Source organism: Oncorhynchus mykiss, chromosome 13 (genome assembly GCF_057628025.1).
Source record: "Oncorhynchus mykiss isolate SJ-2025 chromosome 13, ASM5762802v1, whole genome shotgun sequence".
Classification (NCBI taxonomy): Eukaryota; Metazoa; Chordata; class Actinopteri; order Salmoniformes; family Salmonidae; genus Oncorhynchus; species Oncorhynchus mykiss.
In genome coordinates this window covers 41,649,039-41,707,351 of record NC_143034.1, presented here as the reverse complement: position 1 = coordinate 41,707,351, position 58,313 = coordinate 41,649,039, and the positions used below count along the sequence as shown (strand labels likewise).

General features: G+C 42.8%; 1 protein-coding gene and 1 non-coding gene across 2 annotated transcripts; both read right to left on the bottom strand.

Annotated features, from left to right (window-relative positions):
* Positions 1-9,075: 9,075 nt before the first annotated feature.
* On the bottom strand, positions 9,076-52,800 carry LOC100136790 (sodium channel, voltage-gated, type IV, alpha, a; the record flags this gene model as incomplete). Its single annotated transcript, NM_001124732.1, is given in 26 exon segments — positions 9,076-10,498; positions 10,639-10,909; positions 11,217-11,321; positions 11,477-11,614; positions 11,718-11,771; positions 17,737-18,018; positions 18,305-18,427; positions 18,593-18,766; positions 18,857-19,011; positions 20,687-20,813; positions 35,142-35,618; positions 36,437-36,793; positions 38,815-38,988; positions 39,179-39,417; positions 39,838-39,958; positions 40,657-40,881; positions 41,151-41,363; positions 41,588-41,729; positions 41,913-41,976; positions 43,600-43,896; positions 44,287-44,378; positions 46,018-46,146; positions 46,344-46,433; positions 51,921-52,039; positions 52,333-52,470; positions 52,679-52,800. Coding segments are annotated over 26 exon segments (5,702 nt in total), but the record flags the coding sequence as incomplete, so codon positions are not given.
* On the bottom strand, positions 32,436-32,489 carry LOC118938569 (U7 small nuclear RNA). Its single transcript, XR_005035777.1, has one exon. It is a non-coding gene; the product is annotated as a U7 small nuclear RNA (small nuclear RNA).
* Positions 52,801-58,313: the final 5,513 nt, after the last annotated feature.

Here is a 58,313-nt window from a genome sequence, read left to right as displayed (position 1 = left end):
TCCCACCACTGATAGAAACTGTGTTACCATGGTTAAAAAGTTCATAAGGCCTACATCGTTTCTATAACGATATAGCTGAAGCCACTATTGGCTCAACAGGAAAAAACAGTGATTAGATCAAAACATTTGTTCATTTATTTACTGAAATTGTAGGCTACTTGCTGATAGACTATTTTAAATATTATTGTAACAGTACTGTAGGCCCGCCTATGCAATAACCTCATATTTCGTTACTGACCACAATTCATTGAATTAATACCAAGTGCTGATTATTTTGCATTGGGTAGTGTTACATCTGCGCCTGCCATGCCTTCTACTGCTCATCCTGTGTCTCCCTAACCTGCTGCCACTCCCCCAGTGTGTGTGTGTGTGTGTGTGTGTGTGTGTGTGTGTGTGTGTGTGTGTGTGTGTGTGTGTGTGTGTGTGTGTGTGTGTGTGTGTGTGTGTGTGTGTGTGTGTGTGTGTGTGTGTGTGTGATTGTGTGGGTGGAGACAGGTGTGCTGGATGCAGAGCAGGTCCCCACCAGCTGCAACCTGTTCTATAATCAAGACCCCTACAAATACTCAGCCCTGCCACTTCCACGCTTCCAGATCGTAACCTCTGCTCAGTCAGTCTCCGGTTTTAGCCATTTGTTCCTGCATAGATTCTGTTTTCTTGGTGTGCCTGTTTTCCCTTGCCTGACGCTGTTTTCCTCTCCGTTACAGTAATGCCTGCTCTGACACTGGTCCCTATCTCCAGTCCCACGTCTCGTCAGTCCTGCTACCCTGTCTTGGACCCACCACTCTACTGCTTCCTTGGATTCCTCTCCAGACCTGCTTTCCCAGCCCCAACTCCCCTCACTCCAGCCTCAGCCTCAGCACCTGGCTCCCTGTAACCCGCCCAAGCTTTCCCTGGCCTGCACCCCATCTTCCCCCTGTTTTTCAATAAATACCGTGGTTACCTTATCCCAGTCTCCTTGTCTGAGTCTGCTCTTGGGTTCACCTGCTCCGCACCTAGTAACAGGTAGAGAACAACGCATGGAAGAAAACATATCTGTGGTAAGGGGTTCTGGAAGTGCTGCATATACATTATATAAATGTTCCTAATTATATAATTACTCCTGACTGTACTGAAATAAATTAAATAATTGAAAACACTACACCAAAGAGCATAATTTAGCCACAGATTATCAATAACTTATTTTTTAAAAATGCTGTTGATTGTGTTTTGTTTCATCATCAGCGCATAAAAGCCTACAGTTGGGAATCCGGTAATTGGGCAGCCTGCGGGAAATATCAAATTGCTGATTGTTGATTTGTGGCTGTCAATGTGACTGTCAATGAACAGAAGGCAGCAGTTAAAAGGTCTTTCACAATATTTCAAAATACAAAAAACTGTGTGTATGAGTGAGTGCCACTGGAAAGTTGGTGGACTATAATTTCCTCATATTGTACAATCTGTGCCTCTATTATTTTTCCTTAGCCTAGATGCTATTGGTTGTATTTAAGACAGGGCTGTTCGTTTTATTGATCTCAGTATATCAGAGTGGCCTGTCATTTTGATCATTTGTGTGATATTTAAGAACACACTTGTAATGTCTCCATGTCATGTAAAAGTATGAAGAATTGCAATGAAATTATTTTTACAAAAGGCCATTTTTCTCGAACCTGCAAATACAATGATATGCAATGCAAGGACTGAGCCCCGAATGTTATGAAACTCTGACGCCACTGTTGGTGGAGCTGGGAGTGAGTCAGTCACGTGGTAGAGTAGGAAGCTAGCTAGATAATCACGCAGGCATTTCCTTAACAACTAATGGGGATTGCAAAGCAGCGGGAAGAGTTCAGTGTCATTCCACGTTAATGAATGGTTATGTTATCCCTTACCACGCCACAGGGGTGCGTTTTTCTAACTCATTCTATGAATAGGAAAGGGGGGCATGGGGAGGGGTAGAGTTGAATGATCCCGATTCCAGTTGTCTCTATTACATGCACCATCTCCCACCTTCTCCTGAAAGTGCAAAGTTAATGTATAGTGAGTGCCATGTCGTGTCCCTTTAGAAGTGACTCCAATAACTATTTTAGACAACTATCAAGTATCTCTCCTATTAACATTTGAGACTGTTAATTTCACTCCTGCTGCTCCTGACATCTGAAAAAAAAGAACATAACAATTCGGGGTTGATGTTGGAAAAAGGAAACGGTGTCTGGTGTTGTCTATCAGCAAACAGATCTTAGTTTGCCATCCAGTGTCACTTCTGGAAAGGTTTCATCTGCTCCCGGTGGACCATACATATCCAAAGCTGCCGCAAATAGGCCTAGGATATACAGATATTATGAATTAGATCAACGTAAAGAGTTAGTTGTTACTTAAAGTTGTTTTCTTAAACAACCTCTTAAGGTTCGGACCATTTCTTTCAATTTTTTGCCTAAAATGACATACCCAAATCTAACTGCCTGTAGCTCAGGACCTGAAGCAAGGATGTGCATATGCTTGATACCATTTGAAAGGAAACACTTCGAAGTTTGTGGAAATGTGAAATTAATGTAGGAGAATATAACACATTAAATCTGGTAAAAGATAATACAAACAAAAAAAACATGTGTTTTCACATTTTTTTCATCATCTTTGAAATGCAAAAGAAAGGCCATAATATATTGCAGTTTAGGCGCAATTTAGTTTCTGGCCACTAGATGGTAGCAGTGTGTGTGCGAAGTTTCAGATTGATCCAGTGAAGCATTGCAATACTGGACAACATTTTGTATCAGGTCTGCCAAAAAGTGCTGAATTGGTCAATTTAGCAATTTTCAAGTAAATATAGAGAACAAAAACAAATTATATGGTAATACAAAATTTAAGTTTACACATTCCCAGGAATGTCATATATGATGGCTCATTATCTTATACACTAACTTTCACACATCTAGATGGCCGGGCAGGGTGGGTGTGGAGCCAGAGAGGTTCAAACTGTAGATCCCAGTTCCTACATTTGTAAATAAAAAATAGATTTTATCAAACAAAACTATGCTACATTTTATCTCTGGGACCCTCAGGATGACAAGTCAGAGCAAGATTATTGAATGTAAGTACATTATTTACCTCAGAGGTGAATGTATCAAACCAGTTGCCATGGTAAAAGTTTTTTGTTGTTGTGCACTCTCCTCAAACAATAGCCTGGTATTTTTTCACTGTAATAGCTACTGTAAATTGGACAGTGCAGTTAGATTAACAATAATTTGATTTTTTTTGCCAATATAAGACATGTCTATGTCCTGGAAAGTTTGCTGATACTTACAACGTCATGCTAATCACATTAGTGCACATTAGCTCAACCGGCCCGGTAGAGGGACACAGACCCGTAGAGGTTTTAAGCTAAAACATTTTGAAGTAGCTTACATTTTTGCTACATTTGTAACATCTGTCCCCTACACTAGAACAAGTTGTGACTCGAGAAACCCTGAAGATCCTCAAGGAACCTCTGGAGTTCGTAAAGGAACCATTGTTAGTAAATGGTTCATATTTGCGCCTTTGTTTAGTTTAGGGGTTCTTGGGAGGAAGCTTTAATGGTTCAATGTAACAATGGGTTTCTGGAGGAACCCTGGAGTGTGGGAGTGGCTTAGTAAGGGTGTGGATTTTTTGGGGGGAGCACCCGTTAGAGTAAATGTCATTTCTGTTCATCTGTTCAGTTGTATTGTCATCACATGTTAAGGTTGAACACTGACAACTTTGTAGCTTCAATAAGTTCCTCAAGAGCCTATGCAAATCCCAAAGTTGTAATAGTTACCACTTTATTGCTGTATGCAATCATCAATGTTAATATTATTCATGTTCTATCACAATAAGGTAATATGCATAAATATTCAAGGAACATTTACATTTGCAGTGTACAAACTTAATATGATGAACAGGAATTACATTTACGCGGGCGATGATAAATATTATCTGAAAGCCCGCTTCCAATCTGATAAGAGGCCACCTCTACAATAAATGATTAAAAATGATTTTTTTTTTTTACCCCTCCCATCACTAAACCCAAAAGTTTCTTCCAGGCACTTTTACTTCTAAGAGTGAGTGTAAGGTATATCATAGCTTCACTCCACAAAGTCAATTGTTACTGCACTTTAAGTATTTTATATTTTCTATATATTTTTTATATTTGCCCCTAATTCGTAGTAGACATGTGGTTGGGTTTTAAATGGTGTCATGTTTTATGGCTGCCATTTTTACGTCTCATCAGAGCGGCGGAATGGTACCTACAGTGTGTACCATGCACTAGCTGGTTGACTTCTGACCCTAATTGCCATCGGAGATCTAGGACTGGGCACCAGCTGGTCCCAGAGGGGACATACCCTCGTACCCTCTCCTCTGATCCTCTCACCCCTCCTCACTAACACCCCCCCCCCCCCCCCCCCCCCCCACCCTCTCTCTCTCTCTCCCTCCCGACTATAACTCACATTAGAACGATTGATCCCTTTCTCTTTCCCTCTCCACACGCTAACCTTCCTCCCACTGGTCTGCCCCCCTTCCTCGTTCCCTCCCCCTCAGTCTTACATCAAAACACCTGTCTCCTCTCATGTTGCGACTCCCAGGAAGCTGCTGGGACTCTGGTTTAGAGAAGATTCCATGTGTTGACAGGACGAGCCCTGCCAGTGCTTCACTAGTCTCACTACATTGGGCGAAATCCACGGCACTCTCTGGCTATGCTACCCCCCCCCCCCCCCCAATCACACACACACAAGCATGTATACACACTTACACACACACACACACTTACACGTCAGCGTAACGCTATAAAAACGTAAAGTACATCAGTGGGGCCGTGCTCCCACCCATCCAGGAGATCTACTAAAACAGTGCCTTAGGACGTCCCGCAGCATCATAAAGGACCCCCACACACCCCAACCACAAGCTGTTCACTCCCTTATCCTCGGGGAGATGGTATCAAAGCATGAGGTCTGATACCGACAGGCTCAGAGACAGTTTTATCCACAAGCCATCAGACTGTTGAACACTTGAACTGACCATCTGTACTCACTCTCCGCACCCTTAGCACACAATGCAATCACACGCACACGTATCACAATTGTGGTTACCAACCTCTTCTATTGCACAGACTCAGATTTAATACGGCACAATTTAAACATTTCCCCCCCAAATCCCTTCCTTCTCTCATACATGTGTAAATATTCTACTGTAAATTGTGCATTCCTGTATTATACTTACGCTAAAATATTTATTATATTCTACTGAGCCATTTACTTTATGTTCGTATTCTTGTCTTTTGTCATTTCTTATTCTTGTTACATTGTCGAGAAGGAACCTGGCCATAAGCATTTCGTTGGATGGTGTATACCATGTTTATTCTGCACAAACCACTAATAAAACTTGAAACTAAGCCTTGTCCTAAGTGAGTGTAAGGAAAAGTCTCACAGCTCAGTGACTGTGAAGTGAAAACATATAGACTACACAAACAAAAGTTACACTGAAATGGCTTTCTCTAACCCGTTATAGAGCACTTATACATTACATATCTGGCAATAGATTCTTTAAATTAAATGATAACATGATAATGGCACCATTTTTGTACACATTTCTGACACTATCAGATAGTTAGACTAGTAAGTTATATTAGCTGGCAGGTGTGATGTGATGGAATTTGAGTGAGCCTCTATTTTGCTTATTATGGTCACCACACCCAAGCCCCTTCCCTCCAGTCATCACAAGCATGTAGATAACATCTGTAGCTAATCTCCTTGACCTCCTGGTCGGTCATAGGGCCAAGCTCGGCATGTGTACCAGGGATTGGTCAGTCAGTGTGAGGAGTGAATGGGTGTAACATTATAGTCGTGGTCCCACTCCTGGTCTTGCAAACTAAAGAGAGACATGTGGAACACACAGACCCTCGCTGTCTTAAGGTCGTTACGCACCGATGACCCCTGACTTGTGCTGTATGCTTGGAACTTGGAGAGGAATAGTCCGGCAGACACTTCCAGCCAGAGGCCCCATTGCCCCCGCCAGTCTCCTAAAGGAAGGGCCTGGTTAGAGAGAGAGAGAGACCAAAAGAGAGAGTGTGTGTGTTTGTGCGCTTGTACATGTGTCTGGGGAAGAGGGGAGGGCAACTGCTCCAAACCCAACGGGTTCTGGTTACAGTACTGCTGCTGCTGCAGTCATATGCCTGCTGGGTGAGACGTCCTGAAGGCACAGCTTAATGTTTTTCATGTGAAGTGAACACAACCAGAGATCAGCACTTGGAACACAGCGTTCTATTTTGTTTTTGAAACGTAATGCTGCATTGATAGTGTTGGCAGGAAACCAACTAAATGTTCTACCACTGTTTAATTATAAATTATGTTTCTCTTGCATAAGGGATTTTTACAACATTTAGTGCATCCTGTATACTGTAAGTCTTTTACAATGACAGATAAAGCTATGGTATGGCTGTGAGAAATATCTAATCAATGTCTTTGAGGCACGATAATAAGGTGAGAGTATTTATGGACTGTGAACTAAGTCCTAACACGATAGGTTTAAATAGATATCTGACTGCTGGTTAAGCACTGCCCACAGGAAATAGAGAAATGAACAAAATCTACAAAATCACAAATGCCTAAGGGATTACATATATTCTTGTACTCCAGAGGAAAAACGTCACATCTGGAAATTGCTACTGATCGTAACCGGGAACAAAGATGTTGTGACTCGTAAAAGTGAGATAACTGAAAGCTACTCATGTCAGGCAGTCAAGTTGTGACACGCATAGCTCTCCAGCAGATGGCATATACCGTGTGCCTGTGAACAAAGACATCATAAAGATCCCTCCCAAAATATTGTAGAAATACAATGCAACTGGCAGAGCACCCAAACCCATATTTCTTTTTTTTTATTTGAAATGTATTAGAATTGTTAGAAAGTAAAGCTTTAAAGCACAATATGTACCGCTGTGTATTTCCATTTATAGTTTATCATTACATGAATTAAATGCTCTTTATGTCGATAATACAATCTACAAAAAACGTCACAATTGAGCATTGAACATACAATATTTACAGGCAACGCTGACAGCACGCATTCAGCCTCAGGAAGAGAAAAATACAGTATGACATCCTTCTCTATTTCTTTCACACAGTATTAGTTTTTGTAAACAATGGTGCAATGATATATATGTCATTTACATTTCACAATTCCAAGGTCCTCTGCTTGAATGTTCACACTGTGCATAGAACCTGATTTAGAGGCAAACCCCTCTCACCTGTGGATGAACTGCTGTTGTAGGTAGCACTGACATTTAGGCACACTTGGCTTAACAAAACATCGAAGAGCTTGTACAAAATGTAAGCAGTTGCTAACTTAGTATGTGTCCTTAATTCAAACTCAAGACCCCCTTGTAATGAAGTGCTAATTGGTTAGAATTATTGGATCACTGAAATAAATAGAACATGTATATTGTCCTAAATTGTCCTCCACACGCTGTTTTCAAAATGCAAACGGACACACATTTGATGGTGCAGTTAGGAATTGTAGTACTAACTCAAGCTGGTTCTATGCATGTGTAATTAATCCATGTGTTTCTCATACAAGTCTCCAAAGAAATCGCAGTGTGCTTGATTGTGCTAATCGGAGTGTATTGGTATCAATAGTCAAATGTGCCTCTCCAAACAGAGATTGTGTAAGATACTGTACACACATTTAGGTGAGATTGATATTAAAGTATCATTAAAAAGTAGTTAACATTACACTTTTTAATGAATAAACTGCATTCCTAACAAGGCTTCATTCTATAGTACAAATGATGTTGCAAGGTGCTGTCCTACTGCATTCCCATGATTAAGACATTTCTGTGTTAAGACTTGTATGGTCATTTTAGCTGAAGATTTTATCCGGAGCGACTCAGTTAACACATATAGTATGTGCCCCTTGTGAAAATCAAAACAACAACTCTGGTGTTACAAAGCCCAATAAACAGACCAGTACATTTTCAGCATGTGCACCTATTGTGAAGATATGTAATTATTCATTTCTATCATCATACTGCTTAATACCATAAATAATTGCAGATTAAAAACCGAACACTGTTAGTAGTACTTGTGTTAGGTTACTTGTGTTACTACAATGAGAAAAAATAAAGTAAATGACCTTAAAAATCAAATCAAAGGAAATATACAGAAAATTAAGAAATTCGACAATAAAAGAGAAATGACCTTGTAAAAATTTGACAAATTAAGTGTTATTCAGCAGAATTAGTTGATTATTGCAAATGCTAATTATTTCTCCATCTGTTTTCTAAACCTTCATCAATTAAAGTGTTTTCTCATTTAATATGTTAAAGGCACAGGTCATATGTATTATTAAATATATTTTGGGTAAAAAAAAATGATAAAATACTTTGTATATACTGTACATCCCAGTGTGAGTATTTGCTTTAATACCTTAAAATGAACACACAAAAGTGTTGGCCAAATACGTCAAACCAAACAAATAATAACTTTTCATAATACAATTGTATTCACTGAAAAATATATTTAACATTTTTATTTGACATTCTTGTACAGGTATTTGGGAAATGATAGGGCAGAAATAAAAGTTTCGGTTAAAAAACCACAATACATTTTGAGAATCCTGTTTTTGGAGTCATATTTCAACTTTGAAGATACAGCTGAGAACATTGTTCGCCTTTTTTGTTACAACTGAACACCGCAAAGTGCAGATTTGATTGGAAGAATACATCTTGAATAAAAAAAGGCATAAAAATACGAAAAGGAACATATTTATTAAATTACTTTCAGGGGACTGAAAGGTATATTTTTGCGAGACAGAGTTTTATTGACTTATTGTTATCTTACACATTGCTACCTATCCCTTAGGCTATTTCATTCTCAATTGATCTCAACTGTATATTACAAGGGGTCTGCTTCCAAACTGGGCTTACATCCATAAATGGGCCCAAAACCTTCAGCTCAGGCTTTGGTGATTGTCTTGCCAACAATAGCTATGATTTCTCAGTCAATACATTCCAGGTTATCATCATCAACATCAATTAAATTGACTGCTATATTCGTTCTATCATCATCTCTTTGATTCAGTGGGCTGGGCTCAATGTGTCCCTCAGAGTCTTAGTTAGCGAGAACCCTGTCTCTGACCCAAGCCAAACATAACAAAGTTGGACTTTGGAGATGAACAAGCAGTCTCATCGTCAAAGACAGAAGACCATGATGATGCAGTGTTTATCCATTGGTTGCACTAGCTATTCAAACATCGGACTCTTTCAGCTGTGAGATACGGATTGAGGCCGGGATGACAAAGGGGGCAGAGTGCAAGATGATCTCGTTCTGAAGCTCCACAGGCAGCGGCTCTTCAGTAGTCTCCACAGGAGGTTGTGACTCTGTCAGTTCTTTGCTCTCCCGTTTTTCATGAGAATCCATATCTACAACTGTTTCATCCACTCCGAGTGATTGTTGGCTTCCATACAGTTTGTTCATCCTGATGGCAATCATTCCCTCCGTCTCTGGCGGCACTTCGTCCTCCTTGGTTAACGCTTTCTTCTCGCGGTACTTGTAGGAAGCGAGTTTCAATGAACGTCTCAGCAGATGCTTACGATAGGCTCTCTGAATAACAACAGCTGCTACCTCCTCCTGCTTTCGCCTCAGGGTGGTGGTGATTGGCTCGTATGACACTTTAGAGGGGTTGTTGGCCATGAACTTCTCCTCCATGCTTTCTTTCATGGCATCCATCTCCGCTGACTCTCCCAGCACCTCTGTGGTCAGCGCCAGCAGGATGTCCAGACAGTGGATCTTATCCCCAGGGACAATGGGAAGGTCCATGGTGATCAGCTTGATTGCGTTGGGTTTGGGGATCCTAAGCGGGTCTTTAAGCGTGTCACAGAACTCCGACAAAATGTCGTAGGCGATGAATTGTGACGCGTCAGGGTCGAACTTCTCCCAGGTCTCGTAGAACATCTCGAAGTCTTCCTCACACAGAGGGTCGCCACTCTCCTCTGTGGCCACATTGAAGTTCTCGAGGATAATGGCAATGTACATGTTGACCACAACAAGGAAACACATGATGATGTAGCTGCAGAAAAAACAAATTCCCAAACCAGGGCTGCCGCAGTTGCCTCTTACATCTGTGCCGGGATTTTCCACGTCCGGGTCACAATCCGGAGCTCTACTATTTAGAATGGGTGAGAGGAGACCATCCCAACCAGCTGAGGTTGTGATCATGAACAGACAAATTATACTGTTGCCAAAAGTTTCAAAATTGAACATATCGTCTATTCCGGCCTCCTTCTTGACATACGCAAAGTTGGACATTCCGAAAATGGAGAAGATAAACATGATAAGGAAGAGCAGGAGCCCAATGTTGAAGAGAGCAGGAAGTGACATCATCAGGGCAAACAACAGTGTCCGGATGCCTTTAGCTCCTCGGATGAGTCTCAGAACTCGACCAATCCTGGCCAGTCTTATGACACGGAAAAGGGTAGGTGAGACAAAATACTTCTCTATGAGGTCCGCCAGCAGTAAACCTGGAATGGAAAGGAAATAACATTTTAGTTATTACATTTTATTGATATTACTATGTTCTTCAATCATGTTTTGTTTCAGAAAAAAGAAAGAATTCTGTAGCTACATTACTGATGAATACAATCATTTCTTCAATATTTACCAACGATGGAGAGAATGACGACGACAAAATCAAAAATATTCCATCCGACGGAAAAAAAATATTGTCGCAGTCCGATCAACTTGAGGATACACTCTGTGGTGAAGACGATGATAAACACCAGGTTGATGAGGAAGAGTATATCCTCCTTCTCCTTGCTCTGGCCGTCCGTCTCCACCATCATCGTTACCATGTTGAGGCAGATCAGCACCATGATGAAGATGTCGAAGAATTGTTGGGTGATCAGGTCGAAAATAAGGCCTGCGAATTTGTTCTTCAACCGCCAATCAATAGAGACCAAGAGAAGGAGAGGGTAAAACAGACTGAATTAGGGGTATGTTAGGTCAATGACATGCACATGAAAATAACAGTATGTCTCTATACTTTGGAAGGAAAGATATTGTCATGGGGGAGGAACAGAAGCGGACAAGAGCAGATAGTGATAACGTCTGGGCAATACCTTCTCACTGTATTTAGCTGAATGTTCTCCTCTTCAACATTGGTGATGATACACTTGTATTTGAACTAAGAATACTGTCAATGAAATGGCAATTAAGCCAGTAGCCCAAGCAGGTGCTTACCTGGGGTCTAGGAATGGGTTTCTGTGGCTTCTTGGAACCAAGCTTTTTCATGGCATTGTAGTATTTCTTCTGTTCCTCTGTCATGAAAATGTCTTTCCCTCCAAAGTATAGAGACATACAGTTATTTTCATGTGCATGTCATTGACCTAAAATATTAGTGATTTATACATGCATCGTATTGTTGTGGTAATGTGTTTTAGAGATGTATTTCATGCTGCGTTTGGTATTTAGTGATATTAGGCTGTAGGACAGCTACTTATCTTCTTTTTTTGTTGGTTGAAGTTGTCGATAATGACACCAATGAAGAGATTCAGGGTGAAGAAGGACCCAAAGATGATGAATATGACAAAGTAGATGTACATGTAAACATTATCCTCATATATGGGCTGGTCTTCCACCTTGTTGGAACAGAGAGTATACAATCATAAGAAATTAGTTGGTTTTCATACTCCTTTCAAAGTGTATAATTATCATTACAGGATTAAGAAGGAAGTGTCTTACAAAACGTGAATCCACAGCGCCATACATTATATCCATCCATCCTTTAAACGTTGCCTTGACATGGGAAAAAAATGTATGCTGTAAGAAACCGCAGTGGTGTAAAGTACTTTAGTAAAAAATACTTGAAAGTACTACTTAAGTCATTTTTTGGGGTATCTGTACTCTACTTTACTATTTATATTTTTGACAACTTTTACTTCTACTTCACTACATTCCTAAAGAAAAGTATGTACTTTTTACTCCATACATTTTCCATGACACCCAAAAGTACTCGTTACATTTTGAATACTTAGCAGGACAGGACAATGGTTAAATTAGTGCACTTATCAAGAGAACATCCCTGGTCATCCCTACCGCCTCTGATCTGGCGGACTCACTAAACACAAATGCATCTTTTATAAATGATGTCTGAGTGTTAGAGTGTGCCCCTGGCTATCCGTACATTTTAAAAACAAGAAAATGGTGCAGTCTGCTTTGCTTAATATAAGGAATTTGAAATTATTTATACTTTGACTTTTGATACTTAAGTATATTTAGAACCAAATACTTTTAGACTTTTACTCAAGTAGTATTTTACTGGGTGACAGCAGCTTTTACTTGAGTAACATTCTATTAAGGCATCTATACTTTTACTCAAGTATGAGAATTGGGTACGTTTTCCACCACTGAGAAACAGTAGGTTACTGTATGTACAGTGAGGGAAAAAAGTATTTGATCCCCGGCTGATTTTGTACGTTTGCCCACTGACAAAGAAATGATCCGTCTATAATTTTAATGGTAGGTTTATTTGAACAGTGAGAGACAGAATAACAACAAAAAAATCCAGAAAAAAACGCATGTCAAAAATGTTATAAATTAATTTGCATTTTAATGAGGGAAATAAGTATTTGACCCCTCTGCAAAACATGACTTAGTCTTGGTGGCAAAACCCTTGTTGGCAATCATAGAGGTCAGACATTTGTTGTAGTTGGCCACCAGGTTTGCACACATCTCAGGAGGGATTTTGTCCCACTCCTCTTTGCAGATCTTCTCCAGATCTTTGCAGATCTTCTCCAGCTCCCTCCACAGATTTTCTATGGGATTAAGGTCTGGAGACTGGCTAGGCCACTCCAGGACCTTAATGTGCTTCTTCTTGAGCCACTCCTTTGTTGCCGTGTGTTTTGGGTCATTGTCATGCTGAAATACCCATCTACAACCCATTTTCAATGCCCTGGCTGAGGGAAGGAGGTTCTCACCCAAGATCTGACGGCACATGGCCCCGTCCATTGTCCCTTTGATGCGGTGAAGTTGTCCTGTCCCCTTAGCAGAAAAACACCCCCAAAGCATAATGTTTCCACCTCCATGTTTGATGGTGGGGATGGTGTTCTTGGGGTCATAGGCAGCATTCCTCCTCCTCCAAACACGGCGAGTTGATTTGATGCCAAAGAGCTCAATTAGCCGCGACCGATCCCTTTTTCCCTTTCTGTTCATTTGGTCTTATTGGTTGCACCTGTCTCTTATTTTGTTTCTTGATTTATGTCTATTTAAGCCTGTTAGGCCCACCTATGTTTGTGCGGGATTGTTCCTCTGTTAGTTTGTGGATGTGCATTTTGTCATTCATTTTCTCCGGACTGTTTAGGCCGGTCAGTTTATGCGCCTAGTGTTTTGGCGTGACCGCTTGTACCGGAATAAAATACGATTGTTCGAACCCTCTGCTCTCTGCGCCTGACTCCAACCCACTACTTCTAGAAGACGTGATAGAATCCCACACAGTTGAAATGGAGTCAGCAGGAGCAGCTGCACCTCCTCTCCCATCTATGGAGGAGTGAGTCCTCCATCATACGGCCATTCTCCACCGTATTGGGTCGCCAATGGACCAGATGATGGAGAGGATGGACCGATGGGAGAGGAGTGGCCTCCCTACCCTACCCCCAGCTCCGATTCTGCCAGCACCACCTACCCCTTCTCCGGCGTCCGGATCCGGTGCCCTGCGTCTGGCATTCCCCAGGGAGTACGATGGAACGGCGGCTGGGTGCCAGGGGTTCCTACTACAGCTGGAGCTGTAACTGGTTACCGTTTGTCCGACTCCCTCGGGGGAGGAGAGCGTGAGCGTCCTCGTCTCCTCTGACGGGTCGAGCCCTGGAGTGGGCCAACGCAGTGTGGAATGGCCCAGAGTTCACCCACCGGTTCCAGGCCACGTTCGACCACCCACCGGAGGGCCGAGCGGCGGGTGAACGGCTGTTTCACCTGCGACAGGAGACGAGGAGCGCACAGGACTTTGCGCTGGAGTTCCGGACCTTGGCCGCCGGGGCGGGGTGGAACGACAGGGCCCCGATGGACCACTATCGCCGTAGCCTCAGGGAGGACGTCCGCAAGGAGCTAGCTTGTTGGGACACTACCCTCTCCTTCGACGAACGTATTGACATGTCCATCCGACTGGACAACCTGCTGGCTGCCCGCGGGCATCCAGAACGGGCCCTGTTGGTTCCACATCCAGGCCCTCCCGCTCCAATCCCCATGGAGTTAGCGGGGGCCGCATCGAGGGGGACCTGAGGAGGAGGCTCCTCCTGCACCAGGTGTGGTCGAAGAGGACACACTGCCGATCGGTGCTGGAGGAGCTCGTCTGGGAATCGGGATGGTAGGCAGAGCACTCCTCGTTCACCCCAGGTGAGTCAGCACCAGACTCACCCAGAGCTCCCTGTTGGTCATATGTTCTTACTAATTTTTTTTCTGAGTTTTCTCCCTCTCTACAGCATAAGGCGCTAGTCGATTCAGGCGCAGCTGGGAACTTTATGGCTCGCGTTAAGAATAGGGATTCCCCTGGTGTCGTTAGACCAACCTTTCCCTGTGCACTCCTTAGATAGCTGACCATTAGGGTCAGGGCTGGTCGGGGAGGCCACGGTTCCACTGGACATGGTAACGCAGGGGGGTCATAAGGAGCTTATTAGTCTCTTCCTTATTGATTCACTTGCGTTTCCAGTGGTGCTGGGGATTCCCTGGCTGGCTAATCACAATCCTGAGATTTCATGAATTTCCTGGCTGGCTAATCACAATCCTGAGATTTCATTGGCTCTCCGAGGGTGGTCAGAGGAGTGTTCAGGCAGGTGCATAGGAGTTTCCATCGGTGCGACGACGGTGGAGAGTCCAGACCAGGTTTCCATTGTGCACATTACCTCTGAATATGCCGATTTGGCTATCACCTTCTGTAAGAAGAGGACAACCCAATTACCACCTCATCAACGAGGGGATTGCGAGATAAACCTCCTGGTAAACGCTGCACTTCCCAGGAGTCACGTGTACCCGTTGTCCCAGGAGGAGACAGTGGTTATGGAGACATACGTCACGGAAGCTCTGAGACAGGGGTACATTCGGCCCTCCACGTCACCCGTCTCCTCGAGCTTCTTTTTTGTGAAGAAAAAGGAGGGAGGTCTGCGTCCGTGCATTGATTATAGAGGTCTAAATTCCATCACAGTGGGGTTTAGTTTCCCGCTACCTCTCATCGCCACGGCGGTGGAATCATTTCACGTGGCGCGTTTCTTCGCAAAACTGGACCTTAGGAGTGCGTATTAATTTGGTGCGTATCCGGGAGGGAGATGAGTGGAAGACTGCGTTTAGTACCACATCTGGCCATTATGAGTACCCTGTCATGCCGTATGGGTTGGAGAATGCTCCAGCCGTTTTCCAATCTTTCTTAGACGAGATTCTCAGAGACCTGCACGGGCAGGGTGTGGTAGTGTATATACTGATCTACACTGCCACACGCGCTGCGCACATCTTTAGTGCATAGGGTACTGGGGCGACTGCTGGAGCATGACATGTACGTCAAGGTTGAGAAATGTATGTTCTCCAAACAAGCCGTTTCCTTCCTGGGTTATCACATTTCCACCTCTGGGGTTGTGATGGAGTGTGACCGCGTTACACCCGTGCGTAATTGGCCGACTCCTACCACGGTAAAGGAGGTGCAGCGGTTTTTAGGGTTTGCCAATTACTACTGGAGGTTTATCCAGGCGGGCAGAGCTTTCAGTCGCCTGAAGGAGCTGTTCACCGACGCTCCCGTGCTGTCTCATCCGGACCCCTCTTTGGCGTTTTACGATTTCCTATCGACCAGGCTCCCTCAATACGAAGGCCGACGCGCTGTCCTGCCTATATGAGACCGAGGAGTAGCCCTTCGATCTGACTCCCATCCTCCCAGCTTCATGTCTGGTAGCACTGGTGGTATGGGAGGTGGACGCGGTGTCACACCCTGGCCATAGAGAGACTTTTTATTCTGTTTTTTTGGTTAGGCCAGGGTGTGACTAGGGTGGGCGTTCTATGTTCTTTTTTCTATGGTTTTGTATTTCTTTGTTTTTGGCCGTGTATAGTTCTCAATCAGGGACAGCTGTCTGTCGTTGTCTCTGATTGAGAACCATACTTAGGTAGCTCTTGCCCACATGGGTTTGGTGGGTAGTTGTTTTCTGTTTTGTGTTGCTACACCTTACAGGACTGTTTTTTTTTTTTTAGTGTTTCTGTTCCTAATAAATAAAATGAGCACTTACCACGCTGCGCATTGGTCCGATCCTCGTCAGAAGAGGAGGAAAATCGTTAAAGGCGGAGATCGAGCGGGCGTTACGGTTGGAACCTGCACCTCCTCAGTGTCCAGCAGGTGTTCAATACGTGCCGCTTGGTGTCCGTGATCGGTTGATTCGATGGGCCCATACACTACCCTCTTTGGGTCATCCTGGTATCGAGAGGACAGTGCGGAGTCTTAGTGGGAGGTACTGGTGGCCCACTTTGGTCAAGGACTTGAGGTTTGATGTCTCCTCCTGCTCGGTGTGCGCTCAGAGCAAGGCTCCTCGACACCTGCCTAGAGGGAAGTTACAGCCCTTCCCCGTTCCACAACGGCCGTGGTCGCATTTGTCGGTGGATTTTCTCACCAACCTTCACCCGTCTCAGGGAGGGGGGGTACTGTCACGACTGCCTGTTCGGGAGGCGCTCGGCGCTCGTCGTCGCCGGTCTACTAGCCACCACCGATCCCTTTTTCCTTTTCTGTTAGTTCGGTCTTATTGGTTGCACCTGTCTCTTATTTTGTTTCTTGATTTATGTCTATTTAAGCCTGCTAGGCCCGCCCGCCTATGTTTGTGCGGGATTGTTCCTCTGTTAGTTTGTGGATGTGTATTTGTATTTTATTTTCTCCGGACTGTTGGGGTCCTGTGTTTGGGCCGGTCAGTTTTATGCGCCTAGTGTTTTGGCGTGACCGTTTGTACCGGAATAAAATACGCTCTCTGTGCCTGACTCCAACCCACTACTCCTAGAAGACGTGACAGCTGCCTTGAGATCATTGACAAGATCCTCCTGAGTATTTCTGGGCTGATTCCTCACCGTTCTCATGATCATTGCAACTCCACGAGGTGAGATCTTGCATGAAGCCCCAGGCCGAGGGAGATTGACAGTTCTTTTGTGTTTCTTCCATTTGCGAATAATCGCACCAACTGTTGTCACCTTCTCACCAAGCTGCTTGACGATGGTCTTGTAGCCCATTCCAGCCTTGTGTAGGTCTACAATCTTGTCCCTGACATCCTTGGAGAGCTCTTTGGTCTTGGCCATGGTGGAGAGTTTGGAATCTGATTGACTGATTGCTTCTGTAATCAGGTGTATTTTATACAGGTAACAAACTGAGATTAGGAGCACTCCCTTTAAGAGTGTGCTCCTAATCTCAGCTCGTTACCTGTAGAAAAGACACCTGGGAGGCAGAAATCTTTCTGATTGAGAGGGGGTCAAATACTTATTTCCCTCATTAAAATGCAAATCAATTTATACACATTTTGACATGCGTTTTTCTGGATTTTTGTTGTTGTTATTCTGTCTCTCACTGTTCAAATAAACCTACCATTAAAATTATAGACTGATAATTTCTTTGTCAGTGGGCAAATGTACAAAATCAGCAGGGGATCAAATACTTTCCATACTTTCCCTCACTGTACATGCAACACAGGCCAACACCTGTATTAACACTTTAAACAACTTCAACTATAGAACGGTAGCAACCTGTTTTGAAACTCACTATTTGCAGGAGGGAGAGGTAGCCCATGGCCACGTTGTCATAGTTGACCTTTGCATTCATCCAGCGCACGTCATCATTACCCTCCATTAGTTGATAGCATTCGGTCTTGTTATTCACAACGTCAGCAGAGAACCTCTCCTCAGACGTGGTGTTGAAGCAGTAGTAGTACTTCCCAGCAAACATGTTTACACCCATGATGCTGAAGATGAGCCAGAAGATGAGGCACACTAGAAGCACGTTGAAGATGGAAGGAATAGCCCCTACCAGAGCATTCACCACCACCTGTGGAAAGGGTTAGGGTTCATTTTAGAAAACCTACACATTTGAGGAAACCTACAAGTCAAATCCCTAGTAAAAGAAGAGCTTGTACAGTATGTGAAAAGGGATTCATGTTGAACGGATGAGACCCATTGGAGTGAAATACTCTTTGGATTGTTGATCCATTCTCGATAATGTATCAGCAAATGCATTTCATTTCTAGGGCCACAGATTTACATGTCTGGGACTCGTCAAATACACCAGCTCTCTTGTTTCGGTTTTCTCGACTTATGAAAGACTACTCACTCACCCTCATTCCCTCAAATCTGGACAGGGCGCGGAGGGGCCGCAATGCCCTTAAAGTTCGAAGAGATTTGATTGGTCCAAGTTCAGCATAGCCCAGGATGTTAGCCGTTAAGCTAATCAAAGACACCTAGGAGATTTGGGACGTGACAACAACATGTGAAGATTAGCTTTCTCAAATTAACTGAAATATTGCTCATTTATATTGATTAAATATGACATATAAATGTTGATAAAATAAAATATAGCTTATTATGCACTACACAGATGGGCTGGGGTTAATACTTTGACTTACATCCACAATGAGGAAGTCCAGCCAGCACCATGCGTTTGTGAAGTAGGCCTGGAATCCATAAGCCACCCACTTCAGGAGCATCTCAATAATGAACACGTAGGTGAATACTTGATCAGCATATTCCAGGATGATTTTTATGGTCCTGCGCTGCTCAATGTATATGTCTTCAAAAGCCTGTGGAGCAAAAGATTATGGACAGCTGTTTCAAAATACCGTATGTTGGTTATTTGCGTTGCACTGAAAGAAGGCATCACAAGATCTCACCAAAGCGCCGCTGCTCATCAGGATCATGAAGATGATGAAGGTCTCAAAGTAGTTGTGCTCCACAATGAGGAAGCATGTCTTCCTGAAGTTCCACCAAGTCTTTCCTTTGCCCGCGGTGATGTCAAAATCAAGGCACGGGCATCTTCCAATGCATTCTACCAGAGATTTGAGGAAGGAGAACATATTAGTAAGAATAGGCAAAACAATCCTTGCACCCCATCTACTAGTACTATCCAAATCAAAATCGAATCAAATTTTATTTGTCACACACACATGGTTAGCAGATGTTAATACGAGTGTAGCGAAATGCTAGTACTATCCACATTGGTCAAGTCAGGGATTTCAGAACTACAATCAGTGCAGGTGAAAAAACACATTTAATTAAAGGAGATGAGTGGGGTGCTAATGAATTCATATTCACTTAAAGTGTTTTCTACTATTTGAACCATACAGGGAACCTCCATTTAAATAGGCAGTATAGCCATTGTCATATCAACCAGGGAAACGCAACATGACTCAAACAAATCTACACTAAGTAAGCGAGCCCTGCTCTCTCTCCCTACCTCCTCCTGAATAACTAAGTCAATCATTGGAGGCTGATGTAGCTGAACTACAGTATACTGAACAAAAATAGAAACGTAATATGGAACAATTTCTAAGATTTTACTGAGTTACAGTTCATATAAGATTAACGGCACGGCAATGGGCCTCAGGATCTCGTCACGGTGTCTCTGTGCATTAAATTGCCATCGATAAAATGCAATTGTTGTCACGCCCTGGTCGAAGTATTTTGTGTTTATCTTCATTTATTTGGTCAGGCCAGGGTGTGGCATGGGTTTTTGTATGTGGTGTGTTGGTATTGGGATTGTAGCTTAGTGGGGTGTTCTAGTTAAGTCTGTGGCTGTCTGAAGTGGTTCTCAATCAGAGGCAGGTGTTTATCGTTGTCTCTGATTGGGAACCATATTTAGGCAGCCATATTCTTTGAGTGTTTCGTGGGTGATTGTCCTTAGTGTCCTGATGTTCCTGTCTCTGTGTTTATGTGCACAAGTCTGTTTCGGTTTTCGTTACGTTTATTGTTTTGTAGTGTTTGTATTTAGATTCGTGTTGCTTCAGTTTAATAAACATGGATCGCAATCTACACGCCGCATTTTGGTCCGACTCTCTTTCACCGAAAGAAAACCGTTACAATTGTGTTCGTTGTCCGTAGTTTATGCCTGCCCATACCATAACCCCACCGCCACCATGGGGCACTCTGTTCACAAAGTTGACATCAGAAAACCGCTCGCCCACATGATGCCATACACGTGGTCTGCGGTTGTGAGGCCAGTTGGACAATTTCTCTAAAATGACATTGGAGGCAGTTTATGGTAGAGAAATTAACATTCAGTTCTCTGGTAACAGCTCTGGTAGACAGTCCTGGAGCCAGTATGCCAATTGCAAGCTCCCTCAAAACTTGAGACATCTGTGGCATTGTGTTGTGCGACAAAACTGAACACTTTAGAGTGGCCTTTTATTGTCCATGTATTGTCCACAGCATAAGGTGCATCTGTGTAATGATCATGCTGTTTAATCAGCTTCTTTATATGCCACACCTCTCAGGTGGATGGATTATCTTGGAAAATGAGAAATGCTCACTAACAGGGACATAAACAAATTTGAGCACAACATTTTAGAGAAATTTGGTTTTTGTACATATGGAACATTTCTGGGATCTTTTATTTCAGCTCATGGAACATGAGAACAACACTTTACATGTTGCATTTATATTTTTGTTCAGTGGATATTGACTCCCATGGCAGCATCAAGCCTGTAAGAGGGAGATCTCCTTACTCTCGGTCCAGCAGTTCTCAGGGTTGGTGGTGTCTGCCTCTTCTTCCTCCTCTTCTTCCACTTCAGGGGGATTGTCCACTGTGCTGCATATTGAAGAGGCATTGTCCGGTGCAATAGGTTTCTTTAACTGTAGTGGGAGAGACATCTGTATTAGATAATATGCGCTATCCCATTTGTAGCTAACCTTATAGCAAAATTTTTTATAAAAAACATAAAATGTGAACAATCCCTTTAAATAAATTGTATCTTGAAATCAGAGGTTAATCATGCCCACTGGGTTGGATTGAGGGACATGAAATGTAATTCTATATCATCAACTTACTATGACCTTTATTTACTGTTTTGAGCAGATTGTATAAAGATCGAGATGCTTTTGCTGAGACACAGCACAAAATGATTTGGTTTAGTAAGAGGAGGAATGACTTAAGTTACCTATGTGTCTATAACTCTTTGCCCAGTCACAGATTCATATGGTATCTCTCTTTCACATACAGTGCCGCTTGTCACATTAGACTAATGAGTAAACACACTGTGGGAAAGAAGTAGGACATAGCAACTGTCGCCCTACAGTCTCTTTAAAGTTTGTAAACATGTCAGCTCCAAAGAATTATTCAACCCCTGCACTTGAGAACATAAAATGTAATTCAAAACGGAAAAAAGACTGGCTTTGTTTATTTATACCGTGCGTCAATATGCACTGTCTGATAATTTGACAAGATGTGGTGTCTTATTTCATGTTTTGTTTATGTGATCAAACGATTTATTTACCCTTTTATAATTTATTTACACCATATTCTGAGAAATGGGTCTCAGCTGGGGTAGCTAAAGCAGAGGTCAGAGTTGAAATGCCATGGGTTTAGCCGTAAGCGGAGCTGTCATGTGAAACATGTCATTTGATCCATTTTAGAGGCACGCCAAAGGTATGCATTACTCAATCGTTCAGGCTTTAGCTCCTGAATGAAACAAATGTTATATGATTTGGCCTGCTGAGGAACTGACAAAGGCATGCTCTGTATTTACAAGACACTAAAACAAATATACGAGGTATATATATATATATATATAAATATATATAAATATATATATATATATAAATATATATATATATATATATATATATATATATATATATATATATTTACCTCTTATAATTATATACAGTACCAGTCAAAAGTTTGGACACCTACTCAATCAAGGGTTTTTCTTTATTTTTACTATTTTCTACATTGTAGAATTATAGTGAAGAAATCAAAACTATGAAATAACACATATGGAATCAAATACAGTACATTATACAGTTGAGATTTTTCAAATTAGCCACCCTTTGCCTTGATGACAGCTTTGCACACGCTTGGCATTCTCTCAACAAACTTCATGAGGAATGCTTTTCCAACAGTCTTGAAGGAGTTCCCACATATGCTGAGCACTTGTTGGCTGCTTTTCCTTCACTCTGCGGTCCAACTCATCCCAAACCATCTCAATTGGATTGCGATCATGTGATTGTGGAGGCCAGGTCATCTGATGCAGCACTCCATCACTCTCCTTGGTCAAATAGCCCTTACACAGGCTGGAGATGTGATTTGGGTTATTGTCCTGTTGAAAAACAAATGATAATCCCACTAAGCCCAAACCAGATGGGATAGCGTATCGTTGCAGAATGCTGTGGTAGCCATGCTGGTTAAGTGTGCCTTGAATTCAAAATAAATCACAGACAGTGTCACCAGCAAAGCACCCCCACACCATCACACCTCCTCCTCCATGCTATACGGTGGGAACCACACATGCGGAGATCATCCGTTCACCTACTCTGCGTCTCACAAAGACACGGCGGTTGGAACAAAACATCTCCGATTTGGACTCATCCGACTAAAGGACAGATTTTCACCGGGCTACTGTACATTGCTCGTGTTTCTTGACCCCAGGGAGTCTCTTCTACTTATTGGTGTCCTTTAGGTTTCTTTGCAGCAATTAGACCATGAAGGCCTGATTCCCGCAGTCTCCTCTGAACAGTTGATGTTGAGATGTGTCTGTTAATTGAACTCTGTGAAGTATTTATTTGGGCTGCAATCTTAGGTACAGTAAACTCCAATGAACTTATCCTCTGCAGCAGAGGGAACTCTGGGTCTTCCATTCCTGTGGCGGTCTTCATGAGAGACAGTTTCATCATAGCGATTGATGGTTTTTGCGACTGCACTTGAAGAAACGTTCAAAGTTCTTGAAATGTCTTAAAGTAATGATGGACTATCATTTCTCTTTGCTTAAGTCATGTCACCTCCACCTTACATCATATCACCTCCACCTTACCGGCCACTCTAGACCCACTTCAATTTGCATGCTACCCAAACAGGTCCACAGACTATGCAATCGCCATCACACTGCACACTGCCCTATCCTATCTGTACAAGAGGAATACCTATGTAAGAATGCTGTTCATTGACTATAGCTCAGCATTTTATTTTTTATTATTTCACCTTTATTTAACCAGGTAGGCTAGTTGAGAACAAGTTCTCATTTGCAACTGCGACCTGGCCAAGATAAAGCGTAGCAATTCGACACATACAACAACACAGAGTTACACATGGAATAAACAAAACATACAGTCAATAATACAGTAGAACAAAAGAAAACGTCTATAAAAGTCTATATACAGTGAGTGCAAATGAGGTTAAGTTAAGGCCATGGTGGCGAAGTAATTACAATACAGCAATTAAACACTGGAATGGTAGATGTGCAGAAGATGAATGTGCAAGTAGAGATACTGGGGTGCAAAGGAGCAAGATAAATAAATAAATACAGTATGGGGATGAGGTAGGTAGATAGATGGGCTGTTTACAGATGGGCTATGTACAGGTGCAGTGATCTGTGAGCTGCTCTGACAGCTGGTGCTTAAAGCTAGTGAGGGAGATTTGAGTCTCCAGCTTCAGAGATTTTTGCAGTTCGTTCCAGTCATTGGCAGCAGAGAACTGGAAGGAAAGATGACCAAAGGAGGAATTGGCTTTGGGGGTGACCAGTGAGATATACCTGCTGGAGTGCGTGCTACAAGTGGGTGCTGCTATGGTGAGCAGTGAGCTGAGATAAGGCGAGGCTCTACCTAGCAGAGACTTGTAGATAACCTGTAGCCAGTGGGATTGGCGACGAGTATGAAGCGAGGGCCAACCAACGAGAGCGTACAGGTCGCAATGGTGGGTAGTGTATGGGGCTTTGGTGACAAAACAGATGGCACTGTGATAGACTGCATACAGTTTGTTGAGTAGAGTGTTGGAGGCTATTTTATAGATGACGTCACCAAAGTCGAGGATCGGTAGGATGATCAGTTTTACGAGGGTATGTTTGGCAGCATGAGTGAAGGATGATTTGTTGCGATATATAAGAAGCCGATTCTAGATTTAATTTTGGATTGGAGATGCTTAATGTGAGTCTGGAAGGAGAGTTTACAGTCTAACCAGACACCCAGGTAGTTGTCCACATATTCTAAGTCAGAGCCGTCCAGAGTAGTGATGCTGGACGGGTGATCAGGTGTGGGCAGTGATCGATTGAATAGCATGCATTTAGTTTTGCTTGCGTTTAAGAGCAGTTGGAGGCCACGGAAGGAGAGTTGTATGGTATTGAAGCTCGTCTGGAGGTTAGTTAACAGTGTCCAAAGAGAGGCCAGAAGTATACAGAATGGTGGCGTCTGCGTAGAGGTGGATGAGAGAATCACCAGCAGCAAGAGCAACATCATTGATGTATACAGAGAAGAGAGTCGGCCCGAGAATTGAACCCTGTGGCACACCCATTGAGACTGCCAGAGGTCCGGACAACAGGCCCTCCGATTTGACACACTGAACTCTATCAGAGAAGTACAGTGCCATGCGAAAGTATTCGGCCCCCTTGAACTTTGCGACCTTTTGCCACATTTCAGGCTTCAAACATAAAGATATAAAACTGTATTTTTTTGTGAAGAATCAACAACAAGTGGGACACAATCATGAAGTGGAACGACATTTATTGGATATTTCAAACTTTTTTAACAAATCAAAAACTGAAAAATTGGGCGTGCAAAATTATTCAGCCCCTTTACTTTCAGTGCAGCAAACTCTCTCCAGAAGTTCAGTGAGGATCTCTGAATGATCCAATGTTGACCTAAATGACTAATGATGATAAATACAATCCACCTGTGTGTAATCAAGTCTCCGTATAAATGCACCTGCACTGTGATAGTCTCAGAGGTCCGTTAAAAGCGCAGAGAGCATCATGAAGAACAAGGAACACACAAGGCAGGTCCGAGATACTGTTGTGAATAAGTTTAAAGCCGGATTTGGATACAAAAAGATTTCCCAAGCTTTAAACATCCCAAGGAGCACTGTGCAAGCGATAATATTGAAATGGAAGGAGTATCAGACCACTGCAAATCTACCAAGACCTGGCCGTCCCTCTAAACTTTCAGCTCATACAAGGAGAAGACTGATCAGAGATGCAGCCAAGAGGCCCATGATCACTCTGGATGAACTGCAGAGATCTACAGCTGAGGTGGGAGACTCTGTCCATAGGACAACAATCAGTCGTATATTCCACAAATCTGGCCTTTATGGATGAGTGGCAAGAAGAAAGCCATTTCTTAAAGATATCCATAAAAAGTGTTGTTTAAAGTTTGCCACAAGCCACCTGGGAGACACACCAAACATGTGGAAGAAGGTGCTCTGGTCAGATGAAACCAAAATTGAACTTTTTGGCAACAATGCAAAACGTTATGTTTGGTGTAAAAGCAACACAGCTGAACACACCATCCCCACTGTCAAACATGGTGGTGGCAGCATCATGGTTTGGGCCTGCTTTTCTTCAGCAGGGACAGGGAAGATGGCTAAAATTGATGGGAAGATGGATGGAGCCAAATACAGGACCATTCTGGAAGAAAACCTGATGGAGTCTGCAAAAGACCTGAGACTGGGACGGAGATTTGTCTTCCAACAAGACAATGATCCAAAACATAAAGCAAAATCTACAATGGAATGGTTCAAAGATAAACATATCCAGGTGTTAGAATGGCCAAGTCAAAGTCCAGACCTGAATCCAATCGAGAATCTGTGGAAAGAACTGAAAACTGCTGTTCACAAATGCTCTCCATCCAACCTCACTGAGCTCGAGCTGTTTTGCAAGGAGGAATGGGAAAAAATGTCAGTCTCTCGATGTGCAAAACTGATACAGACATACCCCAAGCGACTTACAGCTGTAATCGCAGCAAAAGGTGGCGCTACAAAGTATTAACTTAAGGGGGCTGAATAATTTTGCACGCCCAATTTTTCAGTTTTTGATTTGTTAAAAAAGTTTGAAATATCCAATAAATGTCGTTCCACTTCATGATTGTGTCCCACTTGTTGTTGATTCTTCACAAAAAAATACAGTTTTATATCTTTATGTTTGAAGCCTGAAATGTGGCAAAAGGTCGCAAAGTTCAAGGTGGCCGAATACTTTCGCAAGGCACTGTAGTTGGTAAACCAAGCGAGGCAATCATTTGAGAAACCAAGGCTGTCGAGTCTGCCAATAAGAATGTGGTGATTGACAGAGTCGAAAGCCTTGGCCAGGTCGATGAATACGGCTGCACAGTAATGTCTCTTATCGATGGCGGTTATGATGTCGTTTAGGACCTTGAGCGTGGCTGAGGTGCACCCATGACCAGCTCTGAAAGCAGATTGCATAACAGAGAAGGTATTCGAAATAGTCAGTAATCTGTTTGTTAACTTGGCTTTCGAAGACCTTAGAAAGACAGGGTAGGATAGATATAGGTCTAGAGGGTCACCCCCTTTGAAGAGGGGGATGCCGCGGCAGCTTTCCAAACTTTGGGAATCTCAGACGATGCGAAAGAGAATTTGAACAGGCTAGTAATATGGGTTGCAACAATTTTGGCAGATCATTTTAGAAAGAGAGGGTCCAGATTGTCTAGCCCAGCTTATTTGTATGGATCCAGATTTAGCTCTTTCAGAACATCAGGTATCTGGATTTGGGTGAAGGAGAAATGGTGGGGGCTTGGGCGGGTTGATGTGGAGGGTGCCGGGCAGTTGACCGGGGTAGGGGTAGCCAGGTGGAAAGCATGGCCAGCCGTAGAGAAATGCTTATTGAAATTCTCAATTATAGTGGATTTGTCGGTGTTAACAGTGTTTCCTAGCCACAGAGCAGTGGGCAGCTGGGAGGAGGTGTTCTTATTCTCCATGGACTTTACACTTTACCAGAACTTTTTTGAGTTAGTACTACAGGATGCAAATTTCTGTTTGAAAAAGCTAGCCATAGCTTTTCTAACTGCCTGTGTATTTGTTCCTAACTTCCCAGAAAAGTTGCATATCACCACAGTACCCTCCAAGCTCATCATCAAGCTGGAGGCCCTGGGCATCAACCCCGCCCTGTGCAATTAGTTCCTAGACTTCCTGATGGACCGCCCCCAGGTAGGAAACAACATCTCCCCCTCGCTGAGCCTTAACACTGGGGCCCCACAAGGGTGCGTGCTCAGCCCCCTCCTGTACTCCCTGTTCACCCACGACTGCGTGGCCATGCATGCTCCAACTCAATCATCAAGTTTGCAGACGACACAACAGTAGTGGGCTTGATTACCAACGACAAGACAGCCTACAGGGAGGAGGTGAGGGCACTCGGAGTGTTGAGTCCTCAAAACAACCTCTCACTCATCGTCAAAAAAACAAAGGAGAATGATCGTGGACTTCATGAAACAGCAGAGAGAACACACCCCTATCTACATTGGAGGGACAGCAGTGGAGAAAGTGGAACGTTCTAAGTTCCTCGGCGTTAACATCAACAACAAACTGAAATGGTCCACCCATACAGACAGTGTGGTGAAGAAGGCACCTCTTCAATCTCAGGAGGCTGAAGAAATTTGGCTTGTCACCCAAAACCCTGACTAACTTTTACATCGAGAGCATCCTTTCGGGCTGTAGCACAGCCTGGTACGGCAACTCCTCAGCCCTCAACCGCAAGGCTCTCCAGAGGGTGGTGCGGTCTGCAAAACGCATCACCGGGGGCAAACGTCCTGCCCTCCATGACACCTACAGCACCCGATGTCAGAGGCAGGCAAAAAAAGATAATGAAAGACAACAACCACCCGAGCCCCTGCCTGTTCACACCGCTACCATCCAGAAGGCGAGGTCAGTACAGGTGCATCAAAGCTGGGAAGAAGAACAGTTCTATCTCAAGGCCATCAGACTGCTAAACAGCCATCACTAACTAGAGAGGCTGCTGCCTACATGGAGAACAAATCACTGGCCACTTTAAGAAATGGATCACTAGTCACTTTAAACAACATCACTTTAAATAATGCCACTTTAATAATGTTTACATATCTTATATTACTCATATCATATGTACAGTAGGTCAAAAAAGTATTTTGTCAGCCACCAATTGTGCAAGTTCTCCCACTTAAAAAGATGAGAGAGGCCTGTAATTTTCATCATAGTGAGAGAAAAAAAATCCAGAAAATCCCATTGTAGGATTTTTAATGAATATATTTGAAAATTATGGCGGAAAATAAGTATTTGGTTCCCTATAAACAAGCAAGATTTCTGGCTCTCACAGACCTGTAACTTGTTCTTTAAGCGGCTCCTCTGTCCTCCACTCGTTACCTGTATTAATGGCACCTGTTTGAACTTGTTATCAGTATAGAAAACACCTGTCCACAACCTCAAACAGTCACACTCCAAACTCCACTATGGCCAAGACCAAAGAGCTGTCAAAGGACACCAGAAATCAAATTGTAGACCTGCACCAGGCTGGGAAGACTGAATCTGCAATAGGTAAGCAGCTTGGTTTGAAGAAATCAACTGTGGGAGCAATTATTAGGAAATGGAAGACATCCAAGACCACTGATAATCTCCCTCGATCTAGGGCTCACGCAAGATCTCCCCCCAAGGAGTCAAAATGATCACAAGAACGGTGAGCAAAAACCCAGAACCACACGGGGGGACCTAGTGAATGACCTGCAGAGAGCTGGGACCAAAGTAACAAAGCCTACCATCAGTAACACACTACGCTGCCAGGGACTCAAATCCTGCAGTGCCAGACGTGTCCCCCTGCTTAAGCCAGTACATGTCCAGGCCCGTCTGAAGTTTGCTAGAGAGCATTTGGATGATCCAGAAGAAGATTGGGAGAATGTCATATGGTCAGATGAAACCAAAATTGAACTTTTTGGTAAAAACTCAACTCGTCGTGTTTGGAGGACAAAGAATACTGAGTTGCATCCAAAGAACACCATACCTACTGTGAAGCATGGGGGTGGAAACATCATGCTTTGGGGCTGTTTTTCTGCAAAGGGACCAGGACGACCGATCCGTGTAAAGGAAAGAATGAATGGGGCCATGTATCGTGAGATTTTGAGTGAAAACCTCCTTCCATCAGCAAGGGCATTGAAGATGAAACCTTGCTTGGGTCTTTCAGCATGACAATGATCCCAAACACACAACGAAGGAGTGGCTTCATAAGAAGCATTTCAAGGTCCTGGAGGGGCCTAGCTAGTCTCCAGATCTCAACCCCATAGAAAATCTTTGGAGGGAGTTGAAAGTCCGTGTTGCCCAGCAACAGCCCCAAAACATCACTGCTCTAGAGGAGATCTGCATGGAGGAATGGGCCAAAATACCAGCAACAGTGTGTGAAAACCTTGTGAAGACTTACAGAAAACGTTTGACCTCTGTCATTGCCAACATAGGATATATAACAAAGTATTGAGATAAACTTTTGTTATTGACCAAATATTTATTTTCCACCATAGTTTGCAAATAAATTCATAAAAAATCCTACAATGTGATTTTCTGGATTTTTTTTCTCTCATTTTGTCTGTCATAGTTGAAGTGTACCTATGATGAAAATTACAGGCCTCTCTCATCTTTTTAAGTGGGAGAACTTGCACAATTGGTGGCTGACTAAATGCTTTCTTGCCCCACTGTATATACCTGTCACGTCCTGACCTTAGTTCCTTTTTTATGTCTCTATTTTAGGTTGGTAAGGGCGTGAGTTAGGGTGGGCATTCTATGTTTTGTTCTTGTGTTTCTATGTGTTTGGCCTGGTATGGTTCCCAATCAGAGGCAGCTGTCTATCGTTGTCTCTGATTGAGAACCATACTTAGGCAGCCTGTTTTCGCCCTTGAGTTGTGGGTAGTTGTTTTCTGTTTCGTATCTGTACCAGACAGAACTGTTTCAGTTTTGTTTGTTCACGTTGTTGTTTTTGTATTTTTCAGTGTTCTATTAAAATAATTATGAACACGTACCACGCTGCACCTTGGTCCTCACCTTCTTCCACCAACGACAACTATTACAATACCGTATTTTCTACCATCTATTGCACCTTGCCTATGCCGCTCAGCTATCGCTCACCCATATATTTCTATGTACATGTTCTCATTCACCCGTTTTAGATGTGTGTGTATTATGTAGTTCTTGGGGAATTGTTAGATTACTTGTTAGATATTACTGCACTGTCCGAACCAGAAGCACCTGCATTAAGCTACACTCGCATTAACATTTGCTAACCATGTGTATGTGAACAATACCATTTTATTTGATTTGAGCTGTTCTTGCCATAATATGGACTTGGTATTTTACCAAATAGGGCTATCTTCTGTATACCACCGCTATCTTGTCACAACACAACTGATTGGTTTAAATGCATTAAGAAGGAAAGAAATTCCACAAATTAACTTTTAACAAGGCACACCTGTTAATTGAAATGCATTCCAGGTGACTACCTCATGAAGCTAGTTGAGAGAATGCCAAAAGTGTGCAAAGCTGTCATCAAAGCTACTATGAAGAATCTCAAATCTCAAATATACACTGCTCAAAAAAATAAAGGGAACACTTAAACAACACAATGTAACTCCAAGTCAATCACACTTCTGTGAAATCAAACTGTCCACTTAGGAAGCAACACTGATTGACAATAAATTTCACATGCTGTTGTGCAAATGGAATAGACAACAGGTGGAAATTATAGGCAACTAGCAAGACACCCCCAATAAAGGAGTGGTTCTGCAGGTGGTGACCACAGACTACTTCTCAGTTCCTATGCTTCCTGGCTGATGTTTTGGTCACTTTTGAATGCTGGCGGTGCTTTCATTCTAGTGGTAGCATGACGTTTGGCATTTGCCAGAGAACACCAAGATTGGCAAATTCGCCACTGGCGCCCTGTGCTTCTTCACAGATGAAAGCAGGTTCACACTGAGCACGTGACAGACGTGACAGAGTCTGGAGACGCCATGGAGAACGTTCTGCTGCCTGCAACATCCTCCAGCATGACCGGTTTGGCGGTGGGTCAGTCATGGTGTGGGGTGGCATTTCTTTGGGGGACCGCACAGCCCTCCATGTGCTCGCCAGAGGTAGCCTGACTGCCATTAGGTACCGAGATGAGATCCTCAGACCCCTTGTGAGACCATATGCTGGTGCGGTTGGCCCTGGGTTCCTCCTAATGCAAGACAATGCTAGACCTCATGTGGCTGGAGTGTGTTAGCAGTTCCTGCAAGAGGAAGGCATTGATGCTATGTACTGGCCCGCCCGTTCCCCAGACCTGAATCCAATTGAGCACATCTGGGACATCATGTCTCACTCCATCCACCAACGCCACGTTGCACCACAGACTGTCCAGGAGTTGGCGGATGCTTTAGTCCAGGTCTGGGAGGAGATCCCTCAGGAGACCATCCACCACCTCATCAGAAGCATGCCCAGGCGTTGTAGGGAGGTCATACAGGCATGTGGAGGCCACACACACTACTGAGCCTCATTTTGACTTGTTTTAAGGACATTACATGACATTACAAGGACATTTAAGGACATCAAAGTTGGATCAGCCTGTAGTGTGGTTTTCCACTTTAATTTTGAGTGTGACTCCAAATCCAGACCTCCGTGGGTTGATAAATTTGATTTCCATTGAGAATTTTTGTGTGATTTTGTTGTCAGCACATTCAACTATGTAAAGAAAAAGGTTTTACATTTTTAATAAGAATATTTCATTCATACAGATCTAGGATGTGTTATTCTAGTGTTCCCTTTATTTTTTGGAGCAGTGTATTTTGATATGTTCAACACTTTTTTGGTTACTACCATGTGTGATATTTCATAGTTTGGATATCTTCACTACTATTCTACAATGTAGAAAAAATAAAGAAAAACCCTGGAATGAGTAGGTGTGTCCAAACTTTTGACTGGTACTGTATATACAGCATAAAAATATCTAGCTTTCACAGATTTTTATTTGTACCCCGACACAGTAAGAGTATGAGTGGTGTGAAGTGTTTCCTTTAGGAGTGTGTGTGAGTATGCAGGTAGCTGTGTGTGTGTGTCAGGTTTGCTAAACATGCTGCGCTGGTCTTCTTTCCCACGCTCCGTCTTACAGTCACATGGTCTCTCCTCTCTTTGCAACCAGACGATCAGAGATAGATGGATGTTCTCTCTGTAGCAGAGGCAGTATGTGATCTTTATGAGCTTCTATCTGGGTCTGATGACACTGATCCCAGTAAATTGTTTTGCAGTCTTTACAGCAGTATTCACTGAAGTGTTTTTGTGGAGCAAAGTCTGCTGAAACTATACAGTGAATACTGTAGTGTATGCAGTTAACTATAGTATAATTAATGTAGTTAAAGAAAACTGTAGTATATAGTATAGTCATTTAATGTAGTGTTTTTGCGGATTGTAGTATACTGTAGTATTTACCGTAGTGTTTTTGATGACTGTAGTATACTGTAATATTTACTGTAGTGTTTTACTTTTATCTTTAACATAGAAGTGAAGGCTTTCTCCTTGAGGAAACCTACTGGAGAAATACTAAAAGAGCAAATTTCCCATAACCTGCAGGTAGGTCGGTAGGACTGGATAGTTCAGAGCTTCTGCTCTTTTCTATAACTTATAGGGAACATAATATATGACCTATACTTGGCATGTAGGTTTCTCACTTGTCACAAATTGGGATATGGGGGAGGGGAATGGGTAGGGTATATGCAAATTAAATACTGTAGTATTTACAATAGTCGTGTTTTTGCGGACTGTACTGTTTTTGAGGACATGACTGGAGTATTTACTATTTGGGATCCACGGTATATCGGTGAACATATCGGAATCGGACGATATTAGCTAAAAATGCCAACATCGGTATCGGCCGTTGTCTAGTTCAACGGCGATGTTAGAAACCTATGTCAAAGCTACCATGCATTCCTATATGACATAGAATTTGGCGCTACACGTGCAACACAGCATTCCTAATCTAGCCCACACAATGTCTGCTGTGCGGATCGAGCAGTCAACAAGCAAGACAACTCAAAGGCGAAATCCATTAAAGATAAGATAATGGAATTCATTGCCCTTGAACGGCAACCATTCTCTGTCGTGGGTGATGTTGGCTTTCGCCGACTGGTCGAGCACCGGTACACAGTACCAAGTGCGCTATTTTTTAAATGTTGCCGTATCGGAGTTTCACAATAATAGCATCACTGCTATTAGCTTCACAACATACATACTATGGAATGCCGTTTGGGTCTTTGCATGTCAAACAAAATACAGTAGCACTGTCAAAGCTGTACAAAAAAGTCTGCAAACAAGCAAACACCGGCCACGAACGATGTGTTTACAATACCGCTTTGGTAATAAAGCATCATTTGTTCGACCGCAACTTCTGGGGTACCTTTAGCTTGGTACCTAGCTAGCACTAATACAACCAGCCTGAAAACAATGACCAGTAGAAACTGCAGTCATTTTGATTATTCTTAGCAATGATTTAGGAATCTTTGTGAGTAATATTAGCTAGGTTGCCACTTGTTGTTCGCCTATTGAAATTGAACTTCAGTTCATGAAAAGAAATCGCTAGCAGGCTACTTAACCCTGTTGCCCGAAGCTAATATTATAAGCAGCCAGCTAGCTTCATCTTGCTAGTGAGGCTCAACCAGACAGGGTTATGTGTTGTGAAGCTAGCCGCAATAATGATTAGGCACGGTAGTGGAATTTGCAGTTTGCCTTCAAAATAAAATAATGTCATTGACAGTGATGCAAATAAATACAAATAGTAGAATTATGCCATACTTTTATTTTGAAGGCTAATAGATGGGTCCGACCACCATTAATCAAATAAGAACTGTCTTATAAATTAGGGTTATTTTAGATGATGAGACCTAGCTATATAGTTAGCTAGCTAACTAAAGCTAATGAAACAGATGCCGTGTCATTTGCCAAGTCAAAAACTGTTATTTGACGTGTATCTTTTTTGACACGGAAAGACCCAAACGGCGTTCCATAGAAATCCTGGTTTGAAAATGAAAAGACTGAACAAATGAACAACGAAGCAGCACAGCAAGTAAGTGAAAGAAATTGGTTTTGATTATGTTTTACTGGTGATGGGGAAACATGCAAATGCCTCAAAAATAACTTATTGGTCATGTGGTGTGTGTATGTATGTGTGTGTGTGTGTGACCTTTATTTAACTAGGCAAGTCAGTTAAGAACAAATTCTTATTTACAATGACAGCAGGACGATGCTGGGCCAAATGTGCGCCGCCCTATGGGACTCCCAATCACAGCCGAATGTGAAACAGCCTTGATTCGAACCAGGGACTGTAGTGACGCCTCTTGCACTGAGATGCAGAGCCTTATACCGCTGCGTCCATGTGTGTGTTAAATTTTCCACTGTACTAGAATGCTTAAAAGGCCGCAAAATGTAAAATATCGGTTATCGTAATCGTTTTTTTGGGGGGCAAGGAAAATATTGGATTTCGGTATCGGCCAAAAAAGTCATATCGGTGCATCGCTATTTACTATAGTATTTTTTGGTGGATAATATTGTAGTATTTACTATAGTATTCTACAGTATACAATGCTACAACATTCTATAGTAAGTACTTGATGATTGAGTTTGATTGAGGGATACTACAGTGTGCAGTACAGTATTCAACAGTATAATAAATGTTACTACATAATTCTATAGTAAGTACTGTAGTATTATATAGTAAACTGTAGGATTTTTTTATGTGGGTAGTCTACCCTGCATGTCAGCAGCAGACAGAATTATTTTGATTGTCACAGCAGAACAAAAATACTGTAGTTTGCTTAAGTGATTTGGCTATAAGAAACCAAAGACCCCATAAAACGTACCAAAAGGAAAATGTTCTTTATCTTATCCGCATTACAATAATACTGATACTGAATAGAATAATACTAGTACTAATAAAATTGGCAATTGATAACAATATATGATGTGCATGTGCTTGTATATTGGTTATTTCTCTTGTCAGTATGAAGCCTTAGTCTTGATAACTCTCTATATTGCTTGTAATAAACGCTCAAAATATAACCCCACTGGGCACAGACATCAATTCAACATCTATTCCACGTTGGATCAACGGAATTTCATTGAACGGACATGGAAACCATGTCGATTCAACCAGTGTGTGCCCAGTGGGAACAGATGTCTGTGTCATGTTTTACTCATCAATAATGCCAAGGTCTTACCTCAGTATCCTCTTTAGCATCTCCATTTGCACCTTCTCCTTCTTCCTCTTCAGAGATGTCATCCTCATCATCATCCGACTCCATTTTGGCAATAGGTACATCCAGGGTCAAATTGTCATTTGTAAGAAATCCACTTGGGTTGACATCGTCTATCCAAACGTCAAGCATTGTGAGCTCCAAATCAGCCTTTGGGTTGTCACTAGAGATTATATTTTTCAAAGCCAAGCTGCCCTTTGGGAGGCCGTCCACATCCCCATTACTACCCCCATTACCGTCAGCCCCGTCTCCATCCTCCTTAGGCTGCTTCCCTATGATAATGCAGAACTGCTGGATGACGTAGGCCTTGGCCCAGTCGATGCCTCTGGTGATCCTGCCGGTGGCGATCTGCAGGTTGTTCATCTCCCCGTCCTCCTCTGGAGCCGCCAGGTTGTCACCGCTGAACGAGCTCAGCAGCAAGGCCAAGAAGAGGTTCAACACCTGGATGGATAGTTAGAACAACTGGATTTTTTAGCACACGGTATTTGTTATTATTGTCCCCCATGCTCTTGAACCAGGGTAGTGAAATGATAATTTACCTAATTATTTTCTGGTTAATATTGTCAAAAGTTTTCTAAAACGTTTTCCAGAGGTCAGTCAGACAGTGACTGTGTAACTTTACCTCTCAATAGTATCTAACAGTGGTATTGGACTGACCTCAAACGCCTGTTACATCATCAGTAGACTTAAGGCTGCCCCCTCCATGATTCCTGTAAGCCCTCTGCTATTTTCTCTATGCCACCTGCCCCAGTGGATCCCCAAACACCCCAAGGTCAGAACTGCTGGCGAATATCATGGAGCTAATAATAGCCCCTCCATTGAGTGAATGGTGTGTATCCTATTCGATGCCCCTGTTAGTCTATGGGATTCTCCCGGGAGTTCAGACAGAAAGCCCTGTTTGTCTTTGGCACATAGTTTGTTGTCAGGCTTTCGCTACCTCAACTGACATAGCTATTTCCTCTCTTCGTCCTATGAATAACCAAAGAGGAAACACAACCAGTTTCGTTTACAGTGAAGTACCGCCTGGTATCCATCAAAAGAATGGAACTGGCATAATCGACTCAACATCTCACAGCAACATAAGCGCTGCATCTGTGGTATGTGCACTGTACGCATGGAGCGCTCCACCGAACACACTCCCTGATCTCTCATTGCATGTATATTACACCTTTTGAGAAATCCATGAATGAACTAAACACCAAAATAGTTCAATGCCCACCCTCCAGTGCCCACATCCCATGGTTCAATGCATCACTCACCACTAGGTTACCGATGACCATGACCATCATGAAGACAATGAGACACATGCCCTGTCCGGCCACCTCCATGCATTCCCACATGGTCTCGATCCACTCTCCGCACAGCACCCGGAAGATGATGAGAAAAGCGTGAAAGAAGTCATGCATGTGCCAGCGGGGCAGCTCGCAGTCCAAGGAGATCTTGCAGACACACTCTTTGTAGCTCTTGCCGAAGAGCTGCATGCCCACCACGGCGAAGATGAAGACGATGATGGCCAGAACCAGGGTGAGGTTACCCAGTGCGCCCACTGAATTACCGATGATCTTGATTAGCATGTTGAGTGTGGGCCAGGATTTGGCCAGCTTGAAAACACGCATCTGCCCCCAAAACAATCAGAGACATTATTAGGTTACATCGGGCTGGTTTCCCAGAAACTTGATTTTCCATTGAGCTGTGTCCAGAAAACTGGCCAATAATTAGGTTTGTAGAGTTAGTATCACTGCCTAATGTGATGTTAATCTTGCATAGGGTTGCAAAGGGAGGGCATATTACGAGTCACTTTTAAAGTTTACCAGTAAACGACCAACGTTTTTTGTAACTTTCTAGTTTTTTAAAAGTTTTTTTTTAATCACATGACATCTAGTGATCTTTTTGGGTACTTCAGATTATCACAGATGTCTGGAATTATCTATGGCCCTCTGTGTGGCTTTATCACATGTAAACTATTTACTGAACAAAAATATAAACGCAACATGTAGTGCTGGTCCCATGTTTCATAAGATGATATAAAAGGTCCCAGAAATGTTCCATAAGAACAGATTTTGTGCACAAACTTGTTTACATTCCTTTTAGAGAGTGTTACTCCTTTGCCAAGATAATCCATCCACCTGGCAGGTGTGGCATATCAAGAAGCTGATTAAACAGCATAATCATTACACAGGTGCACCTTGTGCTGAGGACAATAAAAAGCCACTCTAAAATGTGCAGTTTTGTCACACAACACAACGTCACAGATGTCTCAAGTTTTGACGGAGCATGCATTTGGCATGCTGACTGCAGGAAAGTCCGCCAGAGCTGTTGCCAGAGAATTTCTCTACCATAAACCACCTCTGATGTCGTTTTAGAGAATTTGTCAGTACGTCCAACCAGCCTCACAACCGCAGACCACGTGTAACCATGCCAGCCCAGGAGCTCAACATCCTTCATTCTTCCTCTGTGAGATAGTCTGAGACCAGCTACCTGGAGAGCTGATTAAACTGAGAAGTATTTCTGTCTGTATGTAATAAAGCCCTTTTATGGGTAAAACCTCATTCTGATTGGCTGGCATGGCTCCCCAGTGGGTAGGCCTATGGCCTTCCAGGCCCACCCATGGCTGCGCCCCTGCCCAGTCAATGTGAAATCCATAGATTAGGGCCTAATTTATTTATTTAAATTGAATGATTTCCTTATATGAACTGTAATTCAGTAAAATCATTGAAATTGTTGCATGTTGCATTTATATATAGATTTTTTTTTTACAGAAGATTTAAAACATGCAATATACCTGCAATGAAGCCTTTCAACAACTACATCACATTAGTAATCTAACAGACTCACATCCAGAGCGACACACAGAAGCAACCAGGGTCAACTCCCTGCTCAAAGTGCACGTCGACAGATCTCCCAAAAGGTCAAAAACGGGCACCCGAACCAGCGATCCATCAGCAACCAGCCCAAGCTTCCAACCGCCAAGGTCACCAGCCCGTTTATATATTTTTTTGTATATATAAAATAATAAATAAGATGCTTTTTAAAATAAAAAAATTGTAACGACAAAGCTGCAAAACATTATCCTAAATATAAACCATCAACTTAGTGAATGCAATTGGTGTTTGATATGAGGGTGTCAATATGTTTACAAAAGATTTTCACACCTATTTATTTGACTATGTCCAATACATAGTGTTTTACTACGTCTTCATTGTAAATGTTGTAGCGTCAAACTGATGGCAGTTGTGAAAAAAAAGGTCAATAGTTGGAAGAGTTGCAGAGTTGACTAAAAATAATGCCATTGTTAATTAATTCTTTCATTAATTAGACTCTTTTCTATTCAACCATTTGGTCTATCCACTAGATATTCATGGACAGTATGGACACAGATATACAAAATGAGTCATATGAATACATAATATACATGCTATTCAAGTATAAATGACCCAAGTTACCACAGATTGCCATAGATGACCTGCTAATTACCCAAATTACAGAAGATTCCCGTAACTTTGGTAAATTACCCAGCAGTTTGCAACCCTACTCTTGCAACTATTTTATGAAAATGCTTTGATCTATCGGGATCCATTCTCACTGCACAGTTACACTGAGAGAGTATGTTCTAAACTTTGGGTGGAGTTACTCTCACCAGACGGAAGGAACGTAGCACGGATAGACCTTCGACGTTGGCCAGCCCCAGCTCCACCAGGCTCATTGTCACAATGATGCTGTCGAAGATGTTCCACCCGACCTGGAAGTAGTAGTACGGATCCATGGCGATGAGCTTCAGCACCATCTCTGCTGTGAAGATTCCTGTGAAGACCTGTACAAGAGATGAGAGAGGGGAGCCTCGTGACTTATATTGAAAACTGTGCCATGTGTAGATATGCAGATTTTGCACCGTGAACCTGCCTTTTTAACACAATCATTTTGAGCGAGAGATTTCTAAGGTATCCCTGTCATGGCTTCAGAAGAGGTGAAGTGGAAGAGCATCATTAAGGAAGGTGACTCACCAAGTTCCCCACACTCAGGACTTCTTCAAACTCTGGCGTCATGGGGTAGTGCTCCATGGCCATGAACATGGTGTTGAGTACAATGCAGATGGTGATACCCAAGTCCACGAATGGGTCCATCACTATGAAGTACATCCACTTCTTGAAAGTCACCCAGGGCACACAGCAGTTCCATTTCAGGAAGATGTCTGAACACTTGTACCAGCAAGGCGGACAAGGTCTCAGTTCCTCCTCCAAATCTGTTTGGAATGAGGGTAAAGGATGAGGGTGTTAGTTATTTTGTACACAACCCTTCACGATAAGGATTTTCTTAATGGGTTCATGATTTGTTTTCAACCTTTATTTATTGTTTGCAGCACCTAAAGTTCAAGTCTATGTAGGTCTTGAAAGGTATTACTTATCTTGAACACCCAAAGTTAAAACGTGTAAGGCCTGACACAATACGCCATCAGTGCATTAGATGGGAAACTTTGATGCTGAAACTCTGCATAACTCATAAAATAATATAAAAGAAGCCCTTGCTCTAACACAGTGGCCAATTGGAACACGGGTATTGGTGGATATCACAGTCCTATACATCACATTCCAGTCCCACACAAGGATTCCTTAGGACATTTCATTTCTCGTATACAGATCCATTGGGATTTGTGACAGTTTACCGTCCATGTCATCTTGGCTGTAGACACTGGATGAACTGGGTGTCTTCTTCTGCAGGCCTACTACTTCCAGCTGGTCCTTACTCCCCTTGGGTCCACTGGCCCTCTTCAACACAACAGCAGACTGTAGAACAAAGAGAAACAAAACATACTTATCAATCAGGCGCATAGCAACACACTTAAAAAAATATATCTGTGTTTTACCCCCTTTTTTGTCCCCAATTTCGACCTTGTCTCATCGCTGCAACTCCTCAACGGGATTGGGAGGCGAAGGTCGCGTCATGCGTCCTCCGAAACATGACACGCCAAACCACGCTTCTTAACACTCGCCCGCTTAATCCGGAAGCCGGCCGCACAAATGTGTCGGAGGACCTGGCGACCGAGGTCAGCTTGCAGGCACCCGGGCCGCCCCAAGGAGTCGTTAGAGCGCAATGAGCCAAGAAAGCCCCCCCCGGCCAAACCCTCCCCTAACCCGGATGACGCTGGGCCAATTGTGTGCCGCCCTATGGCACTCCCGATCACGGCCGGTTGTGATACAGCCCGGGATCGAACACGATACAGTGCCTTAGACACTGCTGTGCCACTCGGGAGGCCAGCAACTCGCTTTTTCAGAGCCAAACCGAGCCTCACCAAACCAAACTGTACTGAGTTGGTTACGCATTCATTGATTATGCATTCATCATTGTTCCTGAAACCGCCCTGAAAAGGAAAATGTGAATAAACAATATGCGAGCCAGCGCAGTTTGGTTCAGGTCGGCACATTAGTGTGAAAAAGGTCATAACATCGAGAGCACAGCAACCCATCTGAGCCATGCAGCTCACCTCCTGGTCTGTCAGGACCTTGTTGGCGTTGGCACTGATCATGAGGCCTCCATTGGAGTCCTTTATAGCCTCGCTATAAAGGCTGGAGGACGTACACGCCTCATCATCAGCAACCTCTTCATCTGCCTTTTCACCTTTCTCTTTCTTAGATGTTCTACCGGACAGTGACGTCTGACTGCCAGCAATTTCAGCGTGTTCATGGTGTTCATGATGCCTGTCATGTCTCTGTCAGTCAAATAACCAGAATCAAACAAACCAAGGACGAGAACGACCAACATGAGCAATAATCTGCAAATTAACACTTAGTATGATTACTAGGTATTTTTTGAATTCATCAAGCTCGTCAGACATTTGAATTGACTAACGAAATTGTTCTCTATCAACCATCATCTGATCAAAGAGTGCAATTTATTGTTTGTTGATTGGATTTATATATAGGGCCTTTTCTTCCCAGATGCTCAAAGCACTTTACATACATAGTAAGTTGATCACACCTCTTTGACCTCTGCTTCTCTCCTTTCCTTCAGCTGCACCATGATCATGGCATACTCCTCCTCCTTCTCCTTGGCCTCGGCCATGGTGGCCTCGTTCTGCTCGGCATACGCCATGGCCACCACAGCCAGGATCAGGTTGATCAGGTAGAACGAGCCCAGGAAGATCACCACCACAAAGAAAATCATATAGGTTTTCCCTGCTGAGCGAAGAGTCTATGGGTAAGGGGGGGGGGGGGGGGGGGGGGGCGGACAGTTAACTCACCAGGAAACCGAGTGAGTACTCTTTCTGTATCAATATCTCTGATGACAGACAAGATTGCAATCTCTCAAATTCAATCCTGGTCTACCGGCTGATGTTACAGATGTAAATTTCAAGAAATGTCAGGAGCAGATACAGCTCTATGTCGTTGTCATCGAAGCACATGACGTATACGCACCAGCTGGAATAGATTTTCCCAGAAGTCCTGTGTCATGAGCCGAAATAGGGCAAGGTAGGCCCATCCAAAACTGTCGTAGCTTGTGTATCCATAGTTGGGATTCCCTCCGGCCTTCATACACGTGTATCCTTCAGGGCAATTTCTGTCAAAATGCCAATGAAGTGGCACAACAAATTGAATGCGACTTATGATCTTCAGCATTCAAAGATATGTTATATTTGAACTATGTTGAAATAATTTGCACCATATATTGCATTATCAACAGAGACAAGGCAAGACTATAAAGCTACCCATGTGCTCAACTCTGATATCCCAAAAAACCTACCCAGCATCAGAAGCGTTTCCACAGAGAAGAGGGTCTAACATTCCAGGAAGGAAGTAATGGTTCACTGGGGTAAAACAGAGAAGGGACCTCCATTAGAAAGTGCACCAAGTTGATATACAGTGCATTCGGAAAGTATTCAGCCTCTTTGACTTTTTCCACATTTTGTTAATTAACTTACAGCCTTATTCTAAAATTGATTAAATTGTTTTTTTTCCTCATCAATCTACACACAATATCCCATAATGATGAAGCAAAAACAGGTTTTTAGATTTTTTTGCTTATTTATAAAAATGTAAAAAATATATCACATTTACATAAGTATTCAGACCCTTTACTTTGTTGAAGGCCCTTTAGCAGCAATCACAGCCCTGAGTCTACTTGGGTATGATGCTACAAGCTTGGCACACCTGTATTTGGGGAGTTTCTCCCATTCTTCTCTGCAGATCCTCTCAAGCTCTGTCAGGTTGGATGGGCAGCGTTAATGCACAGCTATTTTCAGGTCTCTCCAGAGATGTTCGATCGGGTTCAAGTCCGGGCTCTGGCTGGGCCACTCAAGGACATTCAGAGACTGGTCCCAAAGCCACTCCTGCGTTGTCTTGGCTGTGTGCTTAGGGTCGTTGTTCTGTTGGAAGGTGAACCTTCGCTCCAGTCTGAGGTTCTGAGCACTCTGGAGCAGGTTTTCATCAAGGATCTCTCTGTACTTTGCTCAGTTCATCTCTGCCTCGATTCTGACTAATCTCCCAGTCCCTGCCGCTGAAAAACACCCCCAAAGTATGATGTTGCCACCACCATGCTTCACCGTAGGGATGGTGCCAAGTTTACTCCAGACATGATGCTTGGCATTCAGGCCAAAGAGTTGAATCTTGGTTTCATCAGACCAGAGAATCTTGTTTCTCATGGTCTGACAGTCTTTAGGTGCCCTTTGGCAAACTCCAAGCGGGCTGTCATGTGTCTTCTACTGAGGAGTGGCTTCCGTCTGGCTACTCTAGCATAAAGGCCTGATTGGTGGAGTGCTGCAGAGATGGTTGTCCTTCTTAAAGTTTCTCCCATCTCCACATAGGAACTCTGGAGCTCTGTCAGAGTGATCATCGGGTTCTTGATCACCTCCCTGACCAAAGCTCTTCTCCCCCAATTGCTCAGTTTGGCCGGGCGGCCAGCTCTAGCAAGAGTCTTGGTGATTCCAAACATCTTCCATTTAAGAATGATGGAGGCCACTGTGTTCTTGGGGACCTTGAATACAGCATAAAGATTTTGGTACCCTTCCCCAGATCTGTGCCTCGGCACAATCCTGTCTCGGAGCTCTACACACAATTCCTTCGACCTCATGGCTTGGTTTTTGCTCTGACATGCACTGTCAACTGTGGGACATTATATAGACAGGTGTATGACTTTCCAAAACATGTAATCATGTAATCAAATCATCAGAGCAGCTCACAGATCACTGGACCTGTACATAGCCCATCTGTAAGTAGCACATCCAATTACCTCATCCCCATACTGTATTTCTTATTCAAATGTGTATACTACTTATAGAAATATATATACTTATACAGATTTACATACTTATTTAAAACTATCATACAGTAAGTGCCATGATAAATTCCCAATTAATATAATGTAATGGTTCATTAGGCCACTATCAACTCCCCTTCCACACATCAATGTGCCATCAAAAACCTGTCAATACCTTTATCGTCGATGTATGCCTTGAAGTCCCACGTACTGTTGCTGCTGTTTGTGCCATTGTAGTCCATGACATCATTAAAACCACTGGTGTCGTTGAAGGCCATAGTGATGTTGTCCATGTTGGTAGAGTTTATACGCCATTCCACAGGGGGCCAGTAAACACACTTCTGCTTCAGGTTTCCCATGAACAGTTGAAGGCCGACCAGAGCGAACACAGCCAGGCAGAACACTGTTAGGATCATCACATCGGCCAGCTTCTTCACTGACTGGATCAAAGCGCCCACAATGGTTTTCAGACCTTAAAATAACCCCAAAAAACATTCAAATAATCTGTGATCTGAAAACTATTTGTCGAAGAATGAATAACATATCGTTGAGAATATTTGATTGTGCTTGATATCCTTGTTCTCTGTATGGTGTCATTAATAACCCATTTTTTATTGTGTAGCTTGCAGAGCATTGTGCTTATAATATAACAATAACAGATGCAATTTAGCAGATGCCTTTTTTCAAGGTGACTTACAGTACAAAACAGTGCGGGAATACAACCCAAAACAACCCTAGGGTTGCTAGCACCACACACTTACCAACTGAGCTACACAGGACCCAAAGCAGGTGTTCAAAAGCAGGTGGTGCAGTAAACAAACACACCCCAGTGGGATTTTGGACCTTCTTATGTGACACGTACCGGGAATTACAGTGATTGTTTTAAGGGCTCGGAGCACACGGAACGTCCTGAGGGCAGACACGTTGCCCAGGTCAACGAACTCTGTGAGGTACCTGCCGAGCACAAAACATGACAACACAACCAGCACATTAGAATAGAGGAGTTGACAGTTGATGTGTCAGTTGAACAAAAAAATCTGTTCAGATTCATGGACTTTAAATGTACATTGAATTCAATACCATTGGCTCAGTTGTTATTCTAACATAGAGGATCAGAGGGTTGCTATGGTAAAAGATATGGTTTAGCGGAGGATATGTTTAGCTCGGGGTAACTGTCCACTTCTAGAGCCAAATGGCAGTGTTATCTGTAAACTGACTGCAGAAGGCAGGCGTGCGACTAGACCAGTAAGACACCACATGGAGATTTAGTTATGAAGTGGCATACGTCATGATGTGGCTGGGACTCACCAGCAAAAGTTTCAATGTTTGAAGAAGGATGACACTTACAAAAATACATTTGAAAGAAACTAGATCACATTGGGCTCCAGAGAAACAAGCTCTGTTTCAGATTTTGATAGCAGGATCCTTAACCCACTTCTATGTACGGTAACTCAAATATTTGTAATCTTATATTTACATGATTTGAAACTAGCTGGATGAACTGTATGGTGTTACTTTTCATCGGGGCTCCAAGGCCATATATAGTACAGTCACAGTGCAGCATTTTGGACCGCCACAGAACTTCAGCCATTTGGTACTGGGACAAACAAAGCCCGGGAAGGAGGTGAGCACCTATAAATAGACCCAGAGTGTGGTGTGTGACCGTCCTTTGCAAGTGGACAAATATTTTCATTCATTTGGGGCTCCATGATAAAGCGAGGCAAGTGCTGTAGAAGGGCATTATGGAGAGAGAAAGGGATGGAGAGATATATTTTATATTTATATTTGAGTCATTTTGCAGACGGTCTTATCCAGAGCGATTTACAATTAGAACTCCTTAGCCAAACAAAATGAAAACTTAGCTGCTTCAAAGAAAAGGAAATACATGCAAGCTTTTTACTGTTTACAAAAGACTAGTCGATCTGAGTCACAGAGTTCACACTTTTAGCAAACTTCTGACCCTGGACGAGACACGGGGCAGGGAACATGTCCACAATAATGACAGGGAAGTGTCTTGGTGGCAGAGAGTTCCATTTCAGTCCAGTCAATTCAGGAAATGGATTGACATTCCCGTCATGAATTAAACGTTTCCCAATATTTCAACTTTGGTAAATAATGAATTTCACCTCACATTCTGAATTGACTGAGTTGAAATAGGACTCGACCTAAGGTGAGTGCACAAGTGTGAGGATCGGAGGCAGGGGGGACTAGCCCTTTCTAGGTGGTTTTGAGCAAATAAAGTTGTATTCTAGGTGGTTTTGACCAGGTCGTGGACGTGGAAGTCATCATCGTCGTATTTGATGTGGTAGACAGAGGGTTTAGAGAGGGAGTGAATGGGGAGAGAGAAAGAGTACATGGGGTGGCTGGGGCCTGGGGGGAGGAGAGATAAGGAAGCAGACAAGGCCAGGGTCAAACTCATTAAGCCATTGGAGATGTCCTTTGACCTTCCTGACCTTTGACCTTACTCCTTCACTCCTTCACTCATGCACACAGACACACAAAGAAACACAAATACACACACACTCTAACACCTGCCCCCGTGTCTAATGGTACTGCGCTGACGACTGACGGCAATGACTCTCCGAATACTCACGCCATGCTGATCACCATAAAATCCAGCCAGTTCCATGGATCTCGAAGGAATGTGAAATCTCCAACACAGAAGCCTCTGGACAACACTTTAATTGTTGCCTCAAAGGTATAGATACCAGTGAAAACATATCTGTAATACGAAAAAAAAAGGGGAAGAGAGCTTTATAAAATAGCTTTTGGTGAAACTTTGTAGTGGTCAAAATGACTCTCAATAATGTTATGACCAACCTTTTAAATAAATACAAAAAAATCACTGATATTTATATGAACATTTACATGCCCCCACCCCAAAACATGAATAATCTCCTACGTGGGTTTGAAACTTACTCAACAGTTTTACTCCATGCCGGAGGGTCACTCATCGTCATGAACACACAGTTGGACATGATTGTTAACATGATGAACATGCTAAATAATGTACCCATATTAAGGAAATAACATGGCATTATAATGGTATTCAAATCTAATTCTATGGACCAATTTAATTAGTACATTTTTTAATAACAAATTTTTATTTATTTACATCTTTGATTCATATGAATATAGTAATCAGTAGTCGCTAATGGGTGACATACTGGATTGTAAAAAAATGTAATATTACTAAAATCACATTATACTAAAATCACATTATTATCCCGAAATTGAAAGCATCTCGAGCTCCTGTTCACCGGGCCGGTAGTTTCTGATGCTAAAACTCATTCTAATTAGAACAATTAGGTGTGTTGCAACTGTTGCCAAATAATGATATTAACATATATTGCTAAGGACGTGTGAGTAGGGTGACTTGCCTAGGTCTCAAACCCGAGCCACCAGCGCCAATGACGAACACCCTAACCACTGCCCCAAGAAGGGATATCTCTAAGGCATGTGCTTATTGGGCCAGTATAGTTAGGCCCTGTCCAGAACAAACCCTAACCCCTCCTCCCTACGTAGATCTGAAAGAACTTAATATGCATAAATAATAAGGTGAATCCACTTTGAAGTAAATCTCATCTCTGTTAAAAGTACACCCAAGACAAACTTTCATTGATCCTAGTGATTCCAGAGTATCCTTAAAACAGGTCAATATGCCCCACCAACATCAGACAGCTATGCAGAAAACCCTTACATTTTGAAATAAGTCAATCAAATCAATAATGAGAGAATAGTCAAATTAACTGATAACTGACACAGACATGATGGTGTAACAGGAATATCTGAATGCCGTGAACCATGAGGTTGTGAGTTCAAATTCCAGGTGTTGAATAATAATGACTGTATACACTGAGTGTACAAAACATTATGGACACCTACTCTTTCCATGACATAGTCTGTCCAGGTGAAAGCTATGATCACTTATTGATGTCACTAGTTAAATCCCCTTCAATCAGTGTAGATTAAGCGGAGGAGACAGGTTAAAGGAGTTTTAAGCCTTGACAATTGTGACATGGATTGTGTATGTGTGCCATTCAGACAGTGAATGGGCAAGACAAAATATTTAAGTGACTTTGAACAGGATATGGTAGTAGGTGCCAGGCACACCAGCTTGTGTCAAGAACTGCAACGCTGCTGGGTTTTTCACACTCAACAGTTTCCTGTGTGTATCATGAATGGTCCAGCACCCAACATACATCCAGCCAACTTGACACTGGGACAACTGTGGGAAGCATTGGAGTCAACATGGGCCAGCATCGATGTTGAATGCTTTGGGCACCCTGTAGAGCCTATGAATTGAGGCTGTTCTGAGGGCAAAGGGGCATTCCCATGAAATGTGTCTAGAACATTAATATTGTATATACCATGGCATTGTTCAATACTCCTTTCTGGTTGGCTTGAAGGACATTCTAGAGCATTTATTATTTCCCTATAACGCACTGTATATTTGCACGGTAGAATTCAATGGCTATAGTTCATTCTTACATGTTCTATGTTTGAGCTGCTTTTGAAAGCAAAAGTCGAACTGGAAACTGTATTGGTATTGTTGAATTAGATTTTCATAATAATAAGCTAGAACTGATTGTTTGGTTAGCTAAACTAACAAGTCGGTTCGGTTACCAAGCAACAATTGCAGCTATCTAGTTGACTTGCTAGCTACTTCAGTGAATGTTGAACACATTTCTAGTGGCAAATCTGTTCAAATATAGCCAGGGTATAAAAGGGATAATCAACTCGGGGCTCGATGCATTGTCTAGAAAATAATGTAACTCCGTGGAGTATGTTTTGTGGGACATTGATGAAAAATTCTCCCAACCCTCAGAAAACTGGACACTCAAACACTATGGGAACCTTAAGGGTAACATTTCAAAAACAGTCTTTCTCCCTAGTATTGTAAACTGGGATGTAAATAAAAAATATCTATGATAAGTACAAAGCCATCCCCCTTCCCCACTTCAGCCAATTAGATCACGTCTCTCTGTTCCTACTCTCTGACCTACAAGCAGCAACTCAAGAGGGAGATACCAACACAGAGAATAGTGGGGCGCTGGACAGCGGAGGCAGACTCAATGCTGCAGGACTGTTTTGAGAATGCTGATTAGAATATATTCAAAGATTCATCCACTCAGGACTCATCCACTGACATTGAGGAATATACACTGCCTACTCAGTCAAGGGTTTTTCTTTATTTTTACTATTTTCTACATTGTAGAATAATAGTGAAGACATCAAAACTATTAAATAACACATATGGAATCATGTAGTAACCAAAAAAGTGTTAAACAAATCAAAATATATTTTATATTTGAGATTCTTCAAATAGCCACCCTTTGCCTTGATGACAACTTTGCACACTCTTGACATTCTCTCAACCAGCTTTATGAGATAGTCACCTGTAACGCATTTCAATTAACAGATGTGCCTTCTTAAAAGTTAATTTGAGGAATGTCTTTCCTTCTTAATGTGTTCGAGCAATCAGTTGTGTTGTGACAATGTTGGGAGGTATACAGAAGATAGCCCTATTTGGTAAAAGTTCATATTAAGGCAAGAAAAGCTCAAATAAACAAAGAGAAATTACAGTCCATCATTGCTTTAAGACATGAAGGTCACTCAATCCAGAAAATGTCAAGAACTTTGAAGTTTCTTCAAGTGCAGTAGCAAAAACCATGAAGCGCTATGATGAACTGGCTCTCATGAAGACCGCCACAGGAATGGAAGACCCAGAGTTCCCTCTGGTGAAGAGGATAAGTTCATTAGAGTTACCAGCCTCAGAAATGGCAGCCCAAATAAATGCTTCACAGAGTTCAAGTAACAGAAACATCTCAACGTCAACTGTTCAAAGGAGACTGCGTGAATCAGGCATTCATGGTCAAATTGCTGCAAAGAAACCACTACTAAATGACACCAATAAGAAGAAGAGACTTGCTTGGGCCTAGAAACACGAGCAATGGACATTAGACCAGTGGAAATCTGTCCTTTCGTCTGGGGTCAAAATCTGAGATTCTTTGTTCCAACTTCTGTGTCTTTGTGAGATGTGGTGTGGGTTTATGAATGATCTCCGCATATATATATTTCCCACCGTAAAGCATAGAGGAGGAGGTGTGATGGTGTGGGGGTGCTTTGCTCGTGACACTGTCTGTGATTTATTTAGAATTCAAGGCACACTTAACCAGCATGACTACCACAGCATTCTGCAGCGATATGCCATCCCATCTGGTTTGGGCTTAGTGGGACTATCATTTGTTTTTCAACAGGACAATGACCCAACACACCTCCAGGCTGTGTAAGGGCTATTTTATCAAGAAGGAGAGTGATGGAGTGCTGCATCAGATGTGCTGCAGGAGTCCTGCATCCTCAATCCCCCGCCCTCAGAGCAGCCAAAAAGTGCTCAGCATATGTGGGAACTCCTTCAAGACTGTTGGAAAAGCATTCCAGGTGAAGCTGGTTGAGAGAATGCCAAGAGTGTGCAAAGCTGTCATCAAGGCAAAGGGTGGCTATTTGAAGAATCTCAAATAGTTTTGATGTCGTCAGTATTATTCTACAATGTACAAAATAGTAAAAATAAAGGAAAACCTTTGAAAGAGTAGGTGTTCTAAAACTTTTACCGGTAGTGTACATTGTCAGTCACAGGCTTCATTTGGAAATGTGTTGATGATGTTGTACCCACAGTAACAATCCGGACATACCCAAACCAAAAACCCTGGATGAACAGAGATATCTGTACCATGCTGAGTGTCCGTACTGCAGAATTCAATGTCAGCAGAACAAACCCAGATGACTTGGTGGCTTGCGACACGTACAAGGCAAGAAGATAAGAGCTCCGCAAATCCATTAGGGAAGCAAATAGACAATACAGAATCAAAATGGAATTGATGCTTGACAACTCAGAATCGTGAAACATGTGACAAGGACTAGACTATCACGGACTACAAAGGCAAATCCAGCAGTGTGGTGCCCACCGAAGCCTTCCTCCCAGCTGACATTAACACATTCTATGCTTGCTTTGAGACAGACAATACCGATCCATCCAGGAAGAGTCTAGCTGCTCCAGACGACCAGGTGCTTTTGCTCTCCGAGGCTGACGTGAGGAAAACTCTCAAAAGAGTGAATATACTGGCCCAGATGGCATTCCTGGGAGTGTGTGCTGACCAGTTGGCGGGTGTCTTCTCTGACATCTTTAATCTGTCCATGTCCCAGGCTATAGTTCCCACCTACTTCAAAGAGAATTCCATCGTCCCAGTGCCAAAGAAAAACAAGATAAAATGCCCAACTGACCATAGCCCCATCACGCTTAACCCAGTCTTCATGAAGTGCTTCGAGAGGCTGGTCATGGACCGCATCAAGGCCAGCATGCTAGGCACAGTGGACCCACTCCAATTTGCCTACCGTTCCAACAGATCGACAGAAGATGCCATTTCCATTGCTATTCACACGGCCTTAACACATCTGAACAAAAGGAACACCTATGCGAGGATGCTGTTCATTGACTACAGTTCAGCATTCAACACTGTTGTTCCCTCCAAACTTAACACCAACCTCAAAACTCTGCGTCTGGATACCACTCTCTGCACTGGATGCTGGACTTCCTGACAGGCAGACCACAGACTGTGAGGATTGGCAACAACACCTCCTGCACACTGACTCTCAACACAGGGGCCCCCCAGGGGTGTGTCTTCAGCCCTCTGCTGTTCACACACGACTGTGTGGCTTTGTACGACACCAACTCCATCATCAAGGTTGTAAGCCTGAACCAACAATGACAAGTCAGCATATAGGGAGGAGGTAAGTGAACTGGCATTGCGGTGCCAGGACAACAACCGCTCCCTCAAAGTCAGCAAAACAAAAGAGTTGATTATTGACTTCAGGAAGCAGAGGATTGAACATGTCCGATCCACATGAACAGGACTGCAGTAGAGAGACTCAGCAGTTTTCAGTTCCTCAGTGTTCACATCACCAAAGACATGACATGGACCAACAACCCCACCACTCTTGTCAAGAGGGCGCAACAGTCTCTCTACTTCCTAAGGTGGCTGAAGAAATTCACAATGCCACCCGGGTCCTCTTCATATACTACTGCTACACCATCGAGAGCATCCTGACTAGTTGCATCACGGCCTGATACAGGAATTGCTCCATCCATGACTGCAAGGCCCTCCAGTGAGTAGTGAAGAGGCCAGCAGCATCATCAAGGACCCCACACACCCCAGCCTCGAGCTGTTCACTCCCTTACTGTCGGGCACATGGTATCGGATCATGAGGTCTGATAACAACAGGCTCAGAGACAGTTTCTATCTACAGGACATCAGACTGCTGAACACTGCTGAACTGGACTAACCACCTGCTCTGACTCTCCACACCTTTGCACACATGCACACATGCACACACGCACACACACCGTAGCACATTTCCTGGACTCTGAACATTCAGCAGGATCCTGAGTTATATTTATGTATAATGTAGATCAGTGAGATATTTTTATTGAAAGGATATGAATGTATAAGAATTTTGATGGATCCTCTCCTGAGAATACTGAAGGGCGTTAGAATATAGCAGGCAGGCTCAGCATTGAACCTGAAGATTGTATTCCCTTTGGTGATGACGATAAAGGTCTGAAAAACAAGAAGTAAAGATCAGTGAAGAAATATTTGAAGTCCAATATTATCTGTACTTTAATTGAATGTATTGATGTTTGTCTTAAGGATATTAGCAAAATAGAGTGTGTAGTAATTGTTGTAAATCAGAGGGCATTTACCCTCTGAATAATAACAATATAGTAATATTACTTGGAATGTGTAAATCCACCTCTGATTTGAGCTTAGTGTAAAGGAAATGACTTTGTGATGTCTGGTTATGTGGACACTCAGCCCTCAGGCCACTAAGGGACATGGGCTGCAGTGCTCACTTTGTGTGATTTGTAGAAAGGATCCAGTTCCTCCAGAGGCGTGTTGAACAGCTCAGGTGGCGGGTCTCCGTAGATGAATGGCAGGGCCTTGCCGGCCTCCAGGTCGACGGCTGGCTTTGGCAGGTCCTCCTCTGCCACCTCCGGAAAGGTTTGAAAAAAACATGATTACAAACACTTTACCATTTCTTACGAGCACTGATTCTGCTATTTTGAAAGCAAGTTTAACTTGCAATGGCTTGACTGTGATATATGGACATTTGAATTACCTTACTTAAATCCACTGATTGTGAAGTCAACTCTGGAATCTGGATAAGTGTCTGCAAAATGACTGAAATGTTAAATGTACCTCAATGTTCAGGGCCTTTTTTCTCTCCTGCTCCTCTGCTTCCTCGGCCATCCGCCTCTCGATCTCCGCCAGCGACTCAAGGGTGAAGCGGCGAAACACTTCGGTGCCAGTGGGAGGGAGCAGGGCGACCATCTTGGCATTCTGCTGGGCGAGAAATGCAACCACACCGGGGTCTCTCAGCAGGTTTTTTTTATTAAATGTAACCTTTATTTAACTAGTGTGCTGTGAGTTGGAGGGATGGATCAGGAAGATGAAAAGATATTAGGCATGAAAATGGAAGTTGAAAAAATACATCTTTAAAATGCATTATTTAAAACATGTTTTGGCATATTGTTTCATTAGGGTATTTCATGGAGAGGGACAGGTACAAAGAGAAAAGACTGGGTGAGGACACTGTGCGGCAGCTTCAGCTGAAATGTGAACTCAAACATGTGGGTCCTTTTCTGTGTTTTTGAGCAGCCAAGCCTTCATCTGCACTTTTTACAACAATCCATTGCCTTGAAACCACTTTACAGAATCCTCTTCCCTTTCGTCAATGGAAACTCCTTTACAATGACAAGACAACTTCTAAATAATATTATTTTGACCGTACCAAGGCAGTGTGGCTGGTGGCTCCACAGGCATGCATGCAAGCGGCAACCAGTCATTCAGGGCAGGACGGGCTTTGAGTCCCACATTTTTTGCCAAATGTTTTATCCCCCCAAAAATATAGACATTCTTTTGGCGGGGGAGGGGGCTTGCCTGTTTTGCATGTTATTTTGGCATTCATCCGTGTCAAATATCAGTTTGCAAACAATGTAAAAGATATATACAGTGGGGCAAAAAAGTATTTAGTCAGCCACCAATTGTGCAAGTTCTCCCACTTAAAAAGATGAGAGAGGCCTGTAATTTTCATAATAGGTACACTTCAACTATGACAGACAAAATGAGAGAAAAAAAATCCAGAAAATCACATTGTAGGATTCTTTATGAATTTATTTGCAAATTATGGTGGAAAATAAGTATTTGGTCAATAACAAAAGTTTATCTCAATACTTTGTTGTATACCATTTGTTGGCAATGAGAGAGATCAAACGTTTTCAGTAAGTCTTCACAAGGTTTTCACACACTGTTGCTGGTATTTTGGCTCATTCCTCCATGCAGATCTCCTCTAAAGCAGTGATGTTTTGGGGCTGTTGCTGGGCAACACGGACTTTCAACTCCCTCCAAAGATTTTCTATGGGGTTGAGATCTGGAGACTGGCTAGACCACTCAAGGACCTTGAAATACTTCTTACGAAGCCACTCCTTCGTTGCCCGGGCGGTGTGATTGGGATCATTGTCATGCTGAAAGACCCAGCCACGTTTCAACTTCAATGCCCTTGCTGATGGAAGGAGGTTTTTACTCAAAATCTCACGACACATGGCCCCATTCATTCTTTTCTTTACACGGATCAGTCGTCCTGGTCCCTTTGCAGAAAAACAGCCCCAAAGCATGATGTTTCCACCCCCACGCTTCACAGTAGGTATGGTGTTCATTGGATGCAACTCAGCATTCTTTGTCCTCCACACACGACGAGTTTAGTTTTTACCAAAAAGTTATATTTTGGTTTCATCTGACCATATGACATTCTCCCAATCTTCTTTGGATCATCCAAATGCTCTCTAGCAAACTTCAGACGGGCCTGGACATGTACTGGCTTTAGCAGGGGGACACGTGTGGCACTGCAGGATTTGAGTCCCTGGCGGCGTAGTGTGTTACTGATGGTAGGCTTTGTTACTTTGGTCCCAGCTCTCTGCAGGTCATTCACTAGATCCCCCCATGTGGTTCTGGGATTTTTGCTCACCGTTCTTGTGATCATTTTGACCACACGGGGTGAGATCTTGCGTGGAGCCCCAGATCGAGGGAGATTATCAGTGGTCTTGTATGTCTTCCATTTCCTAATAATTGCTCCCACAGTTGATTTCTTCAAACCAAGCTGCTTACCTATTGCAGATTCAGTCTTCCCAGCCTAGTGCAGGTCTACAATTTTGTTTCTGGTGTCCTTTGACAGCTCTTTGGTCTTGGCCATAGTGGAGTTTGGAGTGTGACTGTTTGAGGTTGTGGACAGGTGTCTTTTATATGATAACAAGTTCAAACAGGTGCCATTAATACATGTAATGAGTGGAGGACAGAGGAGCCTCTTAAAGAAGAAGTTACAAGTCTGTGAGAGCCAGAAATCTTGCTTGTTTGTAGGTGACCAAATACTTATTTTCCACCATAATTTGCAAATAAATTAATAAAAAATCCTACAATGTGATTTTCTGGATTTTTCCCCTCATTTTGTCTGTCATAGTTGAAGTCTACCTATGATGAAAATTACAGGCCTCTCTCATCTTTTTAAGTGGGAGAACTTGCACAATTGTTGGCTGACCAAATACTTTTTTTGCCCCATTGTATATATATATATCATTGAGTTAATAAAGCCGCATACTAACATGGTCTCTTTTTTGTTTTCTTGAGTAAGGCAGCTCCAAAATGCAGGTTTCAGCGTAGCTCAGTGCTTTCTGTGGTGGTGGGGCAAGCCAGCAGAAAACACGGAGCGTTTTTGGCTCAGTGTTCTGCCACTCATGGGGATACTACGTCACTGCCAAGTCTAAGGGTAGACCTAGAAAATTAAAGCCACTTGGGTTCTGCCATAGAGTTACTTTAGAAGTGCCAATCCAAGAAGGCTCAAAGTCATTGGCCACAGATAAAATGACGTCAAATCACATTATATGTACAGTAGCTTTGATTGGACTGATCATGTCAACATCATACTTTCATAATCTTAGCTATCAGTCATCATTATGAATCAAGTTGACAATCTACTGGCAAATCCTTTTTATTCCTTGTCATATGAAGATAAATAATTAAGAGAAATTATAGATAAAACGTATCGGTGCTCATCGGCCATTGGGCATGAACACTGCACAACAACTTGGAAATCTGTAATTCAACAATGAGTGGTTTGGAAGGAATCAGTGACAGTGGCTAATTCGGCAAGTATTGCAAAGTAATCACTAGCCTGCAATGCAGTGGAGTGGCTGTGTGGTCCCAAATCTGGGATTAAGGGGCTCTTTTCCAAGTTTAAAATTATAAACATTTAACATTGTTTAACAACTGTTAACACGGAACTGCGAAAACTTGACTTCAGTGAGTTCAAGACAAATGACAAGTCAGGAATAAACAAGCTCCGACTGGGAAAATAAGTTTTGAACGGTCATCCAACTCGAAATTGTAAATCTGGCATCTTTCTAGAGCTACAACCTGAAGATCAATGACGTCATCATGATTGGCCCTTGTTTTTTTCAGAGTTCCCAGTTGTTTTGAAACCACGGTAAATCCAGAGAATGATAGACTTTGATGACAAAATTTGCCCACAAAGGACTGCTGCGTCACCTTCCTGATCAGGTGAGCACAGCACAAGAAGGTGACTCCAAAAATGTATTGTATGCTGCTGAATAAATGATGTAATATACCAGGGAGATATCTATACTGTAGCCAAGAAAGTAATACTAGGTGTATGTGTAGTACGCTGTTAGTAGCCCATGTGCCTCCCCCTAATAATTTGGTCTATTTTCACCTTTTAATTTCGCCTACTGTTTTGACTTGGTGGTGCACATGTAGCCTATAACCTGTTTTAGAGAAATGTAATCATTGAATATTCTAAGAGCTTTCATAGTCTGTTTATATGCCCCCTTTATTTATCCTACGGTTCTGACTTGGTGTACAGGGAGAACACTGTAAGAACAGCCCATGTTCTGAATTCTGTCACTGTACATTTCAAAAGTGCTAAACAAATAGTTATATAGTGTTCGTCCTAGCTCGCTCATTAATGTCTTAATCAAAATTACGGATTTCCTCTTATTCGCTTGTCGTCCCATTATGCCATAGTTTGTACATCTCAATTGTCATTAGAAACCACATTCGTTTAAACAAGTCAGCCATATCTGCAATGTTTTTTTAAAAGGCAGTAAATGTGGCTGAATGAAGTGTTTTGCTGCCAGATAAGGCTCCGCTGATAGCCAGGTGTAAACGGTAGTGAGATGTTGGGACTGCTGTTGGGACAGCTTTATGTAGGCCCTAGCAGTTTGTGGGTATCGTTTGTCACTGTTATAGTGCAATTAATGTATTGATTAGTCTTGTGTTGTGGCTTTGCTGGCATGCATCCCACTTTTATTTTTATTATTTGCTCCACCAAGATTTACAGTTGAAGTTGGAAGTTTACATACACCTTAGCCAAATACATTTAAACTCAGTTTTTCACAATTCCTGACATTTAATCCTAGTAAAAATGCAGTCTTTGGTCAGTTAGGATCACCACTTTATTTTAAGAATGTGAAATGTCAGAATAATAGTAGAGAGAATGATTTATTTCAGCTTTTAATTCTTTCATCACATTCCCAGTGGGTCAGACGTTTAAATACACTCAATTACTATTTGGTAGCATTGCTTTTAAATGGTTTGACTTGGGTCAAACGTTTCGGGTAGCCTTCCACAAGCTTCCCACAATACGTTGGGTACATTTTGGCCAGTTCCTCCTGACAGAGCTGGTGTAACTGAGTCAGGTTTGTAGGCCTCCTTGCTCGCACACACTTTTTCAGTTCTGCCCACAAATTTTCAATGGGTTTGAGGTCAAGGCTTTGTGATGGCCACTCCAATACCTTGACTTTGTTGTCCTTAAGCCATTTTGCCACAACTTTAGAAGTATGCTTGGAGTCATTGTCCCTTTGGAAGACCCATTTGTGACCAAGCTTTAACTTCTTGACTGATGTCTTGAGATGTTGCTTTAATATATCCACGTCATTTGTGCACCAGTCCCTCCTGCAGCAAAGCAACCACACAACATGAATCTGCCACCCCCATGCTTCAGAGTTGGTATAGTGTTCTTCGGATTGCAAGCCTCCCCCTTTTTCCTCCAAACACAAAGATGGTCATTATGGCCAAACAGTTCTATTTTTGTTTCATTAGACCAGAGGACATTTCTCAAAAAAGTACGATCTTTGTCCCCACGTGCAGGTGGCAAACCGCAGTCTTTTTTTTTTTTTGATCAGTGGCTTCTTCCTTGCCGAGCGGCCTTTCAAGGTTATGTCAATATAGGACTTGTTTTACTGTGAATATAGATAAGTTTGTACCCGTTTCCTCCAGCATCTTCACAAGGTCCTTTGTTGTTGTTCTGGGATTGACTTGCACTTTTCGCACCAAAGTACATTCACCTCTGAAAGAAAGAACGCGTCTCCTTCCTGTGCTGGATGACAGCTGCGTGGTCCCATGGTGTTTATACTTGCGTACTATTGTTTGTACAGATGAACGTGGTACCTTCAGGCATTTGGAAATTGCTCCCAAGGATGAACCAGACTCGTGGCGGTATACAATAATTTTTCTGAGGTCTTGGCTGATTTCTTTAGATTTTCCCATGATGTCAATCAAAGAGGCACTGACTGTGAAGGTAGGCCTTGAAATACATCCACAGCTACAGCTCCAATTCACTCAAAGGATGTCAATTAGCCTATCAGAAGTTTCTAAAGCCATGACATCATTTTCTGCAATTTTCCAAGCTGTTTAAAGGCACAGTCAACTTAGTGTATGTGAATTTCTGACCCACTGGAATTGTGATACATTGAATTATAAGTGA